Genomic DNA, 72,089 nt, shown 5'->3' with positions numbered 1-72,089 from the left:
ATCGAGAAAAAAAAATCAGCATTCTTCATTCGGACAATCTCATGGAGCACCATCACCGTCGATTCCCCAGAAGCAGATTAAAGACACTCCGAATACAGTAAAACCAGCCATATTCGGGCAAACAGGCGATTTGCATCAGCTCCTGAGTGGATTGGCTGCTCACCTAATCCCAGACTTAAGCACTCCCATGAATATGCAGGCCATGACCATGGCGACAACATTGATGCATTCGAGTATCGGGCAGTGCTAATTAGCAAGAGAAGCTCAAATCGATCAAGGGCAATTAATCATGCAGAGGATCAGGTGCAGGAGTTGCTGATTTCAACCATGAATTTGTCGAATCATAGATTATTATATGCGGACAAAGCCAATTGTAATCGTAAGTCCAGTAAATTCTTCCCTGATCTCTTAGGCTGCAGGAGCAGCAACGTTGTTTTACCACCATAGCTATCAGTTGTATTGCTCGAGATATTCCTCATCATTTGAAATCAAGTTCCCTGTGGGTTTATTGTTAAGTCTGTGGATCCATAGATCCATCCTTTGGCTGATGCTGCTGAAAGGACAATGCTTAAATTTATGTCTGTAGTTGTTAACCAGATTTGTACTGAAGGTTCCTATGTTGAAGGATGAATTCTATGTTCAGCTAAAAACTTGCTTTTGGTCCTATCATTGCTGCATAGAGGAGGCCTCGTTGGAAGCTTGGCGGATCTATTACTGCACACAAATCCTCTCATCTTGCTTATTTGTATGATTGATGTTCTATCCTGAAATTAGTCAAAGTCCTCTCTGGTTGCGACTTTGCTTTCGAAAACCCTTCGACACCGCCCACAAGTAGTGGCCAGTTTATGAAATGGATGTTAAATCAGCATTCTTAAATGGTGACCTCAAGGAGGAGGCGTACGTGGCTCACCCACCAGGGTTTGAGGCTCCCCATTCTAAGAACAAAGTGTGTAACCTAAAGAAGGCATTGTATGGGCTAAAACAAGCCCTGAGAGCATGGTACCAGCATATAGATAAGTTCTTTTTAAGCTTAAACTTCAAAAGATATGCCTCAAATTGGGCAGGAGACAATGATTCTAGGAAGTCTTTTTCTAGTTATTGTTTCTCTTTAGGTTTAGGAATTTTCTCTTGGATTAGTAAGAAGCAACTAATAGTGACATTGTCTTCTATCAAAGCAAAGTACAAGGCAGCTTGTTTTGCTACATGTGAAGCAGTATGGTTGAGAAGGATCCTATGGCATATGGGAGTGCAGGATGAAGAACCAATTGTGGTGAGATGTGACAATCAGAGTTGCATCTCCATTGCCAAAAATCGAGTGTTTCATGTACGCACCACACATATAGAGATCCAATATCACTATGTGCATGATTTGATCGAGGATGGGATAGTGGAACTCGTCTACTGTCCAATAGAGGAGAATGGAGCGGATATATTCTCCAAAACACTTATGAAGGATTTGCTTCAAGTTCATCTTCAGAGACTTGGCATTGGGCTGAGGATATAGTTCACCTATGGGAGGACATTGAGGGGGGGTGTTAGATATGCTCAATGCCCCACCCTCATAAGGTGCCACCAATGATCCATGGTGCTCAAAGTTGTGAGGCCCCCATTATGAGGAGAAGCCATATGTGAGCCTAGACATTGGTTGAGTCCTAACTTGTATGTCAGATGAGGTATATGTAACTGGATGGAAAAAAGGTGACCGTTGTGGGTCTAATCTTTCGGTTAGATAGAGTAGTTAAGCTGGTAGCAACTCGAGGCACATTGCATTGAGTTGTGGGGTAAGAGAGTTATCAGGGACCCTAGCCAATGGTAAAGGAAATATTCCCTAGAATATTCCCTCGCCAACTAGTGGAGGTGCACATGGAAGGTCAACAGACACATGTGCATATGGAAGGTCAACAAACACGTGCATATGGAAGGTCAACAGACACATGGGCAAATGGAAGGTCAATAGACACAGGTGCATATGGAAGGTCATCCATCATGACCTCCTTCACAAGCTATAAAAGCTAAACCCCTTCATAGTCATCTATTATCTATCTTTCACCCAGTCAGAGTTGTTCCAACTAGCCTTAAGGTCTTCACCTATCTTCTGTCTAGATCACCATCTAAGCTTAACAGTGGAAGCGCACAGGTGGACAAAGCAATCTTTGTATCAATTGTTTGGAGATAAAGAAATTTTGTTATTCTCCTCTTATCTGTTGTGTACTCTCTATGTCTTTCTCTAATTTTGTTCGTTGCACCGTGTTAATTTTTACAACGAAATACTATTCTCACTTGTATCAGTTAGTTTGATGATTATTTCCATGAAGAACAATATGTCGAAAAAGACAAACTCAAGTGTGTCACTAACCATTTAGTGGACAGAGCATCGTTATGTTGGGTTGTTGTCTGCAAGAGTATTGATTGTCCTATACTTGGGAGGCTTTTCAAAAGAAAATTTTGCAAAATTTTCTTCCACATCAATTCCATGAAAAACCAATCAAACAGTGGGATCTTTTGCACAACAAAGAGATCGTGAGCCTATTTAGCAATACACTGAGTGTTTTTGGAATGCCTTATTGCAACTTTGAATGCTTGAAGATATACATGAGAGGCGATCCACAAGCGCAAGTTTATGTCTGGTCTGCTTGGCCACTTCTATGCGGAGGTGAACATGTTCAAGCCAACGACTCTTGAGGATGCAATTTCTTTTACCCATGATGCTGAAGACAAAATTCGAGGACAAGAGAAGTGAACACAACAATTTACATTGAATTTCATGAGCTTTTTTAATTCCATGGTGGATTCCGTGAGGTTTTGCAGTGGATTCCGTAAAACTATATTTATTTACCGAGGCTCGTACACAAGGTGGATTCCTTGTGCAAGAAGTTGACGGGGATGCCTGTCCTTTTCGAGCGTCATGTTAATTTAATGTATATGTGGGTGATTCCATAGCGGGTGATTCCACAAAATACATATTTAAATTAATGGACATTTATGAGTTTAGAGTGCACTCATATTCAATGAAGATTAGGACATAGTTCCAACCTATTTATTTATTTTGTAGTTGAAGACTGTTAGGTATTCACTTTTATCAGTTTAATTTTATTATTTTCTAACAATTGTGAATGCTTTAGTTGATGTGTAGAGCAGACAGCGATGGCGTTGGGAAGCACTGGGTGATAGTATGTATTCAAATTACCTAAAAGAATTATCATTTTTTGATGGGTGCACGCCTTATTATTAAAAGCATGGCACTAATATTTATTTAGGCGTGCTTATTTATTGAAGTACTTGACAAATATTTATTATTTTGTATGCGCATGGATACACGATTTAAATATTTCAATATTGGACATTGTATTTGGGTACAGCCCGACTTTTGGGGTGCCCAACCACTTTATTCTTTATTTGGACAAAAGTAAACACAAAAGCTAAAGCACACTAATTGTAAAATTGGGCTATTTTTTAGCTTTGAGATTAATAAATTTATAAATACATGCCTTGTGAAGCGCTCACACAAGGCATGGGGGGAGATTGTACCCAATTTGTCTTTTTTCCTCATGTCATGCAAACTCTCTTCTTGCTTTTTATGAGTTCTAGTAGAGTTCTTTGATCTTGAGGACCTTCTGGCGCTCGCTACGTACACATCCAGCATCTGATTTGCGCACCAGCTCCACATAAAACCACAACACTATCATTTCTAAAATCTAGGTTTACAACATTAAATGGCATATACTCATTTTCAGGATGGTCATATGGTTAGTCCACATTTGAACCCAAGCTCCAATCTACATTTTTTATTTGTTTATTGATTTCTAGCAGAATGGACTTTGAATCATTCTTTATAATGGTGGGAGGGGAGGGATTCCCATGGACTGCCCTAGTTTAGAAGTAGACATAAGTAGGGGGTGTGTAAAATAGGAAAAATGTGACAATTTCTAGTAAGAGTAACTAGAGAATCAATTTGTATATAGATGTTTGTTTTCAATTATCTACATAGAAAAACTTCCCTATGTAGAAAAAAAATTGTAAATAGGAAAAAATATTTGAGATGATTCCTTACTTATTTGTAAGGAGAGAATGTACCACTTTTCCTATATTGCACAAATTCCTACATATTTGATTTATATTTATTTTGTCTAATTATGTATTGTGTTTTGTAATAGAGAAAATAAATATAGAAAATAAATAATTATTATTTGTAAATAAGAAAAAGAGACAAAAAGAGAGTATAGAAGTGAGAGAAAGCAACCATGGAAGCCATGAGAGTTGAATACAGGAGAATGGAGATGAAAGAGACTTTTGTTATTTTGAATGGTGAGAAATTAAGTCTCTTACACCTTATGTATAAAGCAAGTATTTATTTTTCTTATTTTTTCCAAGTAAAAATGCTAATTCATGAAAAGATAACAATATTTTGCTTGTGTATCTCATTGCTTTTGGCATCATAAAGCTGTTTCCTTGACTAAATGGGTGCTACTTACATGCTCCACATAAAACCACAACACTATCATTTCTAAATTGAAATCTAGCTTTACAACATCACTTAACATATACTCATTTTCATGGTGGTCATATGGTCAATCCACATTTGTACCCAAGCTTCAATCTACATTGTTGATTTGTTTTTTTATCTCCACCATAATGGACTTCAAATGATTCTATATAATGGTGGGGGGGAGATTCCCATTGACTGCCCTAGTTACAAGTACACATAGGTAGGGGGTGTGTAAATTAGAGAAAATGGGACAGTTTCTTATAAGAGTAACTTGAGAATCAATTTGTATATAGATGTTCGTTTTCAATTACCTACATAGGAAAAATTCCCTATGTAGCAAAATAATTGTACATAGGGAAAAATGTTTGGAATGATTCCTTAGTTATTTGTAAGGAGAGAATGTGACACTTTTCCTACATTGCACAAATTCCTACATATTATGTAGTGTGTTTTGTAATAGAGAAAATAAATAAAGAAAATCAACATTTTAAGTCAACTATAAAAATAAGACATGGAAAGATCCACAAAATTACATAATGAGATAATACATTAAGCAATATGCATGTTTCCATGAATTGCTCAAATAGTTAATATATGTTGAAAAGTAATAAGCCATCACTTGAACTTGAAAACTCCTAGTATGCGTTGAAGAAACAAGTAAGTGCCTTTATATCTACCATAAATATGATGCCCATGACTTTTCTCAATCTCTAAAACATGGAGAAAGAATATAGACACCATCATGCAAACTTGAATGCTCACTCCAAAGTATGTAGAAGCAACCAAGGAAGCATCAAAAGTGAGTTTTAAAGTCTTAAATTACTTCTAACATGTTCCACTAATGTGATCTAGTAACCTAGCAGAGTCTACTAATTAACAGAGCTTTTAGTTTTCTAACATATCTAATTTTTAGCCATCCTACTAATATACCTACTAATCTTATATATTACTAATATGTCTATCCAACTTCTAACCGAACTACTAGCACACCAATCCCTAAATCTATTAGTACTCTTAAGATATTGAAATATTACTCTACTAAAGGATGATTAATCTACTCATTAATTGATTGCTTATGCTCATTACTTTAATTAATCTAAATACTCCACTCCTAATAAGCTAATCATTTCCCTAAACATAAAGCTAGTTAATTTAGTTAATTAAGCTAGCTAGCATAAAACCTATTGCGACTTTAATCACAACTTTAATTTAATTTCACGTAAATTAAGTAAATTAATTAATTACTATAATTGCAAATATTTCTAAGATGATTTTTTATATAGTAATTGCTAGTATAATTGAAAGGGATATCGTTAAAAAGTTGATTAGTTTTCAAGAGTACTAAGAAGTACTATAGCCATTAATATAATCACTTTTTATTTTAATTTCACTAAATAGAAGTCCAATTAGGTAGTATCTTAATTGATTTCCATCTTCATCACTACTCCAATTAATTTTTTTAAGTTAAGTTAATTGCTTTAATGTTGTCTTGAAGTACTTTAATTAAGTAATTAAATTTAGTTAAGTTAATTAGCTAATCATTACTCTAGTTACAAATTTAGCTCCTCTATTACTAGTATTTAAAAAATAATTACTTTGAATGTCCTAGAGAATCGTAATCAATTTGACAACTCTCATCACCATTATTTCTACATAGGTTGATAATTCATTTAGTTAAGTTAATTACTCTTTAATTATTTCATAATCATTGCTGTAGCTACTAGTTTAACAATTATAGTATCATTAACATAAGCACTAATTTTGCTATAAAATTAATTCATCTACTTTAGTTAAGTTAATCAATCTAAACATTAGTTTAAAAAGTCTAACAAATATAGTCAAATTTACTAAAGTACCTTACTCTAGATACTTTGATCATGACATCATTTGAGGCAATTAATCTAGCAATCTTCAACTAATCATTGTTTTGATTGCTAGTCCAATTACTTGATTTCCATCACTTTAGTTGCTTTAACAATTATTGAATTATTTGGCTCTATTACTTCTATTGTTATGTTACTCAAGTATTTATATATATATATATAATATAATTTTAACATTTTTAATTAATATTATTATAGCTACAAAGAGAAGAGAATAAAAGAACATACTCGTGTTGAGCTTGATCCATTCAAACATGAGCCATAGTGGAGGAGTTTGATTGTGTAGAAAGAGATACCCTTTGTTTTCTCATCAAGCACTACATGTGCAACAATGGTTTGGAGAGAGGTAACTTTTGAGTCCTTGTACTTAATGTCTAGCATTTGTTTTAGAAGCCCTACATATTTATTTGTAGTCTTGTTAATATAATGTATTTTAGGACGAGGAAATTTTCTTGAAGCATTGTGGAGAGAATTACCATTGGCCAATCTATAGTGCTCTCCTTGATGGTTTCTTATTCACATATCTTTGCATAGTTCCATGAATGTTTGGCACTCGTTTATACAATTGAAATGATCAACGTATGTTTATGCTTGTTGCTTGGCATGATTTACCATTCTCATTTGGGAAGTGGTTAGGTAGAATGGATTATGTATCTTTGTTGGTTCTTTGTTATTCCCATTACAAGAGCTCTTGTCATTTTCAATGTAAAATGGGAAAGTTGTTGTTGAATTTTATGCAAATATTTTAAGTGTATGTGTGTGTTTGATGCACATCATCTAGATTTATCTTTCCTTTTTAGGCATTTCTTTATAAGTTGAGCATAAATAATGAATGACTATGTTTTCATTTGCAAATAATTGTCTAAAAGTTAGGTGCATCTCATTTATGCTCATACTATTGTATATGGACATTGTGTACCTAGTCAAAATACCAAATGAAGAAATTAGTATGGATAAAATAAAATAAGAAGTTAAAGAATATGCTAAAAGTACATGAGCTGAAATGTTACATTTGATTTTTTTTTTCTTGAATGTACAAGTGTTTTTTAACAAGTATTTTGTACTTTGACTCGTGTAACTCTAAATTTGGGATTGAGTATTGAAAGAAAATACGCTTGTTATCGAGGAACAAATTTAAAATAAACAAAATAATATGCTAAAAGTACAAAGCATAAAGTGTGACATTTGATTTCCTTTTCTTGTCAAGTAGTGGAATTATTATTTTGAAAGAATGTGAAAAGAAGAAGTTATTATGCATAAAACAAAATAAGAAGAAGTTAAACAATATGCTAAAACTACAAAACAAGAAATGCTATATTTGATTTGATTTCTTATCAATGTACTAGAAGTTTTTTTTTAAAAAGAAGAAGATTTTCATACTTGTGATTTATGTGCATGTGAAGTAGCATGCTTTTAGTATTCTCAATTGAGACCTCCATGATTGGCATTAGGGTGAAAAAAATGGAACTAATGTACTAGCTATTTGCAAGCCCCTTCTTTTGGTTACTCTTGAGAGCATGACGTATGCAAGACCTGGAGAAAATGCATTTCCAATGTGAACAATGGCTTTTTGGGATAGTGTGGCTCCTTGTGATTTATGTCCAACGATTGCATGTAACATTGTCAATGACAATGTTGACTTATGAAACCACTTATAGCTGAGTTCTTTGTGTTGGTGTTTGCTTTGCCACAAGATCAATTGTTGATTGGTTGTGTCAATCGTTACTTGGGTTCTTATGATGAGTCTATCTTTTGACCTTTTGATACTTATGATTTTGCATGATGAACCATTTTTAGCACTTATTGTGGCGTTTATATTTTCTATTATCATTGCTCTTGTGCTAGTTGTTATCTCCTTGATCTCATGAAAATGTTTATCTATTAGCCAATTTCATTGGGTTGGTTCATTTTTTGTGTTAGGTAGTTATTGAGTCCATACGTTGCATGATATTTGTCTCATTCATAATGTGTTGTTACAAACACTATTGAATCTATTGTTCTATTAAATGTCAATGCGTGATTTTTGGCAAGATTTGCATGAAGTGTGAGTGATGTGCATGCTTAATTTATGTGTGCAAGATGTAAGGTCTTCCATATTGCTAGCATGCAAAGGTTACACTACAAGGGAATGGGACAATAGCGATGTCCATTTGCAATGCAAAATAGTAGTATCACTAATTTTGATTTGCAATGCTAATAATGACATATATAGCGATGCAAATAGTGCTGTCGCTCTAAGAAAAAAAAAGGCCAAAAAATCCGAGTGCAGTATTTATCAAAAACATTTGTGTGAGAGAACCAATGAGGGAGTGAGAGAGCTCAAATCTTTGAAAGGAAGAGGGAGAGAGAGAGAAGGAGAGCTCATCACCACCACTACTACCACCACCCCCGTATGTGAAAAAGAAGAAGTGTGCAAGGAAGAAGGGAAGGAATCCACGAAGAGGAGGCACAAAGGGTTTTATCTTCTGGTCTTTGAGGTAGGTACATTGCCTCTTCTTGCTTCATTTTGGTGTTTTATTATTTTCTTTCTTTGTTTTTGTTCATGGAGAGGAGGCATTGAAAGAGAGGGAGATAGGGAGGGAGGGAGAGGAAGAGAGAAAGAGGGAGAGAAAGGGAGAAAGAAAACAAAGAGGGAGAGAGAGAGAGAGAGAAATGAGAGATGAAGGGAAGGAGAGAGGAGGGTGTGTCAAAAACAAGGGAGATGGGAGGAGAAACAAGGAGAGAGAAAATAAAGAAAGGAAAAGAGAGAGAGAAAGAGAGTTTGGGAGAGAATGAGAGAAGGGGAGTGAAGGAAGAAAGAGAGAAGGAGGAGGTAGAAAAGAAGGGAAAGGTAGAGAGAGAGAGAGAGAGAGATAGAGAGAAAAAAATAGAAAGTGAGAGAGAGGGGGAGATAAATAGAAAAACAATGAGAGAATGAAAGAGAGGAGAAATTGAAAAAAGTAAAGGGAGAGGGAGGAGAGTGAGATAAAGAGAGGTAGGGTGACATTACTTTTAATATCTTTTTTTTAAATTTTCTTATTTTCTCTCTTTGATTTTGTTTGTAACAAGATGCACTATGAGTGGGAGTGGGAAGGGAAGGAGAGAGAAAAATAGAGAGAAGGGAGGGGAAGAAAAAGAGAGATGGAGAGAAATTAAAAAGGGGAGAGAGAGGGGTTTCATAAAAAATAGAAAGATAGAGAGAGGGGGGGAAGAGAGGCAAACAAAGAAAGGGAAAGAGAGAGAAAGAGGGATAGGGAGAGAAATAGAGAGATAGATAAAGATAAAGAGAGAGGGAGAGAAAACGAATGGAGATAAGTAGAGACTAGATGGGGGGAGAGAGATAAACAATAAGAGAGAGAGAGAGGGGGGAGAGAGAAACAAAGAGAGATGAAGGGAGGCAACAAAGAAAGGAAAAGAGAGAGAGAAAGAGGGATGGTGAGAGAAATAAAGAGGGGAATAGATAAAGATAAAGAGAGGGGGAGAGAAGAGGAAAGAAGAGAAGTAGAGAGATGGGAGAGATAGAAAAATAATGAGAGAGAGAGGGGGGAGAGAGAGAAAACAAAGAGAGATGAAGGGAGGTAAACAATGAAAGGGAACGAGAGAGAGAAAGAGGAGTGGGGAGGAAAATAAAAAGGGGGAGAGAAAAAAAATAGAGGGAGATATAAGAATAGAGAGTGAGAAAAATAAGTAGAGACTAAAATGGAGAAAGATAAGCAATGGGGTTTTTTTTTGCATATTGTCTGCCCCGTAACATAGATGAAATGGACAACGATGATGGTGGTGATATCTAGGATCATGAGCTTAATCAGTGTGTCTCATGTTCTTGCACTCAATACAAGCTAGAAATTAGACAAAAGCATTGCTTATTTATAGACCACATGCATTGCTTTAACAAGTTTCAATTGGAGATAATTAACTAGGTAATCTCGCACTTTGAGTGAATGGTAAGAAAAGTGTATATCAATCATGCTTTACATTCACACTGTAATTGAATGTCGCGACCTAAAATGGGCCCGATAGTGGCTCTTTAGCACTAGCCAGACCTCGAAGGCACACAAGACACCCCACACAGCCTCATGGCTAGGAGCGTCCAAGGCTCACACTACACTAAACTCTAATATTGATTTTGCATTTGTAATAGGACACAATCCAACATTTACCTTCCCTTCTCCTCAGAGGGAGATCCTATAGTATATAGGTATAATACCTCATATCACAAACATAGGGAAGAACCTCTTAACTGACTGTTACGGCTCCACTACAACTCTCCTACATCTCAGGGATTGGCCCCAAGATGTGTTGCCTCACATATAAAACATAACACACAAACTCCACTCTTTTTTTATTTAGTATGATCCAGGAATATATAGATCCTCACCAAACAGTCCCAAGGAGTATATTATACCATGTCATGTGTCATGCATAGTGCATGTGATCCTAGTGCACAAACAATATTCATCAAATCAGCATTTTGTGATATGCAAAAACAACCTTTCATTATCTTCACTAAACATATGCTTCGATGTATGGAGACTAGCACCAATTCCTCGTGCTACTAGCCTCTTTGACTTAAATATCACAATTATAAATGAAATGCAAAATCAAATATTTCAAAGATTGAAACCTTCTGAGCCCTCTTAATCTCTTAACATCACCCTTTTCCTCTAATGTTTAGGTTGTGCTACGTTGCATAGGTGTAGGGTTTCACTTCGTAGGTATTTTTCTCATAAAACGAAAAAACCCATGAACTATGACACATAAACAAAGTCAAACTGAAGCCAAACTTCATGCTTGAACTTTGTTATACAGGCACAACCATGAATCATAACTTTCTAGATTTTTATAATGCAAAAATCTTGTTTTTTTTCCATTTTTAGCTTTTTTGACTATTTATTTATACATAAAAATAGGTTATTTTCGAATCTATGATTAGTGAGTGATTATGGCAGCTGAAATATATTTTTTTGTAAAAATTTTATTCCATGCGCATCTATTTTTTTCACCTGAAACTAATAAATTCTTCATTTTTACTCTAAAAAGATGTTTTTCAGGTTATAATTTAATTATTACGACTATTTATCATTATGTGTCTACATTTCTTTTATGCACAGCCCTCAATCATAATGAAACAAGATCAAACAAATTTTTGTTCCATATAAATTTCATTTAGACCATCAAAGATCAGAAAGAAGCAAAATTTCTTTGTAAAAATGAGGCATATCACTTACTTGAGTGTTGCATGTTTTTTTTTTTTGGGTTGCAAATGGACCGACCATAAACAAATCTTCAATACTAAACATCTCCCCTCAAACTCCTCTCGATCGTGGAGCAATCCGGTTCATGTTGGTCATCGCATCCTCTTCTTGATTCTTGCCGTGTGAAGCACCATTTGAAGGAGAGAGAAAGACTGTATTTCTTGTAGACTATTCGGGCAACTATTGCTTGCACGAGAGGTAGTGATGGAGAGAAAAAGTTTCAAGTATCTTGCTGCCAAGATTAGATTATAGGGGTACATTGAGGTGCATAGCCCCCCCTCCAAAAACAATGTTGCCCTGCTATGGCACCTTCTTCTCCACGCGCAGCTGTTGAAAAATTCCTACCTTCCCCCCCCCCCCCCCCCCCATCATCAAATTTTGGGGGCCCAAGGAGCCCCCCAAGGGTAACACCCCTTTAATTCTCCCTATTGGCCCTCTTTTCCAGCCTACCTCCTGTGTTTGGCGTCCAATTCGGAGTCCATAAATTTCTGGTAGTCCTTCTTGAAGTCCCCCATTGTCTGACATCTTCTGAAGTCCCGTCTAACATGCCGAGAAATTATGAAAATTTCCCCAACCATCACTTGGTGGATCTTTAAAGCACTTTTGGAACTCATCGACTGCTTGTTGCTTAAAGTTGACCTGATTGCCTATGCTACCTTCAATGGAGTTCATTTTTCCCTTGAAATTTAGATTTTTTGCAAATTTTAAGCACGTCATGGGGTCAAAAATCACCGCTTATGGAATATCATATACAATAATATTAGATATGCCTTTGAAATGTCTATAGAGATGTGGCACTCCGTCCCAAGGAATGCACCTATTTGGGCTCATCAGAAGAGTTTGTTGATGTGTGATGGATGGAGTGCATAAGCCAACAAACCCATTGGAGGGCATGCTACTAACTATACCCTTGATATCAAAAGAGATGGTGTACCTTTCAAACCTTCCTCCAACTTTCAAGCCTAAGATGGAGACAATGATTAATGCATTACTGCCCATGGATTTCAAGTTATTTGATCCACTGATAAAGGAGCTATCCATACCATTGTATGATGGCGCCGAATATCTCCACTTAAAGATGCTACTTGTGCTTCTAAGTATTCACGAAATGTATGAATGGAGTGATGTGAGTGTGACCGAGTTGTTCAGGTACGTACTACACTCCTTTGTTTTTTATTCCATTACAAAAATTCATTTTATACTCTTCAAAGATACTTGTTTTTTTTTCAAGTTGCTAAAATATCACATATTGCCAACTTGGAAACACAATGTCTGAGTCTTGTGATGATAGAAGATTGGTGCTACAAAAGCGTAGCATGGACTACAACATCATCCATGTATGTATCAATGATTGTATGCTCTTTCAAGGATACTACAAGACTATGAAAACATGTTTGAAAGATGGTGCTCACATGTATCAACAAGGCTTGCAAAGGTTAACCATCCCTCAGAAGATTCTCAAATACTTTTCACTTATAATACATATACATCACATGTTTTGTGCATCAAGCATGGTGAGCTTCATAACATACCATGTGCAAAATAGATCCACAGATGAAGTCCAACAAAAATCAATAGACTCATGTGCATGGAGCCACATTGACTCTACCTTTCCAAGCTTTGCATGAGAGGCAAGAAATCTTAGGCTAAGTCATCCTATGGATGGCATGAGTCCACTCTGTCTCTACTCAACTTCTTATAGTGTATGGCATGTATTTTTTGTAAACTACGGCATCCTGCCATTGATTTCTATGAATAAAGGACACTTGATCCTTAACTTGCTCATTTCTAAGGCACTAAAAGTCAAGAGTATAGACATCTATCTTGATCCATTAGTTGATGAGTTCAAGAGGAGAAGGGGGTTGTTGTGAAAGACATGAGTAAGCAGGATGATCAAGGGTCGGCTAATATATGAGCCATTCTTATGTGGACCATACATGACTTTTTGAGATTTGAGAAGTACTCAGATAAGTGGGCTTCCATTCTTGTTGTTGATATCTAACATGGCTCATTCAAGTTTGTGTTCACTAGATAGGAATATTGTGATAGGTCCGCTTACCTCAAGTTATCATGATTTTCCATTGTGTGGACTCTTGAAGTTCACAAACCATTAAGAAGATGCTATATCAGGGATACAATATGTCTCGTTGAGAAGTATCTGCCCATGCCTATGCTCACGATACAAACTCATCTTTTGGTACATCTCGTGAATAAAATGGAGATTGTAAGACCCATCCACACACGATGCATGTTCTTCTTAGAGTGCTTCATGAAAATCTTGAAGGACTTTATGTGAAATGAGCTCAGCAAGAAGGAAACATGGTTGAAATTTGGCTAGTGTCCAAGGCATTAGTGCATATTTCAGAGTGGCTATCAATGGTGGATTCAAATAATAGTATGCTATGGATGCTAAAGGATGATGATAGACTGATCGGAGATGTGATGGTTAAAAATGGGATAGAAAAAAGGAGGGATGGTGCCATGGAGGAGAAAGTAAATAGTTTTTACATATTGCATCATGCATCCTTCAAGAAATGGCTTGGTAGGTACGATGTCAGAGGGGTTTTTGTCGAAAGCTCGAATCCACCAGGGATTGGAAGTAGAAGGAAGTGGGGATAGGAGATGGAAGAGAAGATAGAGAACACCCAAGTGGTAAACACTACAAAGACAAATCACAATGAATTGAATCAATATGTATTGAAAGAACCTGGAGTCTTTGCACTACTCAGAAGCAATCTCCAGGCATTAGATATCCTGGAGCTTCTTCGTAGAACAAAATGTGCATAAAAATTATAGCTCCTTCTCTGCTGCTTGGAACCCAAATCTGATGGCTTCGTTGGCTCCGAAAGGGGGGTAAAACCCCAGACACTTGATCACATATCTCTCAGATCACTCATTCTTCTTCTTTCAATTCAATCTGCAATTTTTAGCCTGTTTACAACGATCGCGACGTGCGCGATTTCGTCAATCTGTCCCTCTTGTGAAAATCCCGTAATTGGCTGAAAAAGCAACTAGCTTTTTGCATGCCATCCTATCTAGAAGTTTTTTTTCTAACTTTTCCAGATTTTTACAATAAATAATATAAAAAATAGGCTAAATTATCCCAAAATCTAGTATTTTTGAATAATCCATGCAACTCACACTAGTACTAATGGCTCAAATCACATTGACTCTCTAGATCAATAAAGAAGTCGAATGATAATGCATTCCATACTTTTTCACACTCTATTCCCATAACATCACGACATCCACCCCCTCTAAACCTACACATCCTCCGGTATGTGCCAAAATCCTAGTTCTCATCGGATTCTGAGTCCTCCTCATCCTCTGCAACCGTATCCTTTACTTTTTCATCTTCCATATCCTCCTGGCTAGCCTCTGTATCAGGACCACTATTTTTTTCCAATTCTAGCAACTCGTAGGTAGTAGATTCCTGCCTCGTGAATAATTTGATTATTTTCCCTGCTACTGGAAGTTTGATGGCTGTCCCATCTAGCTTATTTAATGCATAAGTAGCATTATCAAACACCTGTCTTACCACATAGGGTCCAAACCATCTTTTGGAAACTTTACCCATGGCACTATGCTGGTTATCTAAATTGCTATCGTAAACCAATAGCCAATCCCCATCTTGTATGGTTCTTGGTCTCAGTCTATGTCTTTTGTCAAATTGTTTCTTGTTCTGTATCCTTGCTGCCCTTAACTTTGCAGTTGCTGCCTCTATGTCTTTTGAATTTCTTTCCAACTGTCTAATTCATCTAATACGTAAGGCCAACAACTCCTCTTGATCCAACTCCTCCTCCCAAGGTAGCACACTCCATGTGATTGTCATCTCTTCTATCGACATGATAGGTTTTTGACTGGGAGAAATCATGGCCACTCTTTTACCTTCTCTCCACATGCTTTTGCCAATGCCTTCACAATAAGTGGGTGACCTCTTTCACTTTTTCCATTTCCTTCAGGGTTATAGGGGCTAAAGTAAAAGCAGGCTTTATTCCCAACCATGCAAAGAAATCATGAGTTTCATCTGTATCCAACTCACCCCTATCTGCTATAATGTTTCCACACAACGATACTGACAAAAGATCTCTTCTAAGAAAAGTACACACATCATTTGTTGTCTTAGTACGTAAAGCTTTCCCTTCCACTTGATTAGCCAAGTCTTCACGAGCAAGCACAAGATACCTCATTTTCCAAAGACCTATAGGCATTGTGACAAAATCCACCACCCACTTAAAATAAAGAGACAATGGATATGTGGGTTGCAATCCATCCCGATATCTCACAATTGAATACATTTAACATGTCGTACATGTTTCCACAAAGTGAGCAACATCCTTATAGGGAACTTTTCCAATGTGTGAAATTGGGTGGCATGAATCATCACCCGTCTGCACATACACTGCATTTTGCAAATCCTGCATCTCTCCAAACCATTCTGCATGGCTGGTCATATGATTGGATGCACCTGAATCAACATACCAAACATCATCATGTGTTCCCTTTCCTATAACAGCATTCAGCATATGCTGCATAACAAACAGACGTTCATTTTTATCTTCATTCTATCATGAAGACGATGCATAGTTTCCTTGTTGCAACTTACCACTATGGATATCATCTTTCTTAGCATAACATTGGGATGCGATATGACCTGTTTTGCCACAGTAGTGGCACACAATACCAGAGTTGTTAGAACCGCTGTTCTGCCATCCACCTCTTTCTCTAAAGCTCCCCCTACCTCTAAAGTTACCACAACCTCCTGAAACCTACATATCGCCAAATTGCCGATTCAATCTGTTTTGCTGGTTGTCACTACCACGTCCTATACCACGGCCTCTTGAAGAGAACCTGCCACGTCCACTTCCTGAACTGGAGTAGAAAGCTTGGACCTGTTCTCACCACTTTTTTTAGATGTCTCACTCTGCATGTTGATCTCTTTAATGATCATAAGGGAGACCAACTCATCGAAATATGGAAATGGCTTTCTAACATATACAAAAGTTACACAAGACTTCCAAGCCTTTTCATTATTAAGTCCACCCAAGGTAGACGACACCAAATCATCATCATCGGGCATTGCATCAATTGCTGCCAAGGCATCTGCAATGCTCCTTACCTTCAGTGCATACTCATTGATAGACATCTTCTCTTTCTTCAATGTATTCAACTCTTGCTTGAGTTGAATCTTTCGTGCCTTTGTATTTATAGAAAACATACTTTTAAGTATGGTCCAAGTTGCATATGAATTCTCTATATTTCTAATGTGTCCCAGTATATTATTGTCAATTACTACAGACAACCAATACATGACCTTCTTGTCTTTTGTATTCCATTCCTTCTGTGCCTTTGTCTCTTTTGCAGTTGGAGGATCACTCACCTTTGGCTCCTTTTCTTCACCTGAAACAAACTCGTAGAGGCCTTTTCCAATAAGGAAGTTCGTGACATGGAACTTCCATGAAGGGTAGTTGTTCTTATCGAGCTTCTCAATGATGGGGCTTCCACTTTTCTCTGCCATTATCAAAAAATTAATACCAACAGTAAGCAAATCTTTTGTAACCCTCGACTTGTAGTGCACATCAATACACTAGACAACCTTTTTCACTATCTGCTCAACAATACATGCAATCTGCAACCAGTTTGTAGATAAACCTTGTGTTTACTCGTTGGTAAACACCTTTGAACTTACAAATCTGAAATCTGTAACCTATGCACCCACTTTCGGTCAATACAGTCGAAGTCACAGTGTACCCTGAAACTATTGTCCGCAACCCTACGGCTCTAAAATGGGGCTTGAAATGGCCTCAGATGCCCAAAATAACTACGAGCAAGCCCTAAAGGGCTTATCTGCAGAATACACAGCGCTCTTTGCACACACCAAATCTCACTGCAATCTGAGATTTTTGCTCGACCCTGCTTCCGGTGCCTCCACAGGCGCACTATCCAAGAGAGAGAGTGGAAGAATGGGAGAGCTTCTTATGCGTGTCTTGCTTGCTCAAACCTTGCTTCTTCTCCTTCGCTTCAGCCTTCAAAATCAGCCTCTCTCAGTGGCGTGGCTCTGATACCATGTTAAGAATCGCGTGGTAGGTGGACTTGCTCAAGATGATATGCCAAACACACACAGAATGCACAAGGAGAAGGTCACTCAAGAGACAAGAAGAGAGATGGAGGCCAAAACGTTTTCTTGCTGGTTTCTTCTTCTTCTTCCACACTCTTTACAATGTACATAAAGTATAGATAAGATACAACATAAAGGAAAGTGGCCTACTAAGTCAAACAATGCATAATCGACTACACTAGTCGACTGGCGCTATAACTATACCAATTGTTGTAAATAGGTGTAACAACCTGAATATAATAAGTAATGAGTGAGTGGCCATGTGAGAGTCATAATGACCACCGATGTGCTAAGTGTAGACGTGTGGACCCATCTAACCAGGCGGTCCATCATCAATGTCCGCATGTGTTGAGCTTGTCATCTCAACAAGAGGTGGGTGCCCAAAGCACATTATTATAATATATTTACAAGAAGGATAGAATGGAAAGTTGGTGTGGTGAAAGAGAGAAAAAATTTGCATGTAACCAATAGTCTGCACCTTTGTAACTTCAAATTCGTGAAGAATCTGAAAAAAGTTTATTCTGCAACTTTGTAGACCAGGTCAAAACCGATTGGATAACGCCAAAATTTTCTTGAAATTCGCTTTTTCTTGGGAGTTATTGAGATTATAAAAAACGGCTTCCAAAAGCTGCTTTGACTTTAGTCCCCCATATATATATAAATACATATAAGCATGTGATAGAAGGGGTCCATGCTTGTAAGCTTTTATGTAAGATCCAAATGACACCATGATGTGGATATTGACTTGTGTACTAGGGTGAGGTGTCCTCTAATGATGGTGATAGATTTCAAATCTTAGTTATGCAGGCGGAACCCATGTGTAGTTAGAGGCTAGTTCTTTGAAAAATCTATGCACTCACTCAACTCCTAGGTGTAATCCATTTCCATCTTTACTAAGATAACCATCCCTTTTACCCTTTACATTGACATGCCTCCTAAGAACTTGTTCCCCCCATTTGGTAGATTTATCATAATTGGGAAGCAATGTAGCATACCTAGTGCTTGAAGAGTAAACCCAAAGTGATATGGTAAGCTCTTGATAGGGGTTTTGGCCAAATTTTGTGGTAGAAATCCAGGTTGTAAAAAACCCGGATCATTAGCCCTCCCCTTAGGCTAGAGGCATTCATGCCTCTAGCTAACTAATGATGGTCCAATAGAGCAAGGAGGACTGCACCCCTCATTGGTGGCTCTTCATTGAACCTTTCCATCCATGTCACCTAGCTTATAGCTGCCATTTGGATATCTCCTTATGACCATGAATGGCCCTTCCCACTTGAACACAAGTTTAGCATCCCTTCTATTATCAAAGCAGTTATCATAGTGTAGCAAAGTGATCCTTCCCTTATGTGTTTGCTAGCCAACTTCTTATCAAATGTCTTCCTTCTCTCTTCAGCCTGCATGGAATAGTGTTGGACTGCTGCTACTCTGTCTAACTCCAGCCTCTCTAGATCCAAGATTCTTTTCTCTAACTTCTTATGTTGATTCTTCTCTCGACTGGTTACTAAAACATGCAAACTGTCCGGTTCCACCTCTATAGGAAGAAAAGTCTCTTGTCCATAGACGAGGTGAAATGGAGTATAGCCAAGTGAGATTCTGAATGAAGTCCTATAGGCCCAAAGAGCTGCACTCAATTTTTTATCCCAGTTCTTGGGATGCATATGTACTTGCTTGGTAATTATCTTACAAATCAGCCCATTCACTTTTTGGACCAAACCATTACACTGTGGGTAGTAGGGAGTAGAATGTCTGTGCTTGATTTTTAGCCTTTCCATTAGCTCCTCTACTATGTTGGCCCTAAAACTAGGATCCCGATCAGAGATAATTTTCAAAGGTGTGCCAAACCTGCAAAAAATATTTTCAAACACAAAATTTTCCATTTCTTGGGTTGTGATCCTACTAGTTGCTGAAGCCTCTGCCCACCTCCTCATGTAGTCCACACCCATTATGATGTATTCCTTGCCAGACTGAGTTCGTGGGAGTGGCCCTATTGCATCAATCTCCCATTTCTCAAATGGGTTATATGTAGTTATGGGATTTTGTTCCTCATGCACTAGCTTCCTTGGTTTGGCCTTTTGGTGCCTTTTGGCAATCTCACAAGTGCGGCACCAATGTTGCACATCTCGATGTAGACTAGGCCACACAAAACCGGCATGGAGAATCTTCCTGCTCGTTATTTCTTGAGAAAAATGTATGCCACAAACCCCCTCGTGGCAACTCTTAATCACATCCATAATCTCATTTGCTATTGGCACCCTTCTAAGCACTGCATCCTTTCCTTTGCGATACAACACATCATTTATCAAGCGGTATTTAGTGGCCTTAGTAGCCAGCCACCTTTTCTCACTCTTACTCATATGTGTAGGTGCCTCACCATGCTCAAGAAAATAGAGCACATCTTGTAGTTGAAACTTACCCTGAAACAAGGGAAGCTTTACAGCAATGATGCCCACCATTACCTCTTTCAATTTTTTAGCTGCTAGAGCATTTGCGTCGCCATTTGTGCGCCTTGGCACAAAATAGATTTGGACTTTTTGTAGCTTTCTCATGAGAGTTTTAGCTTCTCTCATTTTCACTACTAAGTTATCATTTTTACAAGCCCAGATTCCTTTCATTTGCTTAACAATTAGCATAGAATCCCCAAAAAATTTAAGTCGAGTGATACCATGTGAGAGACACCACCTCAAACCTAAAAGCAAGGCTTGATATTCTGCCTCATTGTTAGAATGGACATCCTCCAAGCTGATACCTTCTCAAAAAGTTTGTCACCTTCAGGACTAAACACCACTATTCCTACTGCCGCTTTATCTTTAATACGCTTGTAGGCCCCATCGAAGTAGAGGGCATGGGCATTCTCCACCCGTGGCGGCTCCTCAAGAGGAGGTGTCTCCTCTTTTACCTTTCCCTTCTCTTTTTCCTTCTTTTGATGGTATCTATGGGTCAACAAATCAGCTAGGCAAGCTCGAGTAGAATCCTCCACCTTGAAGGTATAGTCAAACTCTTAGAGTTGTATCATCCACTTAGCAATTCTGGCTGAAACATCCATGTGCTGTAAGGCATAGGAAAAATGCTCTTTTGTTGTGATCACTATGAACGGCCTAGGGAGAAGATAAGGACAAAACTTTCTTACAGCAAACATTAGAGACAAAAACATCACCTTGACCATCTTGTACCCTCGTTTTGATGCTGTCATTACTCTACAAGAAAAGTAAACTAGTATCATTAGGCCAGTTTTAGCATCCTTTTGTATTAGTGCTACCCCTAGAGCATCTGTCCCAAAACTCGGGTTGACAAAAAACTCTTGATCCCAGCAAGGCTGTAAAATTATAGGAAGGGTGCTAAGAGCCTTCTTCGCCTCGTGAAAGCACCTTTCACTTTCGTCACTCCACAGGAGCTCCGCAGAGTGGGTTAACTGTTGCAGTGGAAATACTAATTGGGAGAGGAGATGAATGAACCATCCCATATATTGCACCTTCTAAATGAAAGAGGTTAGTTGCTTCATAGAAGATGGTGATAGCACTGCCAATAGGGCCTTAACTTTGTTTGGATTGCTTCAGTGCCTCTCTCACTTACGACATGCCCTAACAAAGTTACATTGCTTTCGCCAATGCGACACTTCTCATGGTTAGACTGCCCCCCATTTATGCGAGGCGGTTGAAAGCTTCATCCACCTTCCCTAGATGTAGAGCCTTAGAATTATAAATAAAAAAATCATCAATAAAGACCCTGATGGATTTCCCAAAATATGGCTAGAAGACATAATTCATGAATCGCTGGAAGGTAGCTGGGGCATTTGTTAATCCAAATGGCATTACTTTGTAAGCAAAACACCCCCAAGGCATAATGAAGGTGGTCTTTTGCTGATCCTTCTCAGCTATTCGGATCTGGAAATAACCTGAATACCCATCACAAACAGTGTATCTCTCATGCCCGGCCACCTCGTTGAGTATTTCATCCTAAAAGGGAAGAGGAAAGTGATTTCTCTTTGTTGCAGCATTTAGTGGCTTATAGTCCACACAAATCCTCCATTTTCCATTCTTCTTGGGTGTTACCACTATAGGTGAAACCCACTCTAAGTCGTCTATTGGATAGATGAATCCTGCCTTCAAAAGTCGTTGCACCTCAGTGAATAGAGCATTTTGTTGAACTACTCCCAACTGTCGTAGTCGCTGCACCACTGGCCTTGCTCCCTCTTTTAGATTAATGTGATGTTGTACTGTTGTTACACCTGTGATGTGTTCATAATCAGAAATAAAAAGTGCAGAGTGTTTTATCACCACTTCCATGTAGGCTGCCTTCTCCTCAACTGATAGATCCTTAGCCAACATTTTTTCTAACCCCTCCTTCTCGACCTTTGGAAGCTGTTGCGGAATTTCACTACTAGAAGGCCCTTTTAATGTAATCCCCATCACTTCTAGAGAGCTTTCTTCCTCCTCATTAGAAGACTCTCCCTCTTTCATAGATGATCAACCCTCGCTGGAACTCCATTCATCAGTGGTGGTCTCTAACACAAGATCCTCCTGTTAGTCCTCCTTCATGTTGTAGATAGTGCTCTTTCATTTTTTCTACAACCCCTTTTGTGGCCTTAGCTCTAAAGCCCCTGCCTCCCAATCTTGTCTGGCTTTCATTCCCATTAGCCACGGTTGCCTGAGAATGAGCAGATAGCCATCCCCCTTCACTCGCATCACATACATGTCAAGCTCCAATTGCACTCCACACACCTTTACCTTGACTTTCTTTATAACTCCCAAACAATTTAATACTACATTGTTAGCCATTTTGGCCCCAAATTTAGTAGTTTCATTTATCTCTAATCCCAAATGATACATCAATTTTTCCATCATGACACAAATCTCTGCACCTCCATCCACATATGTCTTTGACACTCTCTGCCCATTGATTTCGGCTTCCACTAGAGGCACAATATCTTTCATTAGCTTTCTAGCCAAGATTGCATTCATATGTCTATTCTTCATGGGTCTAATGCTTACCATCTTTTACCATTGTCGCCGCACTATTGGAGATAGATGTAGTAATTGTGGCAATGAAATTTTTGGTCTTTGATCTCTCACATCAGCAAGCAAATCATAAGCTCTAATACCTTTACCCAGGGAAAAATCATCTGGCTCAATGTGTCAGCATGGGCGAGCCCTCCTCTTTTTACTATTGCGTGTCTTTGCAGCCTTTAAAGACTCTGCCTCCTCTTCCATATTTTCAACCTCCTTTAGTGGTGTAGGCTCCATTCTCTCAATTCTACGGGCTTTCTTCACCGGCATTGCTTCAACCTCTACTACTTTGGCCTTCCCTTTGACATCACTCTCATCTAAACTAATTATCATGACATCATGATTCTCTGGCAGTTGGACAGGCAAGGGCGACACCTCTGCAAAAGTGGTGGAGGATGATGGAGAACTTGAATCGGTAGTGGAGGACCTGGATTCGGCGAAACAAGCCTCTCCCTAGGTGGTGTCACTTGTTGTCCCCTCCTTGGTTGGAATCCATTTTCTGGAAAACACATGGGATGAGAGCAAAAGTACATACCATGGCCAGTCTCCCCACAATTATAGCAAACATACTCTCTTTTTTATCTCTTTGGACCTCGATTGCCTTCATTTATGAGGGGAGGGGGGCGTACTCCTTGCACCAAATTTAATGAAAGGCTTTCAAGTTGATTAGTGATGCATTGTAGGAGCTCTTGCTATGGCATCTCCGATTCAGGTGGGGCCTTTGCTATTTCTCTAGGCCTTCGCATGGTTGGTAAAACCTGTATGGGCTCAACTCCCCCCTTCAATTGGGCTTGATACTTCAATTTTCTATCTTTCTCCCTGGCATAAGTGACTGATTCTTCATAGGATGTGGGAAACTTTCCTTTGACCTTCTCCCTTAGTAGAGGGTGGAGTCGGCTAGAAAACAATCTTTCTTAAGGCAATCAAGTACTCTTTCTCCCTCAGCTAAGAAGATTATCCATTTATCCCACAATTTTATAAACATGCCTTCATATGCTTGGTACTCCCCTGGTAAGGTTTGGTGAAGATATAAGAGTTGTATCCAAATATCTTGAGGTGGCTCTATATCTTGGTACTTGTACATAAATGCAGTCTTGAGATCCTCGCAATTACCCCTTATAGCCTCTGAGAGAGCTTCATACCACACTTGAGCATCACCCTTTAGAACTAAAGAGAAGGCCCGTACTTTGGTTGCTTCATCATCTCGGCCTGTGACTAGGAATGCCATCTCTAAGTCATCCAAAAAGTCTAGAGCTTTCTCCCCTTTGTGTCCAAAAAAGCTTGAAAATGCCATGTTGCCTTAGTAGAGTACCAAGATGAACACGTCTAGACTTAAGTTGTATTTTATGAGGGGAGGGATGAATGGGTTCACAAATGCATTGATTTCAGCAAGATGTATAGGCCCTAATATGCTTCTAATAATGCCTTGGAATCTAAGCTTTGTGCTAGATACAATATGCACAGTTTGCATAGCAAGTGGACCGATAGGTCCATACAACTCGTGGTTATTCATGAGAAACTATTATATGAAGAGGCTGTCGCCTGTGGACCAAGCCGATGCTGCCATTCGTCAGTAGCCTTGATACGCCACCGTGGCTTAATTATCCGCCGTCCTTAGTTCTGCCACGTGCTAGGCTACAAGCCTTAGAAGCTTCTAAGCTTCTTAGAAGCTTCTAAGGGGGGGGGTCCTTTAAGCCCCTTTCATATGGCAAGTCCCTCTTGTGGACTTTCATAAGCCCCTTCCCAAGAGGTCTTTATAACCCCCCGGATTTAAGCACCTTTTCCCCTTGCATCCCCTATAAAGTCCACCTTAGCCCGGGTTTTCAAGCCCCCTTCTCGTGGATTCGCCACACAAGTCCATATTAACCCCCACGGGTTCCTTTTAAACCCCCTTTTCCATTGCAACACCCACAAGGCCCCCTAGCCCGGGCTTTGAAGAGAAGAAGGGGAAGCCTACAAGCCCCTTCCCACCAATCACCCACAAGGCCAGCCCTAGGATTTTAGGGAAGGAGAAGAAGAACTCTAAAGCCTCCATTCTTGCAAGGCCCATTCGCAAGAGCCCTTTCCGCGAACATCCTCGTAAGGCCTAAATTTTTGAAACTCCATTCATAAAATCCCCATTTCCAAGAACTTTGTAGGAGCCGCATTTCCACAAACCAAGCTCCAACCCTGCACAGCTTCCCATAAGGCCAAATTCCGCAAGCCGGTATTCTCAAGGATCCACACTTCGGAAGGGATCTCCTGCGTACGAGGGAGAAGGGCAAGATTTTGAGGCTGCATACCAAGGCAAGTAGATTCACCGATCGGGTAAGGATAAAGGCAAATCGGAAGTCCGTAATTATGCCTACAATGGGCCCTAAAAAGTCACAAGGTGCGCCTGCAGGAGGTTCTTCTCCTACTATTCACGTGGATATCTCCCCAAGCCCACAAGTTCAGGTTTTTACTAATTTTGATTCCATACAAAAGCATTGCATTAATCACGATAACTTCATGGATTAGGAAGCATCTATGCATGCTCAAAATCACCTAGTCAAGTTAAATGCAACTAGAAATAAATCGACTATTCGAACAATGATTAGAATTAGTTCATGACATGAAATTAGATCATTGGTATTTTTCCATATAAAGAATTGTCTATCCATTTAACATCCTTAATAGTATGTTGCCTTGTCTTGCATATCAAAGTGACGGCCTAGAACACCTATTGCCTATCATTAAGGTTGAAATTATTAAAGTGCACCTTTGACTAAGCATGGAAAGATTAATCGCACGTCACATTTTTAGACAAATATTCATTGAATGATTCATTAGGGAAAGTCATTAACCTCATAAGAAATAGAAGAGCATGGAAATGATTCTAGGAATTTGCGTGTTTACGTAAATTGTGAGATGTTACAACTAGCTTTCTCCTTTAAGATCAAGTTAACATCTCTAGGGATGGTTCGTCCTTGTCACAAGACAAGTAGATCAAATTATCTAAATCACCTAACCTACAAGGAGTTCACATAGGATGGCTCAACTGATACGATAAATAACCCAAGTGCTAACTAGGGTTTAGCACGTTAAGGACTCGACCTAGTTTTGCACTTGTTGCTAAGACGAAACCCTTGAACCAAAGGTCCTACCCACATTCATGGAATGTAGGGACAATTGGACGCTCATGCATAAAACGATCTAAGGTTTCTACCCTAAGGATCACTCGTTCAAATAATGAAACTCGGATTGAGTTGGGATCCCTAGGACCGAATGTTGTCGGCCTAGTGTAATTAGGAATGGGTTGGGTAAGAAGACACCCTAGACCCTGCTTCTTGTCTGGAGATAATTCTGTGACCAGAAAATGCCGTTTAATGAATGAAATGATCCCATGGAATAGATGCGACACTTGTGCAACAAGTTGCAACGTCGCATGGACTTGTGCTTTGTTCACAAGAGAGTGTTGCCATTCCTTAGAATGAGGTTGGCAGGTTCTTGCGCAAGTTTAACTTGCAAGAGGATGAGTAGTCATCCCGTTATATCACCTTTCTTGGGAAAAATTTCCAAGTAAAGGGAAGTTAGGTATTTGCTTGGAAGCAAATGATGAATCAATAAATTGGAGTGACATGGTCGCCAGGATTTACCGTTAATAAAACCTAAGGTATTGGTTAAGTTGGGTTAACAGGGTATGGCCCTAACCCAAGGACAAAAGGGTGAACAAACAAACCCTTGGGGATCTTTCCAAGTCACAATTGATCCCAGATCGAATGCTGGATGCATTCGGAGAGAAGGATTCACTCCTTAACAGTTGGCCAAATAAACGACCACTGGAATTGATTGTGCTTGTAACAGTTTAGAAAGCACTGTTTGCATTGTTTGCTCAAAGAACTAAAGGATGAAATGATATCTAACGCTTCAGGTTGAAGGCCTGAAGGGAGAGGCAGCTTTAGCTACCCCTGACTGCCTGCCTGACCCTAACCAAGGGGGTTGTTGACCGCGTCAGGAATGTGGACCGAACCCACCGCGAGAGGTCTTTCCGTTGAGCTCTACTTGGAGCAGGAGGACGCTTGGGTGCCAGGGGGGGCTCTGGCCGTAAATCCCTCGCCTTCCGGGTCCTGCACAAGAGGCTAACATGACTCATGATTGGATCTCGAGGCCCGCATACTAGTCTACGGGCGGAAGCTTGGAATAGTGATCCCTGGCGGATTACTGGATAGCCTTCGGGCGGATTATGGACAAGCCTACGGGCGGAACTCCTTGTATTTCAAAGATAATGTGATGAAATGTTAAAAAAAGAACTTGCTTGATATTGTTTTTCTATGTCACGTGATAAGATTATGTGAAGGAACCAGTGCTTAACAAGATTAATTAAAGAAGCTGATTGTTATATGTCAAATTAATGTGTTAGATAATTACATAACTAAAGCAAATCGAGGAAAGTGCGGAGGATGGACCATGGGTCCGTTGGGTGGTCCCGGTTAGCCGGGAACTTTTCTCAAAAATCTCGAAGAACAGTGGGATGATCATCATCATCAAAACGAATAACGAGAGCGATGACCTAGAGTTACGTCTTAGCCGATTTACGCTGCTTTAGGGGAACGGAATGGGACTATGCCTCATGGGGCAGAAGGTTGAGCCTTGCATCCCTCTTGTTTCCCATTCTCCTTGAACCAACTGCAGCGTGAATCTGCTTCGGACCTGGCGTTTCTGCGTAAAGTAGCTCGCTCGGGTCTGACGCTAGTTGCTGTTAGCTAATGACCAAATCAGAAAAACCCTAATTCAGGTCGATCCTAAGTGGGAACGGCCAGGATACTTCCGCTACGTGGCAGACGCGGGAAGACCTAGATCGCAAATCCCGTAACATTCCATGGGAATGCGATGCGAAGCTTTCTAGACATCCTTTCTGATGGACTGCTAAGACGTGTCCTGAATGTTTCTAGTGGACACGTTACACAATCATTACTTCCCCCCCTCCACATGGTTCTGGGAGACATGAGAAGCTTTTTAGAAGCTTCTAAAGGATAAGGCCCATAAGCCTTGTTTCTACGTGCCTCCCTCGATTTTAAAACTTGGTTCGTAAAGCTCCAATTCCTACGCAAGGGGGAAGGTATCGACCTATAGGCAGTCTCGGAGAGTGATAGTAAATGCTAGAAGGAATCCGTGGAGTCCATAATCACATCTACGATGGCTCCCAAGAATATGCAAGTCACACCCGCGGGCGGTTCTTCCCCAAACATACACGTGGACATCCCCACGTATCCACAAGCCCAGGTTTTACAATTTTAATCCCATGTATAAGAAATTCTTTAAGCATGCTTAATTCCATAAGGAGAATGTATTTTACGCTTATTGTTAATTCATGTGGTAGTGATAAAAGTACATTTGATAAATTATCTCTTTGAACGATGGACAAGGGTTGGTGCATGTCATGAAAATTGGATTGTTTGCATTTCCAAAAGTTGCGAACATAAACTACTTGTCTGTCTTTGGAGCTTAGTTGCATGTTGCTTTTTCATGCACTTCGAAGGTAACAAGACTAAGCGCATATTGCTTAGAGTTAGAGGTTGAAATTGTTAAGTGCATCCTTGATTGGCCATGAAAGAACAAGTGTATCTTGCATTTAGTCAATAACTTCCTTGTTATGACTTGCATGGAAAGAATTGTTAAAGTCTGTTGCATGGCATGAAAATGAAACAATGGACATTGCATGTTGCATGCAAGGACACCTGCGGAATGGATTAAGGTTGCATGGTACGTAATGGTCTTGCATGAACTTCATTAACGATGTTGTATCTAGAAAAGGGTTGCATGTTACATATTCGTCATGTGTAAGTTTCATTCATCAAAGTTGCAATTAGAAAAGATCGCATATCATATCAAAGCATGAAATTCAATGGCTTAGACAAAAGGTTGTAGGCATAATTCCTTGATGCAAAACCTAGTAGGTCCTATGTAAGTTACTCTCCAAATTATCATGTGTAATGACTTTAGCAAGAAAAGTTAGAGTTATTGCAAACCTTTTGGTGCATAGAAGTAATGAATCGCATGTTTACATGTATTGTGACGTCTTGCAAACTAGTATAGCATCTCTAGGAAAGATCATTCTTGTCGCAAGACAAGTAGGTCAATTTATCCAAATCACTTGTGATATTATAACCATTAGGGTTTCTTATAGGCATATCTAGTCGACACGATAAACACCTCAAGTACTAGCTAGGGCTTGGCACGACAGAAATGTAGCCTAGTATCGTACTTGGACACCAAGTCAAAGCTCTCAAACCCAAAGGTCCTACCCACATTCACGGAATGTTTGGGTCAATTGGACGCCCATGCAAACAACGATCTAGGGTTTCTACCCTAAGGATTGACCGACTTAATGTTAAAAAAACTCAGATTGAGTTTGGAAACCCTAGGATGTTGTCGGCCTAGTACAATTAGGGCTTGGTTGGGTAAGAAGATGCCCTAAACCCTGCATCTTGTCTAAACAAAATTCCTTGACCAGGAAATGCTAGTCAATGGGTGAAATGATCTCATGAGTTAGGTGCGACACTTGTGCAACAAGTTGCAACGTCGCATGGCTTTGTGGTTTAACCACAAGATAAAATTTGCCACTCCTTGGAATAAGATTGGCAGGTTCTAGCACAAGTCTAACTTGCAAGGGGATGAGTAGTCATTCTGTTACATCACCTTTTTTGGGCTGATTTGCCAAGTTAAGGGAAGTTATGTTTTGCTTAGTAAGCAAAGGGTCAATCAAGTTAGAGCGACATAGTACCCAGGATTCATTGTCTTAACTTAAGAAATCTAAGATAATGGTTAATTTGGGTTGACAGGGTATGACCCTAACCCAAGGACAAAAGGGGTAAACAAACAAACCCTTGGGGATCTTGTCAAGTCGCAATTAATCGTGGATTGAATGCTAGATACATTCAGAGAGGAGGATTCACTCCTTAGTAGTTGGCCAACTAAACGACCACTAGATTGATTGTGTTTATAACAGTTTAGGAGCACTGTTTGCATTGTTTGCTCAAGGAACTAAAGATGGAAAGATAACTAATGCTTCAGGTTGAAGGCCTGAAGGGAGAGACAGCATCAATCACCCCCGACTATCTGCCTGACCCTAACCAAGGGGGTTGTTAGCCGCACCTGGAACGTGGACCGAACCCACCGCGAGAGGTCTCTCTATTGGGCGCTACTTGGAGCAGGAGGAAGCTTGGGTGCCAAGGGGGGCTCTGGCCATAAGAAACCCTTAATCTTTGGCATCTTTTAGTCTGATTGTGTTGCAGAAGAGTCCTTAGTTTCAGGCACCTCAACAGGGCCTTCAGAGGAGTCCTTGGTTTCAGGTAGCTCGACAGGGCCTCTAGAGGAATCTTTTGTTTCATCCCACTCAATAACGCCTCTGTATTTCAAAAACTCTTGTTTTCGATAGCCTGGAAGAAGCCTCAAATTCTTACTATCTCCTACATAAGAGAGCAAATAGGAGCCAAGAACTCCAAAATATCCAGCTCTAGATCCATTGTATCCAGGCATGAAGCCAAAAACTCTTATGGCTTCTTCCTTCTCCACTAAAATGATCTTGTCCAAACCTCTGCTGAAAACTTGAGATCCAATTACCTTTGAGATAGCTCTCAAAGCCATCATTGGTAGACTTGGAGAGCTTGACAATCTACTATGATATATTACAATTCTTTGATTGTTTAAGTTTCCAATATAATGGCCAAGGCTTTGATTTTTTCCAAGCTTCATTGGCCTAGAGCCCTTGGCCCTTCCAAGAAAGTTGTCCAGATCTTCAATCTCAATCTACAGAACAAACCACAACAGTACAAGATATAAGATATTTATCTATAATGCATAATAAAGTCTAACATAAACTCAATAGGTAACTTCGAATTATATTTCATACCTTAGGGTGTTCGTCTTCTTCAAGAAGACTATCATCATAAAGATTTATTGAACTCTTGGGCTTCTCATCTGATGGAGACTTCAATCTCTCTTCATACCCTACATCATCAATATGAAGTTTCTTCTGGACCTACAAGAACTCTTCTTCTGTAGTAGGTAGCCGCCCCTTTTCATATTCTATGATCGGATTAATACATGTATGTAAGGCTATAGAGCTATCTTGGAAATTCTCTCCCTCAACATCAAGACTTTCTAGTGGTTCTTGTTCATAACCTATAGAATTCATGTCATTTTTTCCCCAACTTGCAAGGATTGCTAAGCAATAATCTTCTCTAAGATCAAAAAGATGTTGAATATCATTTAGCAACACATATCTCTTCTTGTTGATAAGATAAGTGGGAAATTTTGGAACACATGCAAGAGGACCTTCTTCATCAACCTGTGCAGTTGGCTCGATCTCCTTTTCTTCCACCATTGTGATATTGTCACTCTTGAACAAACCTACATCAAAACCTTGGACAAGTTGATTCTCAACATCTTCTTGGAACATCTCCTCCTTCTCTTTGACCTCCTTATCCATACTTGCAATATCCTCTAGCTTTCCCTGTTGGTCTATATCTGGAGAAGAATTTTCCATGTACTGAAGATACACAATAAATCCAACGTCCTTGTGGATCAGAAGGCATTTGTGTTGATACCTGTGGAAAGGGCAACATGTTTCTTTCTTTCTGAATTCCTCATCAATGAGGTTGAACCTGCCTAGCAAAGTTGACGTGGATGTACTGGTGGCTCCCAATGACATCACTATAATGAACAAATCCATTGACTTCCAAACCTTGCACATGTCTATCATAAAAACATTTGTACTCCTTAAGTTTATCTTCAAGATCCTCCAATAACTCCTTCAAATCAAAAGGAACATTGAAAATTTCCCTGATATAGCCAAACTTGGAAGAATTTGCAGTGGCGTGTAAGAAATCAAAGAGCTTATCATTAGATGTCTCCATTAGCTCCTCCTCATCCATTCCTTCCAGAGATAGCTTCCTCTTTGTCATCTTGACCAGGAAAAGATTTAACCCTGAAAACAAAGCAGAATAGCAACAATATCCAATAAAACAAGATGGAACCATGGAAAGAGGTCCCAAATTTGCATTTTTCAAGACAAAAAAATCAAAAAATGAGAAATTTTTTTAGTTGACCGGTGAAACGCGAAAATTAAAGTGTCCAAGGCAAATGCCTGTGAAGAAATCGCGTTTCACAGGACACTACCTTGAAGACGAAAATTATTTCAATATCTCACCGGTGAAACGCGATACTTAGCAAAATATCACTAAACAGGGACATTATTTCACGTTTCACCGGTTAAATGATGCAAATCAAGAAGAGAAACATGAACTATAAATTAATTCTATGGAAACACAGAAATTTATGATAAAATCCTTTCTGGAAAAGCTATGCTGCTTTTAATAGATACAAAACACATAACATCTGTAATTATTCAAGTGTTATTAAAAATTCTTTCTATATTAATCAAATTTATTTTGTTAAAATACTTGTAATTGAAAGGTGAGAAGGATCGAAGCTTGCACGCAAGCTATGGCGAGAGAGCAAGAGTAAGAAAGAGAGAGATAAGAAATGGGAACTCCAACAGTCACAATGTGTGACCGGGCCTTCCTTTATTTACTAGTCACTAAAATGAATGTAAAGAATAAAGTGACGTGACAAGCGCCCGCCACCTACAGTGTGTAGTGGTGGGTACTGTCATTGTAGTAATACACGGGGTGGCATGGCGGAGGTGCCTTTACCCCAAAAACCTCCCACTCAAAGGTGAATCTGCCCCAGTGAGAGAGAAAAGAAAAGAAAAAGACAGTACAACTGTACATAGGTACAAGGGATGAGGAAAGGCAACATCTCATCCAATGCCCATCAATCTCCTGACGAAGGCAAAGCGCTCAGTAGTGAGGCTTTTCGTGAGCAGATCTACAGGATTCTCATCAGTGGATATCTTGACAAGGTCAACAGACTTGTCCTCCATGACACCACGTATGAAGTGATACCTCACCTCAAGGTGTTTTGTCTTTGCATGGAAGACCAGTTTCTTAGCCAACTGAATGGCACTCATAGAATCCGAATGCAGTGTAGGTATAGCATCAATCCCAAGGTCAACAACTAGATGGCCTAGCCATATGGCCTCCTTGCAAGCCTCAGTGGTTGCAACATACTCGGCCTCAGTGGTAGATAAATCCATACACTTCTGAACCTTGGACATCCAAGAGACAGCACCTCCAGCATAGGTGAATACATAGCCGGAAGTGGACTTCCTGCTATATACATGTCCTGCATAATCGGAGTCAGTGTACCCCACGACCCCTATATCCTGGCTGCCATAGCAAATAAACATATCTGTTGTGCCCTTCAGGTACCTCATGATACCCTTCACGGCATCCCAATGTTTCCTGCCAGGTGTAGCCATATAGCATGCCACAACACCAACTGCAAAGGCAATATCTGGATGAGTGGCTATCATGGCATACATCAAACTGCCCACGGCTGAAGCATAAGGGATCTGGGCCATCTCGGCCCTCTGCTCATCTGTCCGCTGACAATCGGCCTGTGATACCTTCACATAAGAAGGCAATGGACAACCAATAGGCTTTACGTCCTGCATGCGGAAGCACTGAAGGACTTTATGAATATACTCCCTCTGTGACAAGTAGACGAGTCCCTGATGCCTGTCGCATCTAATACGCATACCAAGTATGTGAGAGGCCTATCCCAAATCCTTCATCTCAAAGGTCTTCTTCAGCTAAGATTTAAGAGCATCTAGCTCATCATGAGCTTTCCCTGCTATCAGCATATCATCCACATAGAGTACCAAAATAAGCAATGAACCATCACGGGCTTTTTTCGTGTAAAGACACGGATCCATAGCACTCCTACTGTAGCCCTATGACTGCATAAAGGCATCAAACTTATGATACCATTCCCTAGGTACCTGCTTCAAGCCATAAAGACTTTTCTTCAACTTGCACACGAGGTGCTCACTGCCAGGTTCTGTAAAGCCCTTAGGCTGCTCCATATAGATCTCATCATGCAAGTCCCCATGTAAGAAAGCCGTCTTGACATCCATCTGATATAAATCTAAGTCAAGCTGAGCAACCAAAGCTACGACCAAGCGCAGGGTGGTCATCTTAACCACAGGAGAAAAGACCTCATCAAAGTCTACACTATGCTCCTGCTTAAAACCCTTTGCTACCAATCTAGCCTTGTATGCCGGCTTGGGGTGTCCAAGGGTACTTTTTAGCTTGTACACCCACTTGCATGGCAAAGACTTCTTGCCCTTAGGCAAGGCAACCAAATCCCAAGTCTCATTTTTATGCAAGGAGTTGATCTCAGACTGCATAGCCCTCTCCCAGGAGTGACTGTCACCCCTGCGCATAGCCTCATCATAAGTGAAAGGCTCTCCTGCATCTATAACCAAAACATAATGCATAGAGGGCTGAAATCTATCAGGTGGATGTCTGTCTCTAGCAGACCGTCTCACTGTAGGCTCTGCTGCCTGCCCAGCTGTCTGTCCAACACCCTGACCATGAGCATCTGCTGTAGTTGTAGGCTGTCCAACTGGCTGTGCAGGAGCTCTAGGCTCCTCTTGAAAGATCACTCTGCAGATCTCAACCACCTTCTCAAGCTGCCTGTGCGTCTTGTCTTCATGGAAGACTACATCATGGCTGCGTACTATTTTCCGCGCCTGCGGATCCCATAGGCAATAGCCCATCTCTCCTGAATCACCATAACCAAGAAAGATGCATTTAATGCTCTTTGGATCCAACTTACTCCTCTTGTCCTTGGGCACATGGCAGAATGCCTCACATCCAAAGACACAGAGATGCGCATATGAGGGTGGCTTACCAGCCCAAACTTCCTCTGCAACCTGGAAATCCAATCCACTAGAAGGCGATCAGTTTATGACATGCACTGCCGTACTAACTGCCTCAGCCCAAAAGCTCTGTGGTAGGCCTGCATGGCTAAGCATAGAGTGGACATGCTCCTGAATAGTCCTGTTCATGCGCTCAGCCAAACCATTCTGGGCGGGGGTGTAAGGGGCGGTCAACTGATGCTTAATACCCTTGTCATCACAAAACTGCTCAAAAGCACATGAGACATATTCTCCCCCATTGTCAGTCTTAAGGCATTTCAGCCTATACCCAGTCTAGTTCTCAACAAGAGCAAGCCAACGCTGAAAGACTGCCAAGACATTGGATTTTTGCTTTATGGGATAAGCCTACACTTTCCTAGAAAAATCATCAATGAAGGTAACAAAGTACTTCACACCACCCATAAACATACACGGCATGGGCCCACAAACATCTGAATGCACCAAAGCCAAGGGCTCACTCATGCATGGCCTACCCGATTTCTTATGCGTAGACCTATTTTGCTTACCATAAAGACAATGATCACACGAGTCAAAACGTGCATAGTCCAAAGGCGGAAGATACTGCAAACTAGATAACATTTTCATTCCCTTCAAAGACATATGCCCCAAATGGGCATGCCAAAGTTATACATGTGGGATAGAGCCCACTGCCAAAACATGGTCTACAAAAGACCTAGATACAACAAGAGGATAGAGACTGCAAGCCTTGGCGCCTCTAGCAAGCACAAGTTTGCCTCTGGTAATCTTCCAGGCAGAATCCCCAAAACAGACATGAAACCCGGCATCATCCAACTATCCTGCAAACATAAGACTGCACGTAAGCGCAGGTACATGACGTACATCTCTGAGAAAAAAGGAACTACCAGTGGAAAACTGCAACTAAATATCTCCACAGCCCACAATATCAAGAGACCTGTCATCTCCAAGTCTAACTGATCCAGATACAGTATGGTAAGAGTGAAACCACTCACGGTAAGGTGTCACATGGAAGAATGCACCTGAATCCAATAACCAGCATTGTGCATACATACTAGGTGTCTTAGTCAAGTGTGAGGCATCAGAAGAACTAGGTGCAAGTATGAACTCATCACTACCATCGGAATCCTCGATCTGCATGACATTAATTTCTTCAATCTTGACGCTGGACTTCGCAGGTACTATGCTGCGATCAGAGGACTTCTCCTGCACGTTCTCTTTCTCCTTATCCTTGCGCTTCTCATTGCGCAACTCATGAAACTGTGGTCTGATGTGGCCCTTTTTCCCACAATGATGACACGTGACATTAGTGTTGCGCCCACGCGACTTACTACGCAACTTTTCAAGAGATTTAGACCCTTCTGAGAGTCACGGCCACGGCCATTTCCACGTTCATTCCTGTCATTGCTGCCCCTAACTGTCAAAGCATGTGAAACATGAGAGGCATCTAAGTTTTTGCAATTAACCTCTTCTTGCAAAAGAGCACTCTCAACATCATTCAATTTCAGAGTAGCAGTAGAGGCACATAGGGTAGTGCGGAATACATCCCATGACTCATTCAGAGTCCTAAGCAAGAAAAGAGAAGTTACTTCCTCTCCAAAGGTGATATCCTGCGAAGTCAGGCTCTTCAGTATAGCATGGAACTCGCTCAAGTGAGCAGACATAGTCGCATTATCCTTCATGCGCAGATCCATAAGCTGCTTCAACCAGTACATCTAACTCGCCGGACTTTTCTTATCATAAAGATTCTTGATCTTATTCCATAGATCCCATTCACTCTGTGCTTCCTCAAATACATTATAATGTACCTGTTCAGTGAGAGACAATACAATCATGGACTTGCATAGCTCATCAAGTTCAAGCCAGTCGTCATTGTTCATAGTTTCAGGTTGCTCCCCCTCAACCGAAGTGGCTTAATCTAAGATTTTTGCACTAAGACCTGCCAAATTTGACTCTTCCAATAAGAGTAGTTGGTACCATCCAACTTTGTGATGTTAAATATGGCATTATCAGTCGAAGAGGACACCATAATGCAGGCTGGAAATGCACAGACAGTCTAAAACTGCTTGCTGTTTTACTGCAGAAAGTGCCCAAAATCCACTAAAATGAGCTCCAAATGGCGAGAACAGTGTGCCAAAAGATGCTGCCCACCTAGTACTAGGTGCGATACACCAAATCAGGATATTTTAGCATAAAAGATACTGCTCAGCCCACCAATAAATGCTTGCTGTAATAAATTTCAGAACTGCAATAATGAGAGCAAACTGCCCTAAAACTGGATCTAATGTCAACTAAACAATGCTAGGTCCAAAGCCGGCATAAAGAGGACAAAGCAAAGCCAAATGATAGTGAAAATACATGAGCATAACACCGAGAGATGTCAAATAGCATTTGCCAGTAAGAGGCACACCCCCAGACAATCTAGGCAAAATGTACTTGCAACAACTGCCAAAACCTGACACAAATAGGTATCTGCTCAAAAGAAAGCGGATCCAAAGCTGAGACTCAGCTCATAAGCATCCTATGAACCAAGACATATACTCATGCAACATCCAATTGTCGGAGTATAATCCCAAATTCTCAATACATCTGTAACTGCTCAATGACATAGACTGCTCCAATACATGTGACTGCTCCAATAGCATGTAATCCCTACTCAAGGTCAAGTAAGCATGCGAGATGCTCCCACTGGCACAAAAGGCGTACAAATGAGCTCAAGGGCTCAAGCGACCCAAGACAAACACCAGTGACAAGTGACCAAGTCAATGCGTCATACGCATCCCAAGAGCATGACATACATGAAGCAACTGATGGAAGCAACCAAGTAAATGATGAAACTGAGTCGAAAATGCTCAAATACATCCAAGGCAAAGCTCCCAATGTCGATAAAGCATAGATGAACCAAGCAACATATATCACAAACCAAAGCATGTAATGTATGAAGCCTAACTGTCAAGCATAGACATGAGGCATAAGCGGTCCAAGAGCATGCCAAGTCGGTCCAAATGCCAGTGAATACCAACCAAGACAGAGATTATGCGTAGCTCAAATACATTCCATAGATTCAAACATGAGCTCAAAGTCATCCCCAAATGTCAGATACATGATGGCAAATCCCAAAGCATATATCTGGTACCAATAGGTAAGTGACAAAGCATCCAAAGTACCTTCAGCCCACTGTTATTACAGCCAAGTTTGACTGTCAAAACTGAGAAATTTCAGCCAATATTTCAGGCCAAAATCATGGCATAATCATGTGCATACATTCCCAAGGCACTAGGCATCATGTAGGCCGCATACGGGCATCAAACAAGGTAACCAGAGTAGAGTATAAGCATCAAATGCCAATGCCAAGTGTGGCTGCCCTGTTTCCAGCACTGTATAACAGTAAATGGCAGTTCCAAATCAGCCAATATTTTAGGCCAAAATCATGGCATAATCATGTGCATACATTCCCAAGGCACTAGGCATCATGTAGGCCGCATATAGGCATCAAATAGCACAACCGGAATGGAGTGTAAGCAAAAAATGCTAATGCCAATGTTGCTGCCCTGTTTTCAGCCTATTATAACAGTTTATGACAGTCCCAAATCTGAAGAAATCAGCCCCAAATGATCAAGAACAATGCCCACAGCTTGAATGACATCAAACATGAAGTCTAATAGCCCTCTTGATCAAGGTAGAGAGCAACAAGCAATGGCCAAGTGTGGAGCTGAAGTAGACGAGTGCTAACAGCCTGGAAAAATGGTGCAATCTGTCCTGTTGGTGCTAAACTTGCTACTGCTCCACGTGGGCTGAAAGGGGGTAATGGGGGGCTCAAGAAGGGCCTATCAAAGGCCTATGACAAGCCTCTTTGAGCCTTGATAGGTGTAAGGCACAATATGAGGGGAATAAGCTTCAAGGGTTTGAAGCCATGGCTGCCCTTGCTATTTGCAACCTATAGACTGAAATAAAACCTTGAAAGAATGATCAAATACCTCAGTACCAATGCCTTGAAGGTGCCTCAATAGGCCGGGAAGGTGCTCGGGAAGCCGGGGAGTGACAGGAGCTCGGGGAGATCGGATATGGCTGCCAGGATGGAGATCCAATGCAAGAAGGAAGTCAATGCGAAGCTAAGCAAGCAGCAAGTCGAGCTCGAGCAAGAGGAAGCAAAGCTCTGATACCAGTTGAAAGGTGAGAAGGATCGAAGCTTGCACGCGAGCTATGGCGGGAGAGCAAGAGCAAGAAAGAGAGAGACAAGAAATTGGAAATCCAATAGTCACAATGTGTGACCGGGCCTTCCTTTATTTACTAGTCACTAAAATGAATGTAAAGAATAAAGTGACGTGATGGCCACCCGCCATCTACAGTGTGCAGTGGCGGATACTGTCAGTGTAGTAACACATGGGGCGGCATGGCGGAGGCACCTTCACCCCAACAGTAATAAAAAAAATTTGTTACCTATCAAAGATTGTTGAACTGCTCTTCACACAGGAAGCAAGGACCTTGAAGGGAAGTCGAGACGAAATTTCGGTAGAAAAGAAGACAATGTCGGAGAAATGGCTTTGAAATGCTTTTATATTGACCGTTAAGCATTTGGTGATAGTTCCAATGAAAAAGTTCGTGTAATGATGGAAAAATAAACGGGACCGCAAATTTGGATGAAATTTCCAATATTTTTGCATGCACGAAATGCCTCAAAATACGTGCACACGTGTCTCACTTAACACACTGTATCAAACTCCTCATAAGACGTGCACACTCTCTTTTTTCGAAAATACGTCACACTTGTGTTACATAATACTTTTCCAAGTAATGCTTGTACCATAGATTAAAAAATTCGGGTAAGCGAGAATACGTCACACGTGTGTTACTTAACACTTTGCCAAGAACTTTGAGTCCATGCAAATTCACCACCTTCGCCTTTCACCGCATTTCCAACAAGCAGAAAACATTGCTACTCCGCCTTTACCTTTGGTGTTCCTTCCAATCTCCAAGCATTTCACAGCTTCCCCAACAAAGGAAACCTTCGAGCATATTCTCGTCATTAGGCTGAGATTGTGAAGAATAAGCTAAAAAGAAGGTATGGTTTTCTACATCTTGCTTTTCAATAACAGGCTCCATTCAATGCATTCTTTTGATACTTTTCCTTAATCCTTTATGCTATTATGAGCTTATCAGCACTACAAAAGAATTTTTTCCACAGTGGGAGCATTCCTTAATGTTGTGGAGATTTAAGGAAATCTTCAAACTTCTTCCCTAATTCTGTTGATATTTTATGTAATTTTAAAAGCTTTCCTTAGATCAAAGCTCTTTTTTCTTGGTTTTGTCGATTTCTTTGCTATTCATGAGTTGTCTGGTGAAACGCGAAAAGAACGTGCTTCAAGGATGCCTCCTGTCTTAAATTCGCATTTTACTAGACACAATGGACAACAAGTCCGGTGAAACGCGAAAAGAAGCAGCTGCAAGGAGAGCCTTGCTTGACACTCGCGTTTCACTAGGCACGCTCGAGAGAAATTCAGCTGAAGCGCGAAAACGACATGCAGCATGGATACCTCCTGTCTAAGACTCGCGTTTCACTGGACATGCTGGAAAAGAAGTAACATGTCTTTTTTTGGTAGATGGCTAGGACTAAGGCAACAACAAGAAAGGAGAAGATTGATCCTAGGGATTTAACATCAAAGATTCATCAGTCTTCAAAGCCGTAGAAGCTCTCTAGAAAGTCAAAGCCAAAGAGAAAGTTTTCTCAAAATGTTAGGTGCCTAAGGGAGATTAGGAAGGCAGTAAAGGCTTCCAAAGTTGTCTTTTCAGAGGCTTGTCAAGGAAATTTGTGACAAATATAGTTTGGATAGTTTCAGATGGACAAGAACATCTCTTAATTGTATACAAGAAGCCACTGAGGATTTTTAGTTGAGTTTTTTTAAGATGCCTATATTTGTGCTGCTCATGCTCATAGGCTCACACTCATGGACAAGGACATGATAATTCTTAGGAGGCTAAGATAAAGATTTTCAAAGGTCCTTGAGCCAATTCTCCTCACTGATGTGAAGACATTTAATATCCTTAATGTGCCCCCAGCTAGGAGAAAGAAAGATGATTCTGGTCTCAGGGTTGAGGATGTCACCCATGAGAGGGATACAAGGCAACATGAAAAAGAGGAGAAAGCTAAAGAGGAACATGCAGATAAATGGAGAGAGTATAGGAGGCAAAGGGTTGAAGAAAGGGAAACAGAGCAACTAGAGTCCTTTGAAAATGAGCTAGCCACCCTTCTTGAAGCAGCTAATCCAAAAGGATTCTGTGTGTTTTGTTTCTTACCTGGTGACTTAGGCAAAAGAACTGAGGTTATCTCCTTTGATGCTGTATGTGTTCAGATTCTTAAGGATAAAAGAAGAGAAGTAAATTACAGTATTATTCTTGTTGGCCTAAGGTATATCCATCCATAATTACTTATAATTTTTGATATTTTTTTAACAATAAGATTTTTCTTGTTTATACTCACTATTTCTATGCCTTTTCTAGGTGGATAATGCATGAGTTTCCTTTGGATATACAACAAAAAATTGATGTTCTTGATCCATCTATCTCATTCTTTATGAGGAACGAGCTTGATACAAGTTTTATTGAGCACTGGTTCAATCTGATTGACTTCGATACTTTGGAGCTCCTTATAATTTCATATAATGAAAAATAAGTGATTCAATATTCTATTAGAGTCTTTGAGATTTTATCCTACTAATTTGTTGAGATATGATTGCTTTTAGTTCTCATTTGAGCTTGATTGCAATAGACCTTGAGGATAAGCAATGTTTTTTAATCAACTCTATGAAAGGAAGCCATGGAAATGCTAAATTGTAAGTTATATTATCCAAGGGCTCCTTGATATTTCAATTCTTTTTTTTGTAAGTACTCTAAATTTCAACATATTTTATATATAGAGGTGCCAAAATATTAATTGAAGAGTTAGAGAAAAGACCCCCTATGCCATGTTTGGTACATCAGAGCAAAGCTCTTGAAGTATATAATGGTCAATTGTATACATCCAACAACAGAGATTGGTGGGGATTTGCACCATGAAGGAGATGCGATGCCTATAACCACGGAAGGCGAAGCCACAGCTTCAACACCTTCTATACCCAAGACATCAAAGAAAGGCAAAAGGACTCCTAGAAAGGATAGTTCTCCAAAAAAGAAATAGCTTTGCCATATCGCCTTGTAAGCCTTCATATATAGAAATTTTCCCTTCAGCCCTTCTATATCTCATAGAGATGGCAGATAGACATCTGCTACAAAATTTATACATATATTTTATATTGATAGTAAAGATATCTTTTCTTGAATGTCCTTGCAGTGTATATTTATTTCTCTCCTTTTCGATATCTGCAAAAAATAAATTACAAATGTTTGTTAGTTAGAAAGTGAGATCTTGATATACATCTAAGTAGATATAATATGATGTGAAAACTTACTCATTTCTTATCAAGTTGGAATACAAAGGAGCATGGTAGTTCAATGTCTTCATTTTGTAAATCCATCCTCACTTGATGTAGCATACATGATTTTCTGATCTTTAAGATTGCAATAATATCCTCGTTGAACCAAATATCAAGATCCGCTATAGGATCTTTGCTGAAATCATTAAGATTCTGGTCTAAAGCAACTAGACTACTACCAACAAAATGCCAATGACTATAGTAAAAGCTAAGGATAAAATTTTGAGTAGCAATCATATATTTACAAGCTATAGAGTCTTGATCTATCTTACATATAATTTTTCCTTCTGTCCTTGTATCCCATCCTTCATCAACAAATTGTATGATATGATCATATGTTAATCTCTTCACTGAAAGCATGGTTTTTGTTATTCTTATCTCCATATTAGAGAAAAAATCAATAAATATATTAATAGGCATAAATAAAGTAACTTTGCTTAGCCTACTTGAGATATTAGATTTTAGTGCTTTCTGGATCTCAGAAAATATCTTACATCTATAGCCCTCACTAGTAGCTAGACTTGGCAAAGGCCACTCAAAGCTTGAAAAATCTGGCAAAGGAAGGCGTTTTATTGATCCCCATTGACAACGCCGCATAGGAATAACATAAGAATGGTCATAAAAGAATATTCCATTCTCTGCAAGCTCTGTCTTCTTTCTGCCTCTATACATTTCTTCTCCAATTGAACCATGTATAACATCAATAACATCAATAATAGATTCCACTGGTTGCCATTCCTCAAGATTAGAGGGATAGACATCTACAAGACAAACAAATATTATAATGAAAAAACCTAAACTATGTTTAAGAAATGAAAAACTTTAAGAATCAAATTCTTACAATTTGGTCTATGCATTGGAAGCTTTGAAGATCCAGGTTTCAAACATAGCTCTCTATGCATGAAGACATGTTGCACTAGTACATCTTTGATGCTATTCTTATTTGCTCCAAGCTTAAAATCTCGGATTTTGCCCTTCCAAGCAGAGATAAATGAGCTCTCATGTCTTTGCCTTTTTTGCACATTTTGTTTGTTGCATGGTGATCCAACTACCTTTGCTAATGATAGTAGGAATCCATCTTCCATCAGTTTGGAATGGGTTAAACACTGATATGGATGTGATTTGGGAGCTTGGACGCCTTGTTGAAGGTCAAATTTATGTATCCATGGTAGAAGAGAGAGATACATGCACACAAAGAGAGAGAGAGAGAGAGAGAGAGAGAGAGAGAGAGAGAGAGAGAGAGAGAGAGAGAGAGAGAGATAGGACTAGGCTACCATAACGGAGGGAAAAACAATAGAGGAATAAAAGAAAGGAGGGAAAAAACTGAGCACCATGCTTTTCACCAATTTGAATTTCGATTACATCAGTCATTATCATTAATCTAGAAACATCATTAAATAAAAGTAGCCGAGACTCTATGCCATTAATGCAAAAGATGTCATAATCACGAATATAAGAGACTAAAAATACATAATAAAAATACAAATTCGTAATATTATTATATTTATATATTTTTGTAAAATGATTTTTTAATTTTTTTAAATAGAAGTTTTGTTACGGAGGCTTTGCTCTTATTGGTCTAAAGCACTCTCTCTCCACATCCTAAAAGGCATTTTCGAGACCTCAAAACTCCCCTAATGAGCTCTTTAGAAGATTCTAAAGGATAATGCCCATAAGCCTTGTTTCTACATGCCTCCCCCGGTTTTAAAACTGGGTTTGTAAAGCTCCAATTCCTATGCAAGAGGGAAGGTATCGACCTACAACCAGTCTCAGAGAGTGAGAGTAAAGGCTAGAAGGAATCCGTGGAGTCCATAATCACATCTACAATGGCTCCCAAGAAGATGCAAGGCGCACCTGCGGGAGGTTATTCCCCAAACATACACGTGGATATTCCCACGAATCCACAAGCCCCGGTTTTACAATTTTAATCCCACGTATAAGAAATGCTTTAAGCATGCTTAATTTCATAGGGAGAATGCATTTTACGCTTATCATTAATTCATGTCGTAGTGATAAAAGTACATTTGATAAATTATCTCTTTGAACGATGGACAAGGGTTGGTGCATGTCATGAAAATTGGATCATTTGCATTTCCAAAAGTTGCGAACATAAACTACTTGTCCATCTTAGGAGCTTAGCTACATGTTGCTTTTTCGTGCACTTCGAAGGTAACAAGCCTAAGTGCATATTGCTTAGAGTTAGAAGTTGAAATTGTTAAGTGCATCCTTGATTGGCCGTGAAAGATCAAGCGTATCTTGCATTTAGTCAATAACTTCCTTGTTATGACTTGCATGGAAAGAATTGTAATGTCCATTGCACTGCATGAAAATGAAACAATGGACATTGCATGTTGCATGCAAGGACACCTATGGAATGGATTAAGGTTGCATGGTACATAATCGTCTTGCATGAACTTCATTAACAATGTTGTATCTAGAAAAGGGTTGCATGTTACATATTCGTCATGCATAAGTTTGATTCATCAAAGTTTCAATTAGAAAAGATCGCATATCATATCAAAGAATTCAATGGCTTAGACAAAAGGTTGTAGGCATAATTCCTTGATGCAAAACCTAGTAGGTACTATGTAAGTTACTCTCCAAATTATCATGCGTAATGACTTTAGAAAGAAAAGTTAGGGTTATTGCAAACCTTTTGGTGCATAGAAGTAATGAATCATATGTTTATATGTATTGTGACGTCTTGCAAACTAGTTTAGCATCTCTAGGAAAGATCATCCTTGTCACAAGACAAGTAGGTTAATTTACCCAAATCACTTGTGATATTATAACCGTTAGGGTTTCGTATAGGCATATCTAGTCGACACGATAAACACGTCAAGTACTAGCTAGGTCTTGGCAAGACAGAAATGCAGCCTAGTACCGTACTTGGACGCCAAGACGAAGCCCTCAAACCCAAAGGTCCTACCCACATTCACGGAATGTTTGGGTCAATTGGACGCCCATGCAAACAACGATCTAGGGTTTCTACCCTAAGGATCAACAGACTTAATGTTAAAAAAACTCAAATTGAGTTTGGAAACCCTAGGATGTTGTCGGCCTAGTACAATTAGGGCTTGGTTGGGTAAGAAGTCGCCCTAAACCCTGCATCTTGTCTAAACAAAATTCCTTGACCAGGAAACACTGGTGAATGGGTGAAATGATCTCATGAGTTAGGTGCGACACTTATGCAATATGTTGCAACGTCGCATGGCTTTGTAGTTTAACCACAAGATAAAATTTGCCACTCCTTGGAATAAGATTGGCAGGTTCTAGTGCAAGTCTAACTTGCAAGGGGATGAGTAGTCATCCTGTTACATCACCTTTCTTGGGCTGATTTGCCAAGTTAAGGGAAGTTATGTTTTGCTTAGTAAGAAAAGGATAAATCAAGTTAGAGTGACATGGTTGCCAATATTCTTTGTCTCAACTTAAGAAACCTAAGGTAATAGTTAATTCGGATTGACAGGGTATGACCCTAACCCAAGGACAAAAGGGGTGAACAAACAAACCCTTGGGGATCTTGCCAAGTCGCAATTGATCGCGGATTGAATGCTGGATGCATTCGAAGAGGAGGATCCACTCCTTAGCAGTTGGTCAATTAAATGACCACTGGATTGATTGTGTTTGTACCAGTTTAGGAGCACTGTTTGCATTGTTTGCTCAAGGAACTAAAGATGGAAAGATAAGTAATGCTTCAGGTTAAAGCCTAAAGGGAGAGACAGCATCAATTACCCCCGACTGTTTGCCTGACCCTAACCAAGGGGGTTGTTAGCCGCACAGGGAACATAGACCGAACCTGCCACGAGAGGTCTCTCCGTTGGGCGCTACTTGGAGCAGGAGGATGCTTGGGTGCCAGGGGGGCTCTGGCCGTAAATCCCTTGCCTTTCGGGCCCTGCACAAGAGGCCAACACGACTCGGAATTGGAACTCAAGGCCCGCATACTAGTCTATGGGCGAAAACTTGGATTAGAAATCCCTGTGGATTGCAGGATAGCCTTCGGGCGGATTATGGATTATATGATGTCTTCCAAAGATAAATAAGATTAGTTGTTTAAAAGGAACTTGTTTGACATTGTTTTTCTATCTCAAGTGCTAAGATCACGTGAAGAAATGATGCCAGGAGGCATATTTCATGGTGGATTCCGTGTCACGGTGGATTCCATAAGGTTTTACGGTGGATTCCGTAAACTCTGATGACCGGGGCTCATACACAAAGTGGATTCTTTGTGCGAGAAGTTGATGGGGACGCCTGTCCTTTTCGAGCGTTTCATTAATTTAGTGTGTACATGGGTGATTCCATAGCGGGTGATTCCCCAAAATGCATATTAAATTAATAAACGTTTATTAGTTTAGAGTGCGCACTCGTAATAAATTAAGGTTAGGATTTATTTCTAACCAATTGATTTATTTATGTAGCTGAAGACTGCTAGGTATTCACTTTTGTCAGTTTAATTGTATTATTTTACTAACGATTGTGAATGCTTCAGTTGATATGTAGAGATAGGAGCAGTGACGGATGAAAGCATTGGAGGATAGCGAGTATTCGATTTATGGATTATATTTTGATGGGCGCATACCTTAGGCATGGCGCCTATATTTTGTCATGCCTATTTATTGAGACATTGGATATTTATTATTATTTTGTATGTGCATGGGCGCACGATTATGTTATTTTCATTTGGACATTGTATTGGGCGTGCCAGACTCTTTGGGCACCGTCCATTAGCTTTATTTCTATTTTGTGTTAAAGCAAACTCAAAAGCTAAAAGCTTGCTATTTTGTAATTTGGGCTATTATTTGAGCTTGAAGATGAATAATACATAAAATACATGCTTTGTGGAGCACTCACATAAGGCATGGGGGGAGATTGCACCCAATTGGTCTCTTCCTCTTGTTATTCATGCTTTTTACCTTGTAATTTGTGCAAAAAGTAGAGTTCTATTGTTCTTGGGGACCTTCCGGCATTCACTACGCGAGCATACAGCATCCGATCTGCGCACCAAGCAGTGTCTAATTGGCTAATAAAGGAAGTTTTTTTATGTGTGTCCAACTAAATGTGGTAGGTAATTGAGCAACTAAAATAACCCTGAGGAAAGTGCGGTGGATGTGGCCATGGGTTCATCCTACGGATGGGTTGTCCTGGTTAGCCAAGAACTTTTCTCAAGCGAAATGGACAGCAAGAAACTTTTCTCGCAGGGAATGAACAGCACGCAATGCTGACCTAGAGTTCAGGTTACTAGAATCCCGATTTATGATGTTTTAGAGGAACAGAATGGGACTATGCCTTATGGGCAGAGAGGTCGAGCTCTGCATCCCTCTCGTTTCCCATTCTCCTTGAACCAAGTGCAGCATGAATCCGATTTGACCCTGACATTTCTGCATAAAGTAGTTCGCCTGGGGTTCGACGCTAGTTGCCGTTCTAGGAGTTTGACCACTAGGAAAACCCTGATCCAAGTCGGTCCTAAGTGGAAACGGCCGGAATACTTCCATTACGTGGCACACTCGGAAAGACCTAGATCGCAAACCCCGTAACATTCCATGGGAGTGCCGGGCGGAGCTTTCTAGACCCTCTTTCCGATGGGTTGCTAAGCCATGTCGTGGAAGCAAATAGGTGGACACGTTACAACAACCATGACCATGACCATGACGACCACGACCACGACCATGACTACGACTACGACTACGACCAGGACTACGACTACAACTATGACCATGACTACGTCGACCACGACCACGACCATGACCCATGACCACGACCACGACCACGACTATGACGACCACGACCATGACTATGACCATGACCATGACCATGACCATGACCATGAGCACGAGCACGAGCACGAGCACGACTACGACTACAAATATGACTATGACTACGACTACGACTATGACCATAACTACGACTACAACTACGACCACGACCGCGACCACGATCACAACCACGACCACGACCATGACCACGACTTCGACTACGACTACGACTACGACTAAAATAACCCCAACCACGACCACGACTACAACTATGACCACGACTACAATGACCACGACCATGACTACGAGCATGACCATGACCGTGACCACGACCATGACGACCACGACTACGACCACGACTACGACTATGACTATGACCACGACCATGACCACGACTACGCCTATGACTACTTATATAGAGTTGAAGAGAGAGACAAGAGTTGAGAGAAGAGAGAGGAGAAAGAGAGAGAGATCCGACTAGAGCATTTGACACCCATAGTCAACACACTGTGGAAAATACAAGCACAAATTGACATTGAATTATGGCAAGAAAATCCACCATAAGACAATAGTTATAATACTCAAGGTAGGATTTCAAAGTCTTATTGATTTCAATCGGTCATGGGTGCCATACTATGGGTAGGTTGCATTCACTAAGAATAGAATTGGTGATTCACCTCATCTTCTCTCCATCATCAATAGAATTCTCCTTTACCATTTACAACTCACCCACCTTCTCTCCACACTATTGCACACTACAATCTCTATGAGGGCATGAGATTGGGATCTCCACAATACCAAATCATTATCTCTAGCTTGACGGTTGCATATATACTACTACTACTCGTGGAATAAACCTTAAAATACTTATTATACTCAAATATATGCTTGTTAGAGTAAAAATTTATTCCTAAGACTATTCTAAGGAAGAAATAGGGTTAATGATAAAAGAGTATCATCCTTGCAAGTGATTTTATATTATATTTATTAATTAAAATTGATAGTTGAGGATGAGTTTCCTTAGAGATCTTGTGGTGATGTTGTTTTAGTTTTGTGAAGCATATGTATGATGCTATTTTGGTTTTTTGTATTTGTCTTTTTAAGAAGAGATTGATTTTTATGGAATATCCAAAGTTATTTTTGGATTTACGTTATGAAAACTGAATGTTTTTCATACTAATAGGCTGATTGCCTTCATTGTATACTTGCGTGGTGGAGGCTAGGACAAGCCCCATGTATGAGAGGTCTCTTTGCAAAAAGAACATTATGCTAGGAGGCACAAGTATGCTAGGGCTCTCTAGTAGCCATATATCCCTTAGGTTTTTTGAGGATCGGCCTAACCCGTATGAGCCTAGGATAAGCTTATTGTAAGGTCTTATTTACTTTTCTCTCTTTCTCTCCCTCTCTCATTTCCTCTCCCGCCCTCACCCTCACCCTCTCTTTCTCTCTTTCCCTATTAGGTTTAATGATTTTTCTCTCTTTTTCTCTCTCCTCTCCCTCTCTCATTTTTTTTTCTCTCTCCTCTCCCTCTCTCATTTCCTTTTCTCTCTTTCTCTCCCTCACTCATTTCCTCTCCCTCCCTCACTCTCACCCTCTCTTTCTCTCTTTCTCTATTAGGTTTAATGATTTTTTTGTTTTTCTCTCTCCTCTCCCTCTCTCATTCTTTTTCTCTCTCCTCTCCCTCTCTCCCTCTCTCATTTCCTCTCCCTCCCTCACTCTAACCCTCTCTTTCTCTCTTTCCCTATTAGGTTTAATGATTTTTCTCTCTTTTTCTCTCTCCTCTCCCTCTCTCATTTCCTTTTTTCTCTTCCCCTCCCTCTCTCATTTCCTCTCCCTCCCTCACCCTCACCCTCACCCTCACCCTCTCTTTCTCTCTTTCCCTATTATGTTTAACATCTTTTCTCTCTTTTTCTCTCTCCTCTCATTCTCTCATTTTTTCTCTCTCCTCTCTCTCTCTCTCATTTCCTTTTGCTCTCTTCCTCTCCTTCTCTCATTTCTTCTCCCTCACTCTCCCTCTCTCATTTCCCTATTATGTTTAATGTCTCCCTCTCCCTCTCCCTCTCTCGTTTCCTCTCCCTCCCCCTCTCTTTCTCTCTCCCTCCCTCTTCCTTTTCCATTTCCTCCCCCTTTCCCTCTCCCTCTCTTTCTCTCTCTCTCACTTCCTCTCCCATTTCCTCCCCCTCCCTCTCCCTCTCCCTCTCTTTCCCTCTCCCTCTCTTTCTCTCTCTCTCCCTCCCTCTCCCTCTCTCATTTCCTCCCCCTCCCTCTTGTAAAAAATTACACGGCGCAGCGAACAGAATCTAAGAAAGAGATAGAGAGTACAGAATAGATAAGAGGAGAATCAATAAATTCTTTAGCTCCAAACAACTGATACAAAGATGGCTCTGTCCACCCGTGTGCTTCCACTGTGTGTGTGAAGCTTAGATGGCGATCTAGACAGAAGATAGGTGAAGAGCTTAAGGTTAGCTGGAACAACAACTCTGACTAGGTGAAAGATGAATGATGGATGGTTGTGAAGGGGTTTAGCTTTAATAGCCCACGAAGGCCGTTAGGTCGGCCTGACCGACCTACCATATAAGCCTCCACTATTCAGCTAGGGAATATTCCCTTTACCATCGGGCCGGAGACGCTGCCCCCGGACCCCCGCCAGGGGGGCTGCTAGCGCCCCTAGGACCCCTCAGTTAGCTCGTGACCGCCTCACTAGAGGATACTCAGCATTGGCTCTTATTAAGCGACAGTGTCATCAGGCACATTTCCAAGAGCCCCACACCAAGGGGTGGCTCTTTGATACTCTAGTCACTCCAGCACTGATGTATGGAGCAGCTATATGGGGGCCAGGCCTTGCCGATTATGTACGAACATTGATGGAGAGACCTCAGGTGATCATGATATCTAGATTGATTCGCAGCAAGGCCTCAGTCCCACATGACATTGTGCGAGCAGAGCTTGCCACATCGCCCATGCTAGTAGAGACATTATTTCAGACAATCTGCTTCCTACACAGATTTTAGGATATGGACAGAGATCGCATTGCATACAGAGCATATATGGCATCTCAGGAGATGGCTCGAGCGGGGGATACCACATCATGGTATGCACAGACTAGAGCTGGTTTGACAGACATGGGCTGGACATTGATAGATTCCCACCTTTTCTATATGATACTCAGGCTCCCAGTTACACCCTCTCTCTCTCTGAGAGGAACAGAGTCATCAGACAGGAGATATGGCATATTTATATACAGAGGACATGGGTCAGCCCTGCATAGCCATTGCCATCGAAGATGGCACATTATTATACACAGTTCTTAAGCATATCAGAGCGGGGATTCATAGAGATTTTGAGATATATGCAGATCTATATGCCACATCGATTGAGAGTTCTTATTGGACAGCTCAGGGTATCATCACATCAGCTTATGATTGAGAGTGGCAAAGCTAGTGGCATCCCACGGGAGGAGAGGATATGCCCCCTTTGCAGATCAGAGGTGGAGAGTGAGGAGCATTTTGTTCTCAGATGCCCGGCATACTCAGAGTTGAGATCTAGATACACATTGAGCAGCTCACTTCAGGGATGTATGACTGATATGGATCAGAGATCATTTGGCCATTTTCAAGAAGAGGCATGGCACATCAGAGATCAGAGCACACAACGGGTCCCAGTCAGAGAGGGGCCCACCCAGACGACTATTACATAGTTCTTTCAGACAGACAGAGTGAGAGCTACTGTACCAGCCTCCAGGCAAACCTTCGAGCTCACACTATAGCAGGTTCAGGACCTGCGTACCCGACGCCGCACGAGGATCCGTGGGTTTCGGACCCCACAGCCACACCGACAGGAGATCTGGAGGATTCTTGATCTACATTGACAGCAAACTAAGATCCGATGACACTCGACACACTGGATCTCAGACCTCCAGTTTGCTCTTTCTCCACCGCCGATGTACCACATCTTGCATCCAGGAGGGATCACCTGCTATTAGCAACTTCGACGCCTGCTACTACATCCCAGGATAGTATATCTCCCTGCATCTGTCACATATACACATCGCACCACTTTATCACAACCGACAGTTGTTCCCCTATCACAGCCGATATTTGTTCCCCTTTTGTAGCCATTATCTGGAGTACCAGAGCTACATATGCACATACGCATACACGACACTTATCACACTCACAGCACCGTATTTTCAGTTTCCAGTTTTTAGCCTTTCATTCAGCACTTTTATTTTGGATAGCTGGACCTCATCAGTTGTATCACAGTTTGTCTCATAGGCCAGTTTTGGTCTTTAGAAGACGTTAATATAACTTTCTTTCTTTCTCTCTCCCTCCCTCTCCCTCTCTCATTTCCTCCCCCTCCTTCTCCCTCTCCCTCTCCCTCTCTCTTATTTCCTCTCCCTCTCTCAATATACACAAATTATATAAGAAAAGTAAAAGAGAGAGAGAATGCACTCTCCCTCCCTCTCCCTCTCTCATTTCCTCCCCCTCCCTCTCCCATTTTGTCCCTCTCCCTCTCCCTCTCCCTCTCTTTCTCTTTCTCTCCCTCCCTCTCCCTCTTTCATTTCCTCCCCCTCCCTCTCCCTCTCCCTCTCCTTCTCTCTCATTTCCTCTCCCTCTCTCAATATACACAAATTAAACCCTAAACAAGTAAAAGAGAGAGAGAATGGACTCACCATAAAGATTCAAAGAAGGGTTTAGCGGCTCCTCTTCGTGACGGCAGCTCCTCCTCTTCTTCATGAACGGCGGCAGCGGTGGTGATGGTGGTGGTGGCGGTGAGAAGCATTCTTTCTCTCTTTCTCTCCCTCTAAGCAAAACGATCACTCTCTCTCTCACTTTCTCTCTCAAAAACTTTTGTGAATGCGTGAAATGAAATGCGCTTGGGTTTCAGCCCGTGTTTTTTTTTCTCTATGGAGCGTCGCTATTTGCATCGCTATTACGTCGCATTTGCGACACTAATAGCAACGCCGCTATTTATTATCGCTAATCGGCGTCGCTATGGCCTGATATCCTTGTAGTGGATGAACCTGAAGCCATTGAAAGTTTGCAATCTTTTGATACATCTGCTTCTCAACAGAGGTTTTACGATGATCTGAAAGAATATAGTATTCAATATTTAGCAGAGAAAATTTGAGATAGTATTATACTTGAAGTAGTTATCTACAATGTTACATCCCCACTGCAAAGCTTGAGACAGATCAAACCTCTATTCAAGATAGTATTGGCTCATTAGATGAAGCTTCTAAAGATGGGAAAAAAGTCTCTTCAAGTAGTCCAACTTCTCTTGTAAGAACACCTTTGGATGATGATACTGAGAAGACCGGTGACCTAATTGTAGGTTATGATGAGGAAGATGCCCTTGAAGTAGCTCAGCAGGTAGCAAGGGAAGTAGAACAATGAGTTGAGCTTTAAAACAAGTCTGATATACCAAATGTTAACTCCATCAATCCTTGCCAAAAGTAAATCAATACGTGTGGAGGACTCAAAGCATGTTCTTTCCTCTATCACTAACTCTTGTGGGAGTGATAAATGCTTAAAACAAGGAAGAGGATCTACTAATGCTATATTAGAGTTTGAAAGTGGCAAGGAGAAGGCCAAGAAGAAGAAGACCAACAATGACATTTCCTGTTCTCCCCTCTCCCCTTTTGCACCATGGGATTCTCACAACAACAAAAATATCACCAAGCATGACAAATCTGCACTAATAGATAATCGGTGCAAGTTATTTGGCTTCTCTCTAACTAATGTTCTTTCTTTGGCAACTTCCAAATTAGTCATTGCCATGCATTTGAATGAGGAATAAGGACCTAAGGTGGATACCTTCCCTAATCAGTATAATGTAGCGATGGAGACATCTGAGAAAACCCAACAAATTTGCAAGTTATATGCCTCATTTGAGTAAGATATTTATGATAACAATGTGCAAAAATATTTGAAAGAAAGCAAGCTCAAGGTATCTTGAGGGACATGGGAGAGCAAGGGAAGGGATAGAACCAAGATTTCACCATGGAAGCTTCAACCAAGCTTGAGAGAAGGAAGAAGAAGACCTCTTTTACAAAAATTAATTGTAACCTAAGCCCTCAGTAACTCTTGTATCACTCTCTTTGACATAGATACCTTCAAAATAGTACAGAATGAAAAAGGACCTACTAATTTTGGTGATTTGCCTTAAGATATGTCCAAAGCTTTTGTGAAAACTCCAAGAAGGTTGCCGTCTCTAGTACTCCTTGACTCCTATGGTCTTTTAGTATTTTACATATCCTAATGTACGTGTGTAAAGTAGGGTTCTTGCATATGAAAAGAACTAAATCAAAAGGAAGGAGAGAGAGAATAAGTATCAAAGACTAATGAAGAGAATCTAACAGGAGCTAAGACAGAGAAGAAAGAGTGCAAAAGAGAGAGAAAGAGAGTGATGAGGAGAGAGAAAGACTAGAAAAAGAGAAAGAAAGAAGAGGAAGGAAGCCATGGAAGCTGTAAAGGTGAAGAGAAAGTTTCTTAATTAATGCATGCTAATTGACCTAACCCTTTTACACCATAAGTACATCAGGACAACTGGTATTTTCTTGTTATTTTCCCATATATCCCACTCGTTACAATATGAAATGTGGAAAATTGAATTTCCTAATTGTGTGGCCTATAATTCCCTTCTATGTTATATGTGAAACATGGTTTCCTAATTATATGACCTACAAATCCCTAGTTTATAATGTGGGAAATAAAATTCCCTTGTTATATATAAGCAATTCATACATGCATACCTAGGATTCCTTATTATGAAGTTTGGGGAAATTTGTAATTCCCTAGTTATATATAGGGAATCCAAATGTACATACGTAGGAAAAATTAGAGAATTTCTTACATTCCAATAGTTTTCCTATGAAGGAACTATTCAAAAGTTTCTTGTGAACCATTCAAAGACAAAATTCCACGGCAAGGTTGTTATGACCAAATACAATGGGACTTATTCTCCTCCATCTAATTTAGAAGAGTGGATGTCCAAGCTTGAGTCTTACTTTGATGTTTATCCACAATTAGATGAATAGAAAATCCAGTTTGTTACTCTTTACTTAGAAATATCTATGCACACATGGTGGAGATACATGAAGAGAAAAATTCAGTAAATTTATGGATGGAAACATTTTAATGCTCAAAGACCTAAGTGTTTCTCTCACTTGTTAAGGAAAGATGGCTAGAAGTTGGTATTAAGGATCTTAATAGTGAGAGAGTGCACCAATCAATTCTTAAAGCTAACCATTCATATGGAGAAGGTTAGTGACAATGCAAAATCACATAAATATATTTATGCAAAATTATATAAATATAATTCTTTGCAACAATGTGTCATATAGTATCCTCAAAGTTCTAAATTAACCAAATTTTAATGCAATAAGATAGAAAGAGAGTTTTAAGAAAAAAATTAACCTCAAAATGGAGCGCAAACAAGGTGAAGATAGATCAAAAAATGATTCAGTCCCATGTGGACATATATTTATTCCTATACATCTTTTTAAAAAGCACAAGGGGAAAGGTTTATATTTAAAATGTGGAGAAAAGTACACTTCTAATCATGAAAACAAGTGTGTATACAAGAAGTCAAAGGTGAACAAGATATTGGTCATTGAGGAGTCAAGTGATGAAGCAGGAGTTCCATCTATATGGTAGACAATGTTGGAAAGAGCATTTTGATAATGATAATGAGCAAGACCAATTTTATGGTGCTCATGAAGGTTTTCTTTTGATCTGAGTACCCACACACCTTTTGATCTAAGTGGAAAAGAGAATAGTGAGCCACAGTTTACAACCACTTTAGCCTACTCATGTAATGAATGAAGCTGAGAGGAGAGAGGAGAAGAGCTGAAGAGAGAGAAAGTGAGCAAGAAGAAGGGAAAAGAAGACTAGAAGAGGAGAGAGAAAGAAAGAAAAGAGGAGAGAAGGACGGAGGAAGCCATGAAACGTAGAGATGAAGGTGAAGAGTATGTTCTTGATAATAACTAGTTGCCCTAATATGGGACTCTTACACCTTATATACCCCGATTAGTGTGGCTGGGTGTCTAAACCCTAGGCAATGTCTATCCCGCTTGTTACAATCCATCCCCACCTTGAAGGTTTTTGCCCTAAAAAACAAGAAGAAGTAGAGGGGAGTGTTGGGTGGGCCAAGGGAGGGTTGTAGAGTACTAATGTGAGCCTGTTTACAATGTAAATTGGGTGGGTAAAGACTAGGGACAACATGTTGTCCACAACCAGCCTACTAAATTAAATATGTCATAACTTTTGATAGGCTGCTCCAAATAGGGTGTACCACATGTCAAAACAGAGCTTATGACGAGTACTTTCAGCCTATGTAGGATCCACATGCTTGAAATTTTGATAGGTACAAAACTATTCTAACATAGTGTGTAGTCTGCAAGCAAAGGGTGGTCAAATGGGGCATGATCGGTTAGTCTTCAGGCTGTGGGGCTGCTTGGAGGTAGGAAAATTCATTGACAATGGTTGCGGAGCGCCAAGAGGCTTCTTCCAAGGGTAGGACTTGTCATTTGATGAGGTATTCTTTAATGGATCGAGATCGTAAGTGCTTACCTCATTGCCTAATGATTGCCTCAGGGATATACTGAGTGATGCCTTCTTCATCCATGGCGAGTTCTTCCCCATAGTCCACTGACGATCCTATGAAGGGTTTTAGCTGGTTGACATGAAATACATTATGAATTTTGGTGGTAGGGGAAGTTCTAAGTTGTAGGCCAAGTCACCAACTCTCTTCAAAATCCGATATGGACCATAGAAGCGGTGGGCCAGCTTGTTACTACTACCCTCTTTGAGAGCTTGGTAGTGGGACTTAGGCACTTTCAAAAGGACCAATTCCCCTTCTTGGAATTCCAAATGCCTTCTTTTCTCATCAACATAGAGTTTCATGCATGTTTGGGCTTTTTGAAGTTTCACTTTACATTGCTGAAGTAAGGTTGCATGTAATCAACCTTAGCCTCGACTTTGAGGGTTGATCTTATTAAATAAGACTGTGAGGAGGGGAACCTTATACTCATATAAGGCCTCAAAAGGGGAATATCCAATGCTAGAGTGTGTGGAGTTATTATATGCAAATTCAGCTAAGTGGAGCCAAGTATCCCAACTATGTTGTATGTCATAAAAAAAGTGCCTCAAATATGTCTCAAGTCATTTATTCACTCTTTTAGTTTGGCCATCAATTAGAGGGTGGTATGCAATGGATGGAGGAAGTTTAGTCCCCATGGAGGTGAAAACTATCTACAAAAAATTACTCATAAACTTTGCATCTCGATCATGTACTATGACTTGTGGTAAACCATGCAACTTGAACACATTTTCCATAAACTGAGTGGCCACCTGAAAGGTAGTGTATTTGGTCTTAGATGCTAGTGGGGATAGATTGGGAAGCTTTGGTGAGGCAATCAACTACCACATAAATATTGTTCCACCCTTTCTTGGTCGTGAGAAGGCCAGTGATAAAGTCCATTGTGTTGTGAGTTCATTTCCCTTCAGGGATAGGGAGAGGCTGCAAGAGGCCAGCGGGCCTGAGAGTACTGTCCTTGTTTTGTTGGCATGGAACACATTTGGTCACAAAGTCCTTGACGTCCCTCCATAAGCCTTTCCAATGAAAGCTCTTGGCAATCCTATCATATGTTTTGAAAACACCCAAGTGACTAGCAATGGGGTAAGAATGCATCTCTTCCATGATCTTCTACGTGAAGGCGGAAGTGTATGGGATGACAATCTTGCCATGGGACCAAATAAGGCCATGCTTGAGCTAGTATTGGGAGTTTTCAGCCATGACCCCATGCTATAATTTTTTGGAATATGTGGTTGACATGATCATCTAACAAGTAAGCCTCTTGAAGCTCTTAAACCCAATCATTGTGCAATTCTGAGATAGAAGATACTCTTCATGCCCACATTCGAGAGAGTGAATCAGCCACAATATTATCCTTGCCATGAGTGTGTGAAATGCCAAAGTCATAGTTTTGTGAGGTTGCCACCCATTTCCTTTGCTTAGGAGTCAAAGTGGACTGAGTGAAGAAGTACTGGAGGACACGGTGGTCACTTTTTACTTGGAAGCAACTGCCATACAAATAGTGGTGCCATTTCTTGATGGCATGGAGGATGACCAACATCTCGTAGTCATATACATTCATTTGCATCTCCTTCTCATCAAGCTTGCGGCTCTCAAATGCAATCACACCATGCTCTTGCAATAATACTACACCAATACCATTGCCACTGGCATCATGATGAATGGTAAATAGCTTAGAGAAGTCAGGGTGGCAGACAAGGATGGGTGCAGAAGTAAGCATGTTTATTTGTTTGAAACTGTGATCAATAGTGGTATCCCAAAAGAATGGCTCTTTTCTTAAGCCATGAGTCAAAGCTATAGCAATGGTGGCATAGTGATTAATGAAGTGTCTATAGAATAAAGAGAGACCAGGGAAGCCATTCAAAGAAGTGGTAGTGGAAGGAGTGGGCTAGTCACTAATACATTGCACCTTCTTTGGGTTAGCTTGTATCCCATTTTTGCTCACAATGTGTCCCAAGTACTCCACTGATGTTTGCATGAAGGTGCATTTTCTCTCCTTATCAAAGAGTCAATTCTCTTTTAATATGTTAAACACCCTTCTAACATGTGTCAAGTGCTCCTTGGATGACTTGTTGTAAATGAGGATGTCATCAAAGAAAAAGAGCATGAACTTGAACAAAAAGGGTTGTAGGATTTTGTTCATGAGGCTTTGAAATGTGGCAGGGGCGTTAGTCAACCCAAAGGGTATCCCTAGAAAATGATAAAGTCCATGATCACATAAAGGCCATTTTGAACTCATCTCCCTCCCTCATACGAATTTGATGGTAGCTAAAATGTAAGTCAATCTTAGTGAAAAAATCATGCCCCTTTTGACTCATCCAGCAAATCGTTAATCCGTAGAAAGGGGTAGCAGTTCTTCACCATGATTTCGTTCAAGTCTCTGTAGTCAATGTACATGCAAAAGGAGCCATCTTTCTTCTTGACTAACAGGATAGGGTATGCATAGGGGGAAGATCTAGGTTCAATGAAACCCATATCCAACAACTCCTTGACTTGCGTTGCAACCTCTTCATACCGAAACTTGGAGAGTCTATAAGGGGACTTGTTTACTAGCTTGAAATGGGGCTCTAAATCAAGTGGGTGCTCCACTTGCCTCTTAGGAGGAAGGGTTGTAGGCATCTAAAATAGGTCAATGTATTCCTCAAGTAAGGCTTGCAAGGCTGAATCATTAGATACTGTAGAGGGTTGACTTGAATTGTCCTTATTCAATTGCAAAACCGAGCATTTCTTAAACTCCCTTTTGAGTTGCTTTGCTGTAATGAGATAAAAATCAGCATGATTTTGAAATCCCTTTAAGTGGATGGGTTGTTCATGCATAATAAAATCCATGTAGAGTTGAGAGAAGTCCATAGCTATTTTCCCCAATGTTTCAACCAATCATAGCCCAAGAAAACATCAATGGGGCCCATATTTAGGGCAATTAGATCAACCAGTGCCACATAATTTTCAACCAAGCATAAGGGGACTGCGAGACATACATGTGTGTTGATTTCTTCTTCTCCATTTTCTACTTAGATCTTCAAGGGGTGGTTTTATTCAATAGGGGTGCATTTCAACCGATCAATGGCCAAGCTATCGATAAAAATGTGGGTGCTGCCATTGTCCACAAGAATGAAGACATGCTTTCCATGGATACTTCCTTAAATGCGTAGGGTGCTAGGGTTTTGGGAACCCATCCAAGCATCCGAGGAAATAGAGCAAAGGGAAGTGGTAGGTGGGTGGGAGGTGAGATAAAGTGTTCATGATGGATCACTGCCGAGGTCAAAAGGAAACCCATCCTCCGGGTCATAGAACTGCTCGTGATCAACATCCTCCATAGTAGGCTCAGCCTGCTCGGTGGGCAGGTTATCCTCATCATTGTGTGAATATTCCATGATATACATGCTATGAACCTTGACCTTAGCTGTCTTGTATGGGCATTTGGAGGCATGATCAATAGTGTACTTATCTTCGCATTTAAAGCATAGCCCCTTTTCCTTCCATTCCTTCACAACATTTAAAGAAATGAAGCATTGGCTACTAGATCCATGGGAAGGTGATGCAATGGAATGTTTATTTTTAGCATACTTATTTTCAACATTAGAGCCAAATGTTATCCTAAAAGTGCCCATCTTTCATTCAGCATAGAAGGAGAGGTAAGTGGGGACTTTGGGGTTGTTATTAGGCATAAAAGTGCCTCGGAAACCACCTCCATGTGGGGTTGATCGTGAAAGGATGTGGGGCTGTCCAGAACCTTGCTGAAAATGTTCATTCTTATGGTACTTTCTTGCATATCTCTCAGCTAGTTCAATTGCATCAAACAATGTAGTAGGTTTTTGGGCCATGACATCTGCCAATAGGCTTGGTTCCAACCCATAGATATACTTGTGCAATTTAGCATCATCGCTAATGCTCTCTACATACATTGTCAAGTTCATGAACTGGTTTATGTACTCACATACAATGAGGTTACGTTGGTCAAGAGTGTACCATCATCTTGCCAACCGTTCTTTTTCCACATGAGACCCAAAAACTTGAACCTATGCATTTTAAAATCTTCCTAGTCAATAAACTGATGATTCTCTCGATTAATATAGCACAACCATGTGTTGGAAAATTCTTCCAAGTGAAGAGAAGCCAAAAGTATTTTCTGATCATCAGTGCGAGGGTAGATATTGAAGTAGGACTCCAACTTGGATGTCCATTCCTCCAAGTCAGATGGTGAGGGGGATTGCCCATTGTACTTTGTTAGGATGATCTAATCATGTAGATCATTAGGGCCATGCTGCCCATGAAGCCCTTACTGCTCATACATCCCGTGGTGGCCATACATGCCTTGTTGTCCGTACATCCCATGTGTGGTGCACTAATCCCATGTTGTCCATTATTGCCAGGTTGTCCATGATTGCCATGCTAACCATTGGTACCATATTGTCCATGATGGGGCTGATTCATATAGGGTGGATGGGGGCTCCTAGAGAGAGCGAGGAAATTTCGACCAAGGGTGGGAGAGGGCCTTAGTGGGATGTCGGCAACATGGTTGATGGGGGAATTCAAAAGGGGCTCATCCCCTGTGCATGAGAGGGCTCACCAATCTCATCAGTTGAAGGGGGGATTCCCTTAGAACCAAGTATACCTTGTGGACCATGCAATGGCTCCTGATGTGGAGGACATCTACACTCATGCCTAGAGTCATTCACCTTCTCTTGGGACTGAAGCGGTAGCTAGTTGAGAAATAAGAGTAGTGAGCTAATCCTCTTGAGTTCTTGAGTTTGAGAGGCCATGATCTTGATGGATTCATCAAACTTGGACATCATTAGGTGGTGGTTAGTAACCATGTCATTATGTGGTTCCATGTGGCGAAGCTCATGCTAACATAAGGTGTGACTGAGGAGGGTGTATGGGTCTGTTTCAGGCATTTCCTCTTGTACATCACCATGGTAATCTTGTGCCAAGCTTGGTTCCTCATTCATGGAGGTTTGAGAGTCTCTAATCTCCCTCTGGAGGTCCTCTTGGGCCTTTCTTTTGCCTTTCTAGCCAGCCATCTCGATGCAATCCACAAGACTTGTTGTTAGTGAATGGGCTGCAACTTTTTGTAGGAACCTTTGATTGATGAAATTTTTGGTTCAAGTCAGAGGATAAAAAGTCCTTTTCGAGATGAGCTATTAACCTTTATGATAGAAAATGTTTAGAATTTTTTGCGATGGAATTACTGTGCTTATCTTGGAGCAGTCTGCACTGTGTCCACAGTGACCCTAGAGCACAAAAATGGGCATAACTTCCAAAATCTAACTCCGATTAGGGAGGTTTTTTATTCAAAATAGAGGGGGAAAGCCCTCTTCGAGGTGAGATATAGGGTTCACTCCTACATTCAAAACATAAATTTCTGCAATAGGATCTTTGTGATTGTCTTGTAGGACTGTGACCAAGAACTCTGTCTATCCCTTATTGCAAAGGCCTTATATGGGTGGAGCATAGTTAGAGAGGCATGATCAGCAATATAAATAGCATCTTGAGATACTGAGCATTAACCCAAGCATAACTGAATACCCATCTTTGCCATCAATGCATAAGTAAATTCACTATCATACATCTCTTCTGATTGCATGCACTTCAAATGTCAAATATGGGTGCCATTAGCATTGAGGAGGTGTCCAAGGGGGATCATTGCATCAAGGAAAGTGAAGATCATCAGGAAGTACCTTCACTTGCATACAAGTATTGAGCTCTTGATCACCGAGAGGTGGGCAAAGTTCCCCCGGGCATGGTTGTGCACCCCTTCAGGGTCTTAAGTGGTAAGGGAGGGTCACCTCTCTTTTGTCTCACCACCTCGCCTGGCATCGGCCTTTTTCCTCGGCCGGAGTATACATGGCAGACTTTTTTATTAAGAAATCAGCATGAGATGCATTGGAAAGGAGACATTGTGCCTTTTCAAAAGATGCAAGGAATGAACAAGGGTCGGGGTAGGGGTTACCTTGGCAGTCCAGTGACTTGATGCTTACCCAATTTACAATAGCTATTAGTCACTTTGAGGCTCATCCAAGGTGAGAAGAAAAAATGGGGTTTAATGTCAACCAATACAATAAATTTTCAAGATTAGATATTATACATGCATGCAAAGGGGATTGAGCTACTAAGCCTATGAAAATTTTTAATCTCTCCAACAAGGGATTAGGCTCAGCAAGTGACTAAATTTGAGAGATTAAGATCATATTAACATACCTCTTCAATACTTGGGGAGATGGTTGTTTGAAGCATCACTCATCATGATGCCCATTTTCTTCATCAATCAAGCTTGATCGGTTGGGGCATTCCTATGGAAAAACACTTCAGCATTTAAATGCTCCCAATGATGATGATGACTCGTGTGCTTATTTCCTGAGCTTGAGCTTCAAAGGAGGAAAGCTTCAAGTGAAGCTTCCATGGCTGCCCACAAAACTCACATGCATGTTGCACTCCGTGTCTTCAATCCAAGTAAGAGAATTCATTCACAAGCTGAAGGGCTTGTGGGGGTTTAGCATCAAAGATAGGATAGAATTGGCTGAGTTCCAATGGTCTGAGACAGATTCACTTGAAGAATCCATGGCTGTCCAAACTATCCCAACTGAGGTCCATCTTGGAGGTTGATTCCCGAGGTCAAGAGTGCCAAAGGGTGAAGAGGGAGGTGTGCTGAATCAATGCCCAGGAGTGGTAGGGAGTGCTAAGGGTAGTATGAGAGAAAGGGCAAGAGGGTTGGAGCAAGCAAGGCAGCCAACGCAAAATGCATCGCAAATTGCAGGGGCTGCCCTGTAGACCTTTTGGGAAACAACCCGCCCACTCCATTGCTTGATTTTTGTAGCTTGTGGTGTCAGGAACAATGTCCTGGGGCTGATTGATGCTAGGGAGCAACCTCAGGCTAGGTCTTGGGGGTTTTTGGGGCTGGCAACCATGGCAGCTTGTAGGAGAAGAGAGAGAAGGAGGGTTGGAGAAAAAAGTAACTAGGGTTTTGACCTCTTCCAACTCCTAGAACTCTAAACTTGGTTTGGAACCCCTAAAATTTGCATGAAAAGAAGTGATGACCTACTATTTTAATGGTTTTACCTTTAGATATGTCTGAGTCTCCAGCCATAACTCCTGCTTGCTCCAAAAAGCTGAAGGTAACTATAGACTTCTTGTTGTACATGTACTTGTAAGCTAAGTAACTAGGGTTTTTGGGATTTGAAAAGGAAGACAGGGGAAAGAAGAAAAGGACCAAAAACACAATATTAGTGAGTTTGGGAATCTCCCAATTCCCATTTATTGAATACTAAAAATGTGGCTTTTGAAAAACATGCCCATAAGTTTCTCAAAACCATATGATATGACCTGTCATTAGAAAGCACTTGAAAAATGGAATCTATTGACCTATAGAGCGCTCAATTTGGAGTTATAGTGTTCAAGTTATGATAAATACAAAGATTTGACCACGTGTCCCAAACTTATGGAAAATTCCTATATTTCCCAATATGGTGTTCAAAGCTTGAAGCTTTGATACCACTTGTAATGAATGAAGCTTAGAGGAGAGAGGAGAAAAGTTGAAGAGAGAGAAAGAGAGAAAGAGAGAAAGAAGACTAGGAGAGGAGAGAGAAAGACAGAGTAGAGAAGAGAAGGATGGAGGAAGCCATGGAAGCTGGAGATGAAGGTGGAGTATGTTCTTGATAATAATTGGTTGCTCTAATCTAGGACTCTTACACATTATATACCCCGATCAGTGTGACTGGGTGTCTTAACCCTAGTCGGTGTGTATCCCACTTGTTACAATTCAATATCCATTTATTCCTGGATATGTTCTAAAGGGGCCCATGCACACTAAGAATTCAAGGCAATATCCATGGAAATAATATATACATTTTGGTGGATAGTGGTAGTGCACATTGTTTTGTCAATAAGCAAGCAACAAATCATTCGCATCGTCTTTCCATTGCATTACAATAGCCCATAAAGGTTGAGAAAGCTAATGGTGATGAGAAATTTTGCACCAAATATGCTCTAAAGTTCTACTTCTTGCTTGTCTTCACCAATAAGATAGCCAATATTTAAGAGAGTAAATTATATAAGAGAAGAGAATTTCAAAACTTGCACAAAACAAGAATGGGTACAATCTCCCCCCATGCATGGGCAAGCACCTCCCCCATGCACATATTTATAATATTGAAATAAGTTTTTGTGTTGCCTAAAATACATTGAAAACATAGTTTTTGAGTTTTTACTTTTTCTCACATTACATGACTTTCTGTTGTGCAAATAAATCAAACATACTCTATTCTAATAACTTTACAACTACAAATAATATTTTTTTTTTACTCATAAATACATCAAAATAAATCTATTCTGCATGTGCATATGCAAAGTCCTAGTGCTAATAAGCACATAAAAAATATAATGTTTCTATTGTGCATGTGCATATGCAAAGTCCTTGTGCTAATAAGCACATAAAAAATATAATGTTTCTAATAATATTTTTAAATGTTGCAAAGTGCATCAATTTCATGCATTCAAATACACACTCGAAAATAATAATTCCTCTTAACTCCATCTACACAAAACACATTAGTATGCTTTAATCTACTGACTAGGCATAATGCGATCCGTAGTATACATACATGTTTGTATGATAAGTCATGGATTATGTGGTAAATAAATCAAAATATATAATAATAACTAATAAATATAGTCTCATAACATTTTTGTAGGATTAAAAAGTAACTATTCATAGTTGATAACTAAAAGAAAATATGCAAAGATAGCCAATCACATGCCACTGGTGTCTTCTGCAATGAATATGCACTATATACTAGTGTCGCCTTCAACAAAAAATCTGCACTATAAAATTTCATGGACATGAAACACTCTATGATAAATTTGTGCATGTGGGATTTTCAATTTGATTATGAGTGGTAGGTATCAATTAGATTGTCATATTTAAGAGTTAGCATTAATTTCTAGATGCATTATGATTCTTCCGCACAATGATTTCTATACACTTGACTAAATATCTATGGTATTTATTTTATGTTTGGATAGTAGTGTGGTCATGGTGAAGAATTACTTCAAGAACTAAAATTTCAATATCAACCTCTAACAAAGGAGGGTCATTAAGTTTAAGAGTAAGTTGAGGTATTTCCTTGAATGATTTCAACAAACCAATGTAAAAAGAATTATGTATTTTTCATTGAAGAGGGGCATCCAATGTAAATAAATTTTTATTAGTGTTGTAAACAATTTGAAATGGGCCATAATACCTTGGTGCTAACTTGACTTTTAGACACCTTTCAATGGTTTATAGCATCCTTTGTTCAATTTGCAACCAAACTAGATCTTTATTTTTTGAAATTAATAGTGTTTTGCTTTTTATTGGCTTGAGTGGTGTATTTCAATTGGGATTGTTTAATCCTTTCCATAACTTTCTCTAAAATTTTGCTATGATCAATGAAAAAAGAATTAGTAGTTGGAACATCATAAGCAATGATCGTCATAGGAAGAGGTAATTTCTTTCCATAAACTACCTTGAAAGGAGCTTTAATAGAGGTAAAATGTGGGGTGTTATAAAAAGTAATGTGAAGAATAGCCAAATATTGATCTCAATTACTAGGTTGGTGAATATGATAGAATCTAAGAAGATTAAGAATCATACTATTTCTCAAATCATGAACTCTAGGACTCTAACATTGATTTTTAATAGTATTTTTTTAAAATCTCAATAATCAGTACACATTCTCTATGTTTTGTTTTTCTTTTCAACCAACAAAATAAGTTCACCAAAAGAAGAAGAACTACGAAGAATTAAACCCTTATCTAACAATTTAGTCGCTTGTCTATGAATTTCTTTTTGATGCAAAGGACTATGTCTATATGAAGCTTTGTGTGGTGGAGGAACATTAGGAAAAAGTTCAATTTTGTGACCTGATTCTCCTCATGATAGTGGCAACTGAAGTGGGTAATTATCTACAAAACAATGTTTATATGAGTCTAAAAACTTTTTCTATATGGGTGAGAGTGCAAAAGAACTTTAAACATAAAAATCATGCATCCCTTGTGTTCCATTTTCTAAGTGCTTGCTTCCCGGATGTATGATTGATTAATGAAAACAATTCAATTTTAAGATCACTAAAATCAAAGAGATTATTTGTCCTTGAAATTGAAAAGTTATTATATGAGTATGATAATCAATGTCACGATTAAATTAATGTTTGAAAGGAATATCAATGATAATGTGTAATTATTGAAATAAATCACATTTTCCTTCGTATTTATCTATAGAAATTTCTAATCCCTTGATTTCCTATATTCCATTGTATCTAATGTCTTAAACTATAGATTTCACCTTGCAAAATGAAGGATTGGTTTCTTTTTCCAATCATCTTACTAATTTTTCTAAAATAAAGTCACGAGAACTACCATTGTCATGCAAAATAGTCACATCCATATCATGCACAAAGTCTTTCATCTTTAATAAAGCATGCATAGAAATAGGTATACCTAATTTTTCTTCAGTCATTGCTTATTCCTAGAATATGTTGATAGTCTAATCAAGAGTGCAATCAGGTTCCTCTTCAATGTGTTGTACAATTGAGTTGTGCTTTTCTTATTGTTGGGTTGTAATAGAACTCGACAATGCACTCGATAATGTCCAAAATTTCCACAACGATGACAAGTAAACTTGGCCATTTTATTTTAAACATTAATATTCATAGTTTGAGGCTTTACATTGTTATTGGGATTTTTATTTGGATACTTTACATATTTCCAATTCTTGGTTGGAAATTGAAAGACTTTTTAAAAAAATAGTTAGGATGATAAGGCACAAAAGGTCTCTTCAAGGGGCACTTATCGTTGAAGGAATGAGGTGTATTGGATTGTTGATTGTGAAGCATCTAAGTGATATATTGGAATTATTCCTTGATATCGTGGACAAAAGAGATAGTTTTGTGAAGAGAAGTAGGTTTGAGTGAGTTTATTCAAACTATGTTAAAGAAGATAATTTTTTTGTTGGAGATTTTTTTTGAAAGAGATGATTCCATATTCTCCATATTATCTTTGTCATTTTTAAAAGGGCTCGATATGGTGGAAATAATTCAATGCCCAAAAAATTGCATTGGATAGAACCTACTATATGTGAATAATTCGTTTAAAAATCTTCAAAATAAATTTCCTTGCATATGAATAAGAATTGGTTTTCTAGATAATGGTTAAATTACTCTAATGTAAGTCTGAGCCACATCATGCAACAACATAGGTATATAATGATAGATGACACTGATAAAACCTTGCAGAGAATTTGTGCCTTATAGACCAATTCAAAGGAAGAGGGTAAATGTGAGAGGCTGTTATGGGCATAGTAAGTGCCCTTCAAGAGCTAGGACATTTCTCTCACAACTTCTAATATAAGAACTTGAAGGAGAAATAGAACTAGAACTTGATTGTGGCATAATTTAAATACAAGAGAACTCGAGTACGTTGACATCAATGATGACATAAGCAATGATGTAGATATATTCTAGAATACTCTAAAATCTTCTACAAACTTCATGGAACCAGCGGCTATTCTAGCTTGCATATAAACCAAGGGCTGTCCTTGCTTGAACATCAGTTACAAACGATATCATATAGTGTCCCCCATTGAAAAATTAGAATGGCTACCCATTAGTAAAGCTTCATGGATTTTAAGCTTAAAATCTTAAAAAAGCTTATATTGTGGATTTTTTGGTGCCTTACAATAATGTAGGAAACGGTAGCAATCATCCGTTGTTGGTGGTTATGGTGGAAATAGTGACAAAAGAAGGTTCTGATGGTGGCTTTGAGTTGAATTGGATGGTGTTACTTCTGTTTCTCTGAAGAAAAATAATTATGGTGGAAAAACCACTACTAAGAGTGATTTTTTACTGCTCATGTGGTTTGGAGCCCAAACCCTTTAGAAAAGTCTGCCTTACCAAGGAATTAATAGGTCCAACAAAGATAATGGTGAGAAGGAGTACTTGCATTCAAATCCTTTAGAAAAATCCTTGAACCAATAGATAAAGAAGGGATGAGTGATGAGTTAGATGATATAAATGCCAAAGCATAGATGATGGATCCTCCTTGATATTAATGTGTAGATTAATCACCTTGCTTTGATACCAATGTTTATTGCCTTCATCATACAATATCCAATAATCTAGAAAAAACAAGAAGAGAGAAAATGATACAAGAGAAGAGAAATCCAAAACTTGCACTACACAAGAATGGGTACAATCTCTCGCTATGCATGGATGAGCACCTTCCCCTTGTAGGTATTTATAATGTTGAATTGAGCTTTTGTCCTCAAAATGCATTAAAAGCATCCTTTTAAATTTCTTGTTATTCATCACCTTGCACTTTTTTTTTTTGCACAAATGAACCAAACACATACTCTATTCTAATTTCTTTACAATAAAAAATAACATATATAACTCACTAGGTACGTATTAAACACTAATTTTAGCTTCCTTTTTCTCTTTAATTAAACATAATTACCCATTATTCTTATCTCTCTCTCTCATGAAAATTAAGTAAGTATTATTTATTAAGAATTAATAATAAGTAGATACCAATCAACTAGCATTGCTCTCTATCTCATAACAAAAAATGAAAAGTAACATTTTGTAGAAGCTTGAGTAAGAAAAGGAGAAGGATTCATAAAAGAAAATAGGAAAAGTAAGAGGATTTTATAACGTATAGCTAGTTGGATGGGTTGAACACTTGGTGAGGAGATCGTATACATTTTAATTCCTAAAATGAGCAATCATTTGGTAATAGGAATAAAAAAGTGAGATTTTAACCATAATGCATGTGATGCTAATATAAGCTCTTTGGGGGGGGGGGGGGGGGGGGGTATTACATGTAAACCCTTACTATCCTATGCATTCAAGGCCCACTTAAAGAAACCCCTTATCTCCAAATTTATAATCATGAATGAAACATACCCTTAACTTACTCAACATGTGAAAATCCCCAATATATGATATCATTTTTTATGTAGAAAAATGTTTAAAATGTGAATTTGAAAAATCATTTCATTGAACCCACATGATATACTTACAAAATTTTACGTGATCCCACTACACCCCCCCCCCCCATCCATGCCTTGCCAAACCCTTTAGAATAAAGTGGCTAACCACTATGATAGCCACTTGATTACAAAAACAAAAGGTATGCAAAGATGCTTCACAAATTATCCCGGGAAAACCAAGATAGTTTTTCATTTTGTTCTTCCAAGATTCAACATACTTGTCCAACTTCCTTTAGTAAAATACCTACCGCCTTTACAAAAAGAGAACACTAGAGCATACATTGGATATTTGTTATGGGAGGGAAGACATGATTTCACTTAACTCATACTAACTAAAGAGAGAAAACAACTAAAGAATTAGGGGATGACATGAGAACTTGCACAGTAGGTGATTTCTAGAATGCATTGATCAATAATGGAAAAGCTTATGATTAAGCATGTGCAAATTCAATGGCATATCAAAAGATTAAGTGAAAAATAAAACAAAATGATAGAGATCTTACATAAAAATCAATTAGATAGTTATACTTTAAAGTGAGAAAGTCATTAAGAAACCCATTTTTATTAGTGATGTTAGCATTACTTGTGTAATTGAGCCACAAAAGTTGCTTTAATTGCCACCAGGTGGTTCTAATCATAGTGGAGTTTAGTTTGTTAAATACTTGTTATTTTTCAAAAGCCCCAAATGTGGCCAAATTTTCTATTGAGATACATTGATTGAAGGGAGGAAATAGATTTTAGTCTTTTGATTAATGATATCACATTTGTATGGTGGTTTCAAAGAATGTCATGGTAAGAAGTAGGATAGTTGTTTTTAAAGAGTTCACTATTAATTGCAACTCTTGAACTCGGACTTGTCTAGTAGTTTTTTCTTCATATATATTTCTTTTCCAAGTATAAATCTCTTTAAAAGCCATGCAAGTGGCCTTGTTTCTATTAAAATTATAATGTGTGTGCATAAGGTTGTGTGTGTGTGTGTGTGGGTGGGTTGGTGCATACGTGCATATGTGCACATTTTAGTGTGGTACTTTGAGTTTACATGGAGTGAGCCCATTAAATTAATTTTTAGCAATTAGCAAGCATAATGTTGCATTCTTTTCTCTAGTGGTTCTCTTAAAAATGCTAAATTAATATACTAGTGGATAATAGTTACATCACAAACACTAAATAACATTATTGCCTTTAATGAACTAATTATACTTGCACTATAGTTAACCATTTGAAAGTATAAACCGTTATAGTTATGGTGGATGAACAAGCATAAATCTTTTCTCTCTTTTTTTGCTTGACACCACAAAATGTATTAGAAGTGGTGCCTCAATCGAGGTGAAAGTTAGGTTCATGTGGAAAGAATTGGCATCGGGTAACAATTCAAAGAAGCTTGTAACAATATTCGTAATGTATAGACATTATAGGACTCACCACACTTCCATTCTCACCTATTCATTTTCTAAAATTTGAAGAACATATCACATTGCAAATTTTCGAAGCTTAAAATTAGGCAAATTGTGAAGACAACCATTTAAGGTGTAGCTTGTCAAAACCAATGGTGTTCAGGGGAAACCTAGGTGCTATGTGAAGAACATTTCAAATGGTGGACTTGAATCTAAGCTAGAGATTAGGAAAATTCTAGACACATATATTTAAAATTTAAAATTGTCAAGGTTAGTGTTTATGGAAAAAAGTGTAGAGGTCAAGGGATTGAGGGAAATGTCAAATTTAAGAACATTAAAATTACAAGAAAAGTTCTTTTAAAATGAATTGTTTTTTAAAGGCATTGAACAAAGTCATGAGTTTCATCTGTCATTGGTTCATGGCTATGTCATATCTAAGAACCATTGATAGAGTCTGGCTTGCTGAGATGGATTCTGATGCCAGGAGGCATATTCCACGGTGGATTCCGTGAGGTTTTATTCCACGGTGGATTCCGTGAGGTTTTACGGTGGATTCCGTAAACTTAGATGACCGGGGCTCATACGCAAAGAGGATTCTTTGTGCGAGAAGTTGATGGGGACGCCTGTCCTTTTCGGGCGTTTCATTAATTTAGTGTGTACATGGGTGATTCCATAGCGGGTGATTCCGCAAAATGCATATTAAATTAATAAACGTTTATGAGTTTAGAGTGCGCACTCGTAATAAATTAAGGTTAGGATTTATTTCTAACCAAGTGATTTATTTATGTAGCTGAAGACTGCTAGGTATTCACTTTTGTCGGTTTAATTGTGTTATTTTACTAACGATTGTGAATGCTTCAGTTGATGTGTAGAGATAGCAGCAGTGGCGGAGGAAAGCATTGGAGTCTAGCGAGTTTTCGACCTTTCGATTATATTTTGATAGGCGCCACGCCTATATTTTGATTATGTCTATAGAGACATCGACTATTTATTATTATTTTGCATGCGCTTATGCGCCTGGATATGTTATTTTTATTTGAACATTGATATTGGGCGTGCCAGACTCTTTGGGCACCGTCCATTAGCTTTATTTTCCTATTTTTGGTAGAAAGCAAACTCAAAAGCTAAAAGCTTGTATATTTTTGTAATTGGGCTATTTTTGAGCAAAAAGATTGAAAATATATATTAAATACATGCTTTGTGAAGCGCTCACACAAGGCATGGGGGAGATTCAACCCAATTTGTCTCTTGTCTCATGTCGTGCTTGTTTTTACATTGGTCTTTGTGCTAAAAAGTAGAGTGCTTTGTTCTTGGGGACCTTTGGGAATTCACTACGTGAGCTACC

This window comes from Lygodium microphyllum, chromosome 2 (genome assembly GCF_053477565.2).
Source record: "Lygodium microphyllum isolate KBCC chromosome 2, Lygodium_microphyllum_v1.1.10, whole genome shotgun sequence".
In the NCBI taxonomy this organism is placed as follows: Eukaryota; Viridiplantae; Streptophyta; class Polypodiopsida; order Schizaeales; family Lygodiaceae; genus Lygodium; species Lygodium microphyllum.
This window is presented reverse-complemented; position numbering follows the sequence as displayed.